At 36.4% G+C, this 72,089-nt stretch overlaps 1 non-coding gene across 1 annotated transcript; it reads right to left on the bottom strand.

The window, feature by feature from the left end:
- Positions 1-53,203: 53,203 nt before the first annotated feature.
- LOC141681687 (small nucleolar RNA R71) lies at positions 53,204-53,310 on the bottom strand. The gene has a single exon (XR_012559113.1). It is a non-coding gene; the product is annotated as a small nucleolar RNA R71 (small nucleolar RNA).
- Positions 53,311-72,089: the final 18,779 nt, after the last annotated feature.

The following is a 72,089-nucleotide window of genomic DNA, read 5'->3' as shown; positions in this document are numbered from 1 at the left end:
AATGGCCATTTCCATCCATTTCATTCGGCCATGACCATATGGGAGCCGAATGAATGGTCCTTGAAATCATTCTTGTTGTTTTGATCAATTTTTGCATGTTTATGTGATAATGACTTAAATTTTGTGATGATAATTTGATAAAACTCCTTGCATGCTAAGTGATCATCTAGGTATACCTTATGCTAGGCTTGCATGTCAATTTTAAGATGGAATATATGTAGAAAATGGGTTGTTTTGGGTTGAAAAACCCGAAGGCATGCATGCATGTGGAATTCTCTTAGTTTGTTGTAAGATTTTGATCATTTGGAAAAGATTTTGTTAGTGAGCCTTAATTTCAGTAGGAATAATGTGATAATATGGATTTATGCTTCTTGTTGCATGGTAATAATTTGTGGTTATCTTTTATAAAAATATATATCATGTTGTTTCAAAAGCATAAAGGTTTATGAGTTGTAAAGAGTAGTCTCTTTTATTTTGCCATAGTTGCACCATAGGTAAGGATGATCTCACCAAGGGTATTTTGAGAAAAAAAAGAGTTAGTTCAGTAGAACACCAAGTATAGGTCTTGGTTTAAGTATTTAGTTGTTGATAATTGGGTTTGTCAAGTCAAAACCTTGGAAAATAAGAGTTATAGTTTCTGCAGAAAAATCAGTTTAGTACCCTGAGGTTTAGAGTGAGTTTTGACCATGTCATTGATGTGCACTTTGAGGCCCAAGCCACCAGAAGTTAGTATGGGGAGTATATAATAGGTTTTAGGAGTTGGTTGGAGGTTTGCATGTCATTTGGTTAGGTGCACAAGTAGAATAACAAAATCTGTCCAGCAGGGGACAGTTTTGTTGCAACTTGGAAATAGGGAGATTTGGCCATGTCATGGGTAGGCCCTCATTAGGCCCAATTGGGCCTTAGTTAGAGGGTATGTCAGAGAAGTTTTTCCAACCATAGTTCATAGGATATGAGCTAGAACCATGTGTCACAAGTTAATTCAAGTCAGGGCATTTTCTGCCCAGAAAAACAGGGGAACCTTGGACTTTTAGCTTAGGCCCAAGAAGGCCCAAGCCAGGCCTTTGAGCCACATCAAGCTTGTGAGATGCCCTTAGGTCAGGAGAGCCTTGTGTAAAAATTTTGAAGAAAAACTTGTAGTTTAAGAGTGTCTAATGCACTCAAGAAACCTTAGTTACCATTCTGAAATTTGCACCAGTGAGCACTTTCACTTATCACATAGTTTTAGGACACTTAGAAGTGAGTATTAGGTCGACCACCATAGTTGTAAGATAGTGTAAGGTCAGTAGAACAAAAGGCACAAGTGAGGGTCAATAGGTTTTGGATAATTTAAGAAAGGCACATTGAGTTAGGAAGCCCAAATTCGAAGACTTCGTTTAGTTAGCAACCAAGTAACTTGAGTGGTGAGTCGAGATCATCCAAGCCTAGTGTGGCATTATGGTGTATATGATGTTATTTGGTATTAATATACGATATGTGATTATGTGGCTACGTGTGTACATTTAAAAATATAAATGTTGGATATGAATTAAGTATGTATAGGCCTAAGTGCCATCCATGTTTAATTTCGGGTTGTAAATAGGTTAAGATGGAAGGAATATATTATAATGAGGATTATTATTATTTATGTAGGATCTCGAGACGAGGGAAAACTTGCCTTAAAAGTCGAGTGAAGCTCCAGTTGTTGCTCCTACCAGTCAGACCAGACCAGTCTATCTCAAGGCAAGTGATTCAACTTGACCTTCGTATTTGCTGCAAACAGTTCATATATATATCGATGCAATTATCCTGAGTCATTTTGATGTATTTAAATCAAGCGTATCTTTTGTTTATCTTTGAGTTACATAGAGATGCCATGAACCCTCGAGTACATATTGCAAGTAGTTCAAAAGTCTTTCATGATAGTTTAATGCCATGATAAATTAGAGATGCGTTATAATATCTTATTGATTCTTTTGTTTATCATGCTATTGATCCCTGAGAAATCTTGATGTTGCACCCTGATGCTTTGATTCAACTCTTGAAATAACCTCGATAGAAACTTTATCTTGATACCTTAAAGCCAATCATTTCTTAAATACATTCATGATTGTTTGATAACCCTATCCTTACCCTAAAGCTTGATACCCTGTTATATCTTGAGCTGATGATCACTTTCTTTATATTTTAACACCTCTATCCTATTGGAACCAGTGATGCTTATCTTCTTGATGTTCTAATACCTATACCTTGTCTACAACCCTTGCTTTAAGCCTAGTTTGGCATTACTCTTTCATATTATCCAATAGCCTTGCTCAATTTCCTTGTCAAAGTTCTTGTTTATGGAAATCTCTCGATTACCCTAATATAGTAAAGTCTAGTGGATCATGGCCCTGAGATTTAGTGTCATATTTCCAGTGTTTCAAGTTGATCTATAATCCCCTGATAAAAATGATTTCAGTCAAAAGAGATTTTGTCATAAATCGGCATCAGTTTTCAAAATGAATAAAAGGTGGATTTTTCAGTCCCAAAGGGGGACAAATGTTTTCTTGAATGGTGGATCTGGACTGAGACGCGAGTCCTTTCCACACTTATATTAGGCTTAAAAGTTGCCTAGGGATTCCCAATAATGTTTTAGAACCCAGCGAGGTTCGGGATTACTTCGCGGCTGATCACCGGCTGTAATCCGTAGCGTCATAAAATGATTTTGATTAAGAATGGTTTTAAAATTTGTTTTGATGCAAGCAAAATGATGCCAACTCACGTAAGTTTTATCTCTCGATTATCATTGATTATGTCATTCCATTGCCATTCCTAAAGGTATATCTCGATTTATGCTTTGCGCTGTATTGTTTGCACTTGTTGAGCTTTTGGCTCACTTCTTGCTTTACCCTGATATTACAGCTAGCAGCCATGGTTAGATTCAAGCAGACTGCCCGTAAGACCTGTGATGCTGACGCTTATGTTCGAGCTCAGGTAGAATAAGTAATAATAGTTGTGTGAGGACTCGGTATTTGTAATCAGATGTAATAGTTGGTAGTGTTGGGCTGTTTCAAACCCTAAACTGTAAAGATCTTGGATTTTGGTTGTGTAATACTCTTTAAAATGATGTAATAGCTATAATTATTTTGCTATTTAAGTTGGGGGTGTGACAGGTTTTGGTATCAGAGCTACGGTTTAGAGTCCCTGAACAGCCCAAATAGGTTATAGGACTTGTGAGTAGGTTATAGATACTATGCGAGAGAGTAGGTAAAGTAAATTATTATTAATACTCCTCTTATTGGTTGTCAGCAAAGGGCGCATTCCTCGTCATCCTCTGGGTCGGACGACACTATTGCTTTCTCCGTGTATGCTGAGTTGAGGCGCGAGTTCGACATGCTTCAGGGCAAGTACGACCGACTGATAGACCGACTGAAGAACGTGTATCCGGACAGCCGAAACTACGAAGGGAAGCCCAAGGAGCAGATGATTGCGAGACTTGAGACCTTGGTTGGGTACGTCAACACTAAGCTTGAAGAGATGCCAGCGCACCGGGACCGTACCAGCCAGTATGTCATTCAGATGGTGGCGGATGAGCTCCAGAGCATTGCGAAGACGCTTCGAGAGAAAAAGTCTACCAAGCCCCGTTCAGATGGAGTGGAGCCTTAGTTCTTTCCATTTACCTTTCATGTTGTTGTACTATCAAACTCTAAGGAATCCCCAGTTGTTTCTGTCTTTCCTTTAAATAAGCCTGTTATTTCTAGAATCAGACTATGTCCCAATCCTATGTACTGTGACCTTTAAAATTTCAATAATTATGTGCTATTGTTCCAATTGCTCTCAACTGTTATTTTATGTTTTGTCATCATATCTGGAAACTTGACCCCATATGTAAACAAGAATGCCATGCGATACCCTCGAATCATTTTATCATTCATATTTGTTATAACACAACTCTTATTTCAGGATCATGCCTCCCAAAAAGAAGAACCCAACAACCACCTTCACCACAGACCCAAACATTCTTCAACTACTGGAAACCTTGCAACAGCAAACCAATGCTATAGCTCAACAACAACTAACCCTTCAACAACGAATTGAAAACCAAGATAACCGTGAGCCATATCAACCACCTGAACCACCAGTACCACCAAGACAAATTGTCACTTTCAAGGCTTTTCAGAATGTGAATCCACCTGTATTTCATGATACCACTGATCCAGTGATAGCAAACACATGGATCAAGGAGATGGAAAGGGCTTTTGAGTTGATACAGTTAGGGGACGATCAGAAGACGCTGTATGCCACTTACTTCTTGAAGGGAGAAGTCATTTATTGGTGGGAATCAGTAAAAGCTATGGAAGTCACTCAGCAGATTTCTTGGGAGAGATTTAAGAAGTTATTTCTGGACAAGTATTACCCTAAGTACATGCAGAATCAGATGGAGCTAAAATTTCTTGAGTTAAAACAAGGGAACATGACTGTACTGGAATATGAGAAGAAGTTCACTGAGTTGTCAAGGTTTGTGACAAAGTATACCAGCACTGAGGAGGAAAAAGCAAAGAAATTTCAGCAAGGATTGGAGCCTTGGATCAGAGATAGGGTGGCTATGTTTGAGCTTGAGACTTATGTGGGAGTAGTACAGAAAGCTGCTCTAATTGAGAATAATGGGATGCAGTCAAGGAAAGAGAGGGATAACAAGAAGAGGAAGGTTCCATTTTATGGAGAAAAGTCTGAAGCTGGAAGTTCGCAAGATCGGAATGTAAAGAGGATTGGTTTCCAGAAGGGCGGAAATTTTCAAAGGAAAGGAAATTTGGGCAAAAGGCAAGAATCAAAAGGGAACAATCAGGCAAGCCAAGGGCAAGTTGGAGAAAACAGGTTCCAGAGGCCAGAATGCAAGCACTGTGGAAGAAGGCACCCCGGAGTATGCAATAAGCTGAGTATGACCTGTTATAGGTGCAATCAGAAGGGACATTTGGCAAATGAGTGCAAGATGCCGAGGCCAGGAGTTACGTGCTACAAGTGTGGGAAGACTGGACACATGGCTAGGGAGTGTAAGGCAACAGGACCAGTCAGAGCTCTGATGAACGTGGCAAGTACCAGTGCAAGCGTGCCAGCTGAGGTATTGGCATTACCTCCACCACCCGCACCAACCCCGCAAGCAACAGCAAGGACATTTGACCTGAAGATGAAAGATGCTGTTCAGAATTCTGAGGTGATAGCAGGTACACTTTTACTCAATAATGTCAAAGCCAAAGTATTGATTGATTCGGGAGCCACAAGATCTTTCATATCAGAATCCTTTGTTGATAAGATCCAATGTGATAAAACGGTTATGAGTGAGGTAGTAAATGTGGTAATTGCGAACCAAGAGAAGATTCCTGTGAATCAATTTTGTCCAAAATGTGAGATTGATATTTCGGGATATAAGTTCTCAGCCGACTTGATACTCTTCAAGCTGGGAGAGTTTGACATAATCTTAGGAATGGATTGGTTAGGAGAGAATAGCGCGCAGATAAATTGTAAGACCAAGAGAGTGAATTTAAAGACGAAGAGTGGAGAGAAGGTAGTATTTAAGGGACAGAGGCAAGAGCGACTATTTCTTACAATTATTCAGGCTAAGAAGTTACTTAGAAAAGGTTGTGAGTCGTTCCTAGCATATGTAGTGGATTCAGAGAGAGGCAGCCCCAGCATGGAGGATATTCCTGTAGTAAATGAGTTCCCCGATGTGTTTCCCGACGAACTACCAGGCTTACCACCAGATCGACAAATTGAGTTCGAGATCAACCTTGCTCCAGGCACGGAACCAGTTTCAAAGGCTCCGTATAGGATGGCACCAGCAGAAATGAAAGAGTTAGCGAGCCAGCTACAAGAATTATTGGATAAGGGAGTGATACGACCAAGTACGTCGCCATGGGGAGCACCTGTTCTCTTTGTGAAGAAGAAAGATGGGAGTATGCGTCTATGCATAGATTACCGGGAGTTGAATAAAGTAACGATCAAGAACCGCTACCCGCTACCAAGGATAGATGACCTTTTTGATCAGTTAAAGGGAGCAAAATGTTTTTCGAAGATTGACTTGAGATCGGGATACCATCAATTAAAGATCAAGGAAGGAGATATTCCCAAGACCGCATTTAGGACCAGATATGGGCATTATGAATTCCTAGTAATGCCGTTTGGATTGACCAACGCCCCGGCCGCATTCATGGATCTGATGAATCGAGTATTTAAGAAGTATTTGGATAAATTTGTCGTGGTATTTATTGATGACATCCTTATTTATTCTAAATCGGAAGAAGAACATATGCAGCATCTCTGGATAGCATTGGAGATACTCCGACAAGAGAAGTTGTATGCCAAGTTTACCAAATGTGAGTTTTGGTTAAAGGAAGTTCAATTTTTGGGGCATGTTATTGGAAATGATGGAATTAAAGTGGATCCGGCGAAGATTGATGCAGTTATGAGTTGGGAGAGGCCAAGGACTCCTACGGAAGTGCGAAGTTTTCTAGGATTGGCCGGATACTATAGAAGATTCGTCAAGGATTTCTCGAAGATCGCCACACCATTGACCAAGTTAACCAGAAAGAATCAAAAGTTTGAATGGAGTGCAGAATGTGAAAATAGCTTTCAAGAGTTAAAACAAAAGTTGGTAACAGCTCCGGTGTTAGTACTTCCAGATGATCAAGGGAATTTTGTAATATTCAGCGACGCTTCACATAAGGGTTTGGGTTGTGTGTTGATGCAACACAGTAAGGTAATAGCATATGCGTCAAGACAGTTGAAGCCGCACGAGTTAAAGTATCCGACGCATGACTTGGAATTAGCCGCCATAGTGTTCGCACTCAAGATTTGGAGACACTATCTCTATGGAGAAAAGTGTGAAATCTACACGGATCACAAGAGCTTAAAGTACATTTTTACTCAGAAAGAGCTCAATATGAGGCAGAGGAGATGGCTGGAATTGATTAAAGACTATGACTGTACGATAAATTACCATCCTGGAAAGGCGAACGTAGTGGCTGATGCGCTGAGTCGGAAGGAAAGATTGAATGCAATGATAACATCAAAAGAGTTATCTGAAGAAATCGGAAAATTTGAACTGGAACTTTGTGCTTATGGGAAAGTCAAAGAAGTTTGTCATGCAATGACCTTTCAGCCAACACTAATGGAAAAGATAAAGAAGTGTCAAGAGGAAGTAATGGAAAAAGAGAAAAATCAGTTATCTGGAGAAGAGATTAATACTAAAAAGGATGAGCAAGGAATACTAAGGTTTTCATCCAGAATATGGATTCCCCATGTATCTGAATTAAAGAATGAGATCCTCCATGAAGCCCACCATTCGAAATTTTCAATCCACCCGGGAAGCACCAAGATGTATCAAGACTTAAAGAAGAACTTTTGGTGGCCAAATATGAAAAGAGACGTGGCAGAATGGGTTGCGAAGTGCTATACCTGTCAGAAAGTAAAGGCAGAACATCAACGACCAAGCGGATTAATTCAGCCCCTGAAGATTCCAGAATGGAAATGGGAAAATATCGCTATGGACTTTATAGTAGGACTACCGCGAACAAAATCCGGACATGACGCACTATGGGTTATAATTGATCGTCTTACGAAGTCGGCGCATTTCCTTCCAATAAATGAGAAGTCGTCACTGGACAAGTTGGTTCATCTGTATGTGCACGAAATCGTATTAAGGCATGGAGTACCTGTATCAATAGTTTCAGACAGAGATCCCCGATTTAACTCAAGATTCTGGAAGCAATTCCAGGAATGTCTTGGCACGAAGTTGAATATGAGCACGGCGTATCACCCGCAGACTGATGGCCAGAGTGAAAGAACAATTCAAACCATTGAAGACATGTTGCGCAGTTGTGCAATCGATTTTGCTGGAAGTTGGGACGACCACCTGCCATTAATTGAATTTTCATATAACAACAGCTATCATTCCAGTATCGGCATGCCACCATATGAAGCTTTGTACGGGCGAAAATGTAGATCACCAACAAGTTGGGATGAAGTAGGAGAAGGAAGAATTCTCGGCTCAGAATTGGTACAACAGTTGCATGACTCAGTCAAGTTAATTCAGAAAAGGTTGCTTGCTGCTCAAGATAGACAGAGGAAGTATGCGGATCCAGCGCGCAAGGATGTTCAATTCCAAATTGGCGAAGCTGTGTTGCTAAAAGTGTCACCTAGGAAAGGGTTGATAAGATTTGGCAAGAAAGGAAAGTTAGCACCTAGATACGTAGGTCCTTTTGAGATTTTGAGTCAAGTAGGAAAGGTGGCCTACGAGTTGGCCTTACCACCTCAGTATCAGCATGTGCATAATGTGTTCCATGTGTCGTTGCTTAAGAAGTACAATCCTGACGCTAGCCATGTGATAGAATATGAACCTGTAGAAATTCAGGCAGACCTGTCATTTGTGGAGCAACCGGTTAAAGTACTCGACTGGCAAGTAAAGAGTCTTAGAAATAAATCAGTAAAGTTAGTGAAAGTACTTTGGAGGAACCCTAAGGTCGAAGAGTCGACTTGGGAGTTAGAGTCTGATGTGCGTTCCCGGTATCCTCATCTGTTCTCTTAGATTCTGGGGACAGAATCCCTTAAGGGGGAGAGGATGTTACGACCGGCATTTTATGTAATATTATTTGTGAATAATATTAAGTTAAATAAAAATATATTCAATGCTTGTACGTTTGTGTGAGTGAAAATTTTGCATTTTAAATTTGCTCTGGGTAGTATATGATTTTTCAAAGCAAGAATTTATTTAATTTCTTTATTTTTGATTTATAAGGAATATTCTAAGCTTTGGAAAAATTTTCTTTTAAAAGACATTTTGTACACAAATTTTGAAAATGATTTTATAAAGTCTCTAAAAATCCAAGTTATTTTATGGTATAAATTTTATAATTTTTGAACTTGTACTTTATTATATAAAAATAAATCTTTGGAAATTAGTTGCTTAATAATTATCAAATTACATGAATAACCTTGCATGCAAACTCTCTTCTATTTAACCAAAGGGCTAAAGAGTCAATAACCACCCCACTAACTCACAAATTGCTAGCCAAATTACCTCCTTGACCTTGCATGCAAACTTGCCTAACTTTGGCTAGAGGGTTACTCTTGTAATTTCTCACATCCACTCACTTGTGGGCAAATAAAAACCAAACAATCAAGATGATCACTCCACCATTTCTACATTTTTTCTCCCTCTCCTCTCCCTCCTCCCACCTTTCCTCTCGGCTTTTTGCCGAAGCCCTACCCCCCTCCCCTTTTCTTCATTCCACATTCAAGTTTCCACCTCCCATACAAGTAAATATTACTTCCTATATCATGATCATTTATATTCCAAAGAGTTTTGAGTAAAAAGTTTAAGTTTTAAAGTTGCATGTTAAGGTTTTAGTGAAACTCAAATATACAATCTTGATTCTTATGGATTTAAGGTTGTTTTTGAGAGGACTACAATGAATGGATAAGTGCCAAGTCATGAGAAGGAAAATCTTGATGATTTAATGGCCATTTCCATCCATTTCATTCGGCCATGACCATATGGGAGCCGAATGAATGGTCCTTGAAATCATTCTTGTTGTTTTGATCAATTTTTGCATGTTTATGTGATAATGACTTAAATTTTGTGATGATAATTTGATAAAACTCCTTGCATGCTAAGTGATCATCTAGGTATACCTTATGCTAGGCTTGCATGTCAATTTTAAGATGGAATATATGTAGAAAATGGGTTGTTTTGGGTTGAAAAACCCGAAGGCATGCATGCATGTGGAATTCTCTTAGTTTGTTGTAAGATTTTGATCATTTGGAAAAGATTTTGTTAGTGAGCCTTAATTTCAGTAGGAATAATGTGATAATATGGATTTATGCTTCTTGTTGCATGGTAATAATTTGTGGTTATCTTTTATAAAAATATATATCATGTTGTTTCAAAAGCATAAAGGTTTATGAGTTGTAAAGAGTAGTCTCTTTTATTTTGCCATAGTTGCACCATAGGTAAGGATGATCTCACCAAGGGTATTTTGAGAAAAAAAAGAGTTAGTTCAGTAGAACACCAAGTATAGGTCTTGGTTTAAGTATTTAGTTGTTGATAATTGGGTTTGTCAAGTCAAAACCTTGGAAAATAAGAGTTATAGTTTCTGCAGAAAAATCAGTTTAGTACCCTGAGGTTTAGAGTGAGTTTTGACCATGTCATTGATGTGCACTTTGAGGCCCAAGCCACCAGAAGTTAGTATGGGGAGTATATAATAGGTTTTAGGAGTTGGTTGGAGGTTTGCATGTCATTTGGTTAGGTGCACAAGTAGAATAACAAAATCTGTCCAGCAGGGGACAGTTTTGTTGCAACTTGGAAATAGGGAGATTTGGCCATGTCATGGGTAGGCCCTCATTAGGCCCAATTGGGCCTTAGTTAGAGGGTATGTCAGAGAAGTTTTTCCAACCATAGTTCATAGGATATGAGCTAGAACCATGTGTCACAAGTTAATTCAAGTCAGGGCATTTTCTGCCCAGAAAAACAGGGGAACCTTGGACTTTTAGCTTAGGCCCAAGAAGGCCCAAGCCAGGCCTTTGAGCCACATCAAGCTTGTGAGATGCCCTTAGGTCAGGAGAGCCTTGTGTAAAAATTTTGAAGAAAAACTTGTAGTTTAAGAGTGTCTAATGCACTCAAGAAACCTTAGTTACCATTCTGAAATTTGCACCAGTGAGCACTTTCACTTATCACATAGTTTTAGGACACTTAGAAGTGAGTATTAGGTCGACCACCATAGTTGTAAGATAGTGTAAGGTCAGTAGAACAAAAGGCACAAGTGAGGGTCAATAGGTTTTGGATAATTTAAGAAAGGCACATTGAGTTAGGAAGCCCAAATTCGAAGACTTCGTTTAGTTAGCAACCAAGTAACTTGAGTGGTGAGTCGAGATCATCCAAGCCTAGTGTGGCATTATGGTGTATATGATGTTATTTGGTATTAATATACGATATGTGATTATGTGGCTACGTGTGTACATTTAAAAATATAAATGTTGGATATGAATTAAGTATGTATAGGCCTAAGTGCCATCCATGTTTAATTTCGGGTTGTAAATAGGTTAAGATGGAAGGAATATATTATAATGAGGATTATTATTATTTATGTAGGATCTCGAGACGAGGGAAAACTTGCCTTAAAAGTCGAGTGAAGCTCCAGTTGTTGCTCCTACCAGTCAGACCAGACCAGTCTATCTCAAGGCAAGTGATTCAACTTGACCTTCGTATTTGCTGCAAACAGTTCATATATATATCGATGCAATTATCCTGAGTCATTTTGATGTATTTAAATCAAGCGTATCTTTTGTTTATCTTTGAGTTACATAGAGATGCCATGAACCCTCGAGTACATATTGCAAGTAGTTCAAAAGTCTTTCATGATAGTTTAATGCCATGATAAATTAGAGATGCGTTATAATATCTTATTGATTCTTTTGTTTATCATGCTATTGATCCCTGAGAAATCTTGATGTTGCACCCTGATGCTTTGATTCAACTCTTGAAATAACCTCGATAGAAACTTTATCTTGATACCTTAAAGCCAATCATTTCTTAAATACATTCATGATTGTTTGATAACCCTATCCTTACCCTAAAGCTTGATACCCTGTTATATCTTGAGCTGATGATCACTTTCTTTATATTTTAACACCTCTATCCTATTGGAACCAGTGATGCTTATCTTCTTGATGTTCTAATACCTATACCTTGTCTACAACCCTTGCTTTAAGCCTAGTTTGGCATTACTCTTTCATATTATCCAATAGCCTTGCTCAATTTCCTTGTCAAAGTTCTTGTTTATGGAAATCTCTCGATTACCCTAATATAGTAAAGTCTAGTGGATCATGGCCCTGAGATTTAGTGTCATATTTCCAGTGTTTCAAGTTGATCTATAATCCCCTGATAAAAATGATTTCAGTCAAAAGAGATTTTGTCATAAATCGGCATCAGTTTTCAAAATGAATAAAAGGTGGATTTTTCAGTCCCAAAGGGGGACAAATGTTTTCTTGAATGGTGGATCTGGACTGAGACGCGAGTCCTTTCCACACTTATATTAGGCTTAAAAGTTGCCTAGGGATTCCCAATAATGTTTTAGAACCCAGCGAGGTTCGGGATTACTTCGCGGCTGATCACCGGCTGTAATCCGTAGCGTCATAAAATGATTTTGATTAAGAATGGTTTTAAAATTTGTTTTGATGCAAGCAAAATGATGCCAACTCACGTAAGTTTTATCTCTCGATTATCATTGATTATGTCATTCCATTGCCATTCCTAAAGGTATATCTCGATTTATGCTTTGCGCTGTATTGTTTGCACTTGTTGAGCTTTTGGCTCACTTCTTGCTTTACCCTGATATTACAGCTAGCAGCCATGGTTAGATTCAAGCAGACTGCCCGTAAGACCTGTGATGCTGACGCTTATGTTCGAGCTCAGGTAGAATAAGTAATAATAGTTGTGTGAGGACTCGGTATTTGTAATCAGATGTAATAGTTGGTAGTGTTGGGCTGTTTCAAACCCTAAACTGTAAAGATCTTGGATTTTGGTTGTGTAATACTCTTTAAAATGATGTAATAGCTATAATTATTTTGCTATTTAAGTTGGGGGTGTGACAAAATCCTTTTAATCATGTTACCTTATACTCAATTCTTTCGGTATCTGGTGGATTTTCGGGAAAAATCACAGTGTTCGGATTTGGATTCTGACGATCTTTACATACACTTATATACCATATAGAGTACTAATAAGACCTCGGAATATTAATAAAAGAACTCTTACATAGTGTGGCATGAAAAGTTTTCTTAATCAACATAATCAGCAAAATCACTATTCATCAGTGTTTCAAAGATTCCAAAAATTGGGGTTATTACATATAATCTTGATGAAACAACTCTTGATGAAATTTATGGGATGCTCAAGACTCATGAACTTGAGATGGAACAAAGAAGTAAGAGAAATGGAAGAAAGTCAAGAACAGTTGCTTTTGTGGCTGAGGAGGAAAGTCCCAAAGAAGCTGCCTCAAGGAAAGGCAAGGGAAAGGCTCTAATCACAAAGTCTGATACTGAGTCATCAAGTTCTGATAGTGATGATGACTCAGAAACTGAAAGTATACCTGAGATGGACCCTGATGAGGAGAAAATAAAGCTGTGTGCTCTTATGGTGAAAGGAATCACAAAAATTGCATACAGGAGATTCAGAAGAGGAAAGAAGTTTTCTAGGATAGGTGCAAGTTCTGAAAAGAGGTTTCAGAAAATCTGAAGGCAAAGGAGGATAGTCTGACATAGGAGATTATTCAAATGTTAAATGCTACAACTGTGGTGAGAAAGGCCACATATCTCCAGATTGCAGAAAAGGGAAAAGTGACAAAGGAAAGGCTCTTGTCACAAAGAAGAAAAGCTGGTCAGATGCTTCAGATTCTGAGGATGAGGAAAACTATAACTTGATGGCAAATGCTGATAGCAGTTCTGATACTGCTGACTTAAAGGTACCTCAAACTACTTATGCCATTCATACTGATGATATTACTGAGTTGAGAAGATATCTTAAAACCATGTTCATTAGTTATAAAGATCAAACTTTAACATATAAAAGATCAACTTCTGAAAATCTTGCTTATAAAAAGAGAAATAATTATTTAGAAAAAGAGTTAGTCATGTTCCATCAAACTCAGAAAGATAGAGATGATGCCTTTTATGTTATGGATGAAGTGTTAAAAATGAATGAATCTCTAAAAACTAAGTTAGAAAAGGAAAGAGAGATTATCAGGACTTGGACTAACTCTGGTAAAGCAACTCAGGATATTCTTAGTAGTGGAAACTGGAAAGAGGGCTTAGGTTATGGAGATGGTAAGAACAGTAAGGGAACTGTAGAAACTGAGCCTATAGTTGTTAAACAAAAACCAAAGGTAAATCCTGTTAAGTTTGTAATTGCAAAGTCTGATATTGATAAATCCGAAGTTAAGGAGAAAGTAACTTCTGACAAACCTAAATAGGATAAGCCAACCGAAGTTAACATAGGCTTAATGACAAAGAAGCAGCTTAAGCATAAGCTGAAAGATGTTAAGAATGTAAACAAGGTAAAGCCACCTAGGAAAAATAGGAATGGAAAGGAAGGTCTGAACAAAAGTAATAATTATAAGCCTGTTCCTAATGCTCCTAGAAAAACATGTCATAACTGTGGAAATTCTAACCATCTGGCTTCTTTTTGCAAGAAGAATAAGAATATAAACTCCTTACCTTCAAAATCAGGAGTTAAGAGTCAGTCTGTTAGATATAAGCCACAAAATCCTTGTTTTAATTGTGGTAGTTTATGGCATTCTATTTATACTTGTAAGGAATATCATAGTTTGTACTATGATTATTATAAAATAAAACCTTCTGTAAAGAAAGTTAGCATTATTCCTTCTAGTGTAAGTTCTGATGCAAAGTTTGATATTGCAAATTCTGATAAGAAAACTGTTAACATAAACTCTGATGCTAAATCCGCTGTAAATGTTAACAAACTTAAAAAGGCCAAAGCATCCAAGCAAGTCTGGGTCCTTAAAACTAATCATTAGTGGTCTTTGTGATTGCAGGGCAACAGGAAGAACATCCTAGTTCTGGACAGTGGATGTTCATGACATATGACTGGAAATAAAGCTCTGCTATCAGACTCTGTGGGGAAAGCTGGCCCAGGTGTTTCTTATGGAGATGGCAACATTGGAAAAACTCTGGGATATGGCAATATCAATCTTGGGAATGTCATCATTGAAAAAGTAGCTCTGGTCTTAGGACTTAAAAATAATCTGCCGAGTGTGAGTCAAATCTGTGACAGAGGTTATCATGTGTATTTCTTTGAAGAACATTGTGAAGTTGTAAGAAAATCTACAGGCAAAGTTGTTCAGAAAGGATACATGCATGGTAACATTTATGAAGCCAAGCTTTCAACAAGTACTGATGGTTCTGCAATCTGTCTGTTGAGTAGAGCATCAATTGAAGAAAGCTGGAATTGGCACAAGAAACTCTCTCATTTAAATTTTAACAATATAAATGAACTAGTCAAGAAAGATCTAGTGAGAGGATTGCCAAAATCAATATTTGCTCCTGATGGCCTTTGTGATTCATGTCAGAAGGCAAAACAAAGAAAATCTTCATTCAAGAGCAAGACTGAATCATCAATTCTTGAGGCTTATCACCTACTACATGTTGATCTATTTGGTCTAGTGAATGTCATGTCTATTGCAAAGAAGAAATATGTTATGGTCATAGTGGATGAGTTCACCAGATACACATGGGTGTATTTCTTGCACACAAAAAGTGAAACTGCATCTATCTTGATTGATCATGTTAAACAACTGGATAAATTGGTCAAAGATTCTGTGAAGATCATAAGAAGTGATAAAGGCACTGAGTTCAAGAATTTGATCATGGAAGAGTTCTGCAAAGACCATGGAATAAAGAAGGAATTTTTTGCTCGTGGACCTCCATAACAAAATGGAGTTGTTGAAAGAAAGAATAGAACTCTTATTAAAGCTGCACGAACTATGCTTGATGAAGCAAAGTTGCGAACCTACTTTTGGGCTGAAGCTGTGCAGACTGCTTGTTTTACTCAGAATGCAACACTCATTAACAAGCATGGAAAAATACCATATGAAATGGTGAAGAAAAAGAAGCCAAATCTGAAGTATTTTCATGTATTTGGATGCAAGTGTTTTGTTTTTAAGACTCATCCAAATTTGATTTAAAAGCTGATGAAGGAATTTTTGTTGGATATTCACTTTCTACAAAAGCCTTCAGAGTCTACAATTTAAGAACAAGGGTTGCCATGGAATCTATCAATGTCTCTTTTGATGATAAGAAGATTACTGGACTTGAAGATTTCAATGATCATGATCAGCTGAGATTCGAGAATGAAGTTTTAAATTCTGATTTTGTAAATCCTGATACTGCAAACTCTGATGGATTAAACTCTGATGTTATTGAAACTGTGGTGACTACGCCTAAGAAAAATGCACATGTGCAGGGGGAGCATACTGAAGATCTAACCACATCTCAAGAAGCATCATAATCTACAACAGGCTCTTCAAGTTCTGATGGGCCAAGTTCTGATAATTCTGGAAACTCATGCTCTGATGTTTCTAGAAACTCAAATAATGAAGGATCCAATTCAGAGAGCATAATTTCAGGGGGAGTATCGGAAAATGTTGATGGAGATAGCATGGATCATGGGAGAGCATCCAGTTCTAGAGAAAACCTTCCATCTGCAAGGAAGTGGACTAAAGCACATACACCTGACCTAATTATAGGAAATCCTGATGCAGGTGTCAGAACTAGAACAACTACATCAAATGGATGTCTTTATCATTCTTTTCTTTCTCAAACTGAACCAAAGAAAGTGGAAGAAGCTCTTCAAGATGCTGATTGGGTGCAAGCAATGCAAGAAGAGTTAAATGAATTTGAAAGAAATAAAGTCTGGACCCTAGTGCCAAGACCAAGGAACAAATTAGTTGTAGGTACAAAATGGGTGTTCAGAAACAAAACTGACAGTGATGGCATAGTTACAAGGAACAAAGCAAGGCTGGTTGCAAAAGGATACTCTCAATAGGAGGGAATTGATTATGATGAAACATTTGCACCAATTGCTTGATTGGAAGCAATAAGAATATTTTTTGCTTATGCTACTCACATGAAGTTTAAAGTCTTTCAAATGGATGTGAAAAGTGCTTTTCTTAATGGAGAATTGGGAGAGGAAGTATATGTTGAACAACCTCCAGGCTTTATAGATCCCAGATTTCCCAATTAGGTCTACAGGCTTGATAAAGCACTTTATGGCCTTAAGCAAGCTCCAAGAGCATGGTATGAGACATTAGCTCAGTTATTTCTGGAAAGTGGATTTAACAGAGGAAATATTGACAAAACACTGTTCTACCTCAACCATGGAAAAGACTTACTTTTGGTGCAAATATATGTTGATGATATCATTTTTGGTTCTACAAATGACAGACTTTGTAAGATGTTTTCCAAACTGATGCAGTCAAGATATCAAATGAGTATGATGGGAGAACTTAACTATTTTCTGGGCCTTCAAGTCAAGCAGAATGAAGAAGGAACTTTTATTTATCAATCTAAGTACACCAGAAATTTGTTGAAGAAATTTGGAATACAGGATTATTCAAGTGCATCCACTCCTATGGCCACTACAACTAAGTTGGATAAGGATATTGGTAAATCAGTAGATATTACTGATTACAGAGGTATGATTGGCTCACTACTCTATCTAACTGCAAGTAGACCTGATATCATGTATGCTACCTGTCTTTGTGCAATATTTCAAGCAGATCTAAGAGAACCTTACTTAACAGCTGTGAAAAGAATTTTCAAGTACCTTAAGGTTACAGCTGATCTGGGATTGTGGTATCCTAGAGAATTAGACTTTAAGCTAATAGGTTACTCAGATGCAGATTTTGCATGATGAAAAATTGATAGGAAAAGCACAAGTGGAAGCTGCCAATTTCTTAGAGGCAGATTGGTTTCTTTGTTTAGCAACAAACAGAAGTCAGTTTCCACATCAGCTGCGGAAGCAGAATACATTGTTGCAGAAAGCTTTTGTGCACAAATTCTTTGGATGAAGAATCAGTTACTGGATTATGGTTTATAATTTTCTAAAATCCCTATTTACTGTGATAATCAAAGTGCTATTGCTATGATAGGTAATCCAGTTTAACACTCAATGATAAAGCACATCAGCATAAGGTACCATTTCATAAGGGAACATGTGGATAAAGGTACAGTGGAATTGCATTTTGTTCCCACAGATCAACAACTAGCAGATAACTTCACATGGTATCAAAACCACTATGTGAAGCTAATTTTACAATATTGGTAAATGAACTTGGAATGGTTTCAGGTTCTTTCTCTAAATCTGCTTAGTGTATGTTCTGATACATCAGACTTTATGATCAATATTTACAGATATTACTATCTTTGTGTATTCTGTACTTAAATTGAAAATTACTTAAGTGCTGATTGTTGTTTGATGTGAATTTCTAAAATCTGATAGTGATATGGATGTTTCTGTGACTATTCAATCCTATGAGGATAACTGTGCTAGATGCTGACCTAGTAATCTTTAATATACTAAAGATCCCATATTTGAAGTAATTATTTATGTGGAAATCTTTTAACACAAGCAAATTCTGATATTGAGCTTAGTTAAGTTTACTTTGTGTATCTTATTACTAAGTCAAAAACTAGAATAATGCTTCTTATTTGTTAAGTTCTGATATTAGTAAATCTGGTGAATGTACTAAGTGCTGATAAGCCTCACTTATCAAAAGAAAAAAAAGAAAAGAAATAAAAATCAGGTACTCCTTTGAGATCTAGAGTAAAAATGTGGAAGGGAAGACCCAAGTGCATTGCTGGTATTAAGTAATATGCATTAGAAAAGCAAAATAAAATTTTCTTGGTGACTTTTCACACTCTATAATTACTGGACTAATACTCTAATAACAGCATAAATTCTGATAAGCAGTCATGACTCACTTACACTGGGAAGCCACTGTAAAATAGAATTTCAAAAGATGCATAAAATGAGCACAAAATAGTTGAGGTGGACTAATGCATGAACTCATTCTAAAGTAGACTTCAGAATAATGACATATTTTAAGTAAAGTTCTTAGTTATGCCTTATTTCTAAGATGTACTGAAGTGAATAAGACTTTACTCTTTGTCTGATATTTAGCTTAATGCACACACTTACACTCCATATGAATAATGAAAATTACTGTGGTGATCAATGTTATTTTAGATGAACAGTTTATGTGTCAGATTGCATAAGTTCTGAGGACAAGTTCTGATGGAAGTTCTGATGATTAAGTTATGATGAAACCATATCAGTATTTGTGTTAAGAATTACAAGAATACACATTCACTTTTCGAGTTAAGGAGCCATATTCTGATAACTTTTAAATCCTGATAATAATCAAGTTTTGATGCTGTCGTGACAATATTTATTTACTTGGTTTAGTTTTGGTCATTACTTGAACGATAATATTTTTATAGAATATTGGTTAATGTGAGATAAAACAGTCATAATCATTATGGGTTAGTTGTTAACGTGTATGTCTTGAAAAACTGCATGCGCACAGTAATAATTATCATATCCTGTGCCCATTAACTCTGGCTTTAGATCTTTTACTGACTGTTATTATTTCCCATCAGTCTAGGGAGTCGAGGGTTCATTATTTTTACTTATAATGTTTAACCAGTCCTCGTGTCCCTTAGTATTCCATTGCCTATTTAAATGACTGAACATTCATCAGTAAAACCACATCTGGTCATTTCTCTCAAACAATGGCTCATTTTAGTTGGTGTTACAGCTATGGCACATAAACTGTGTTCATTTTTCAAAATGGAATTCCGACTTCATATCCTATCAATAACATTCCATCTGTCCTCTGGATTCAACTTCCAGAGAACATTAAAAATGATCTGTTGTTTTTCCAAAGAGAAGCTCATCTTCGTATTCTTAGACAGCAGGAGCAAATTATTCATCTTGCTGTTCTCTTTGTTGAAAGTAGGAAGAAGAATTAATTGTTATCCATCCGTTTCTCTTCACCGTCAGCTTTGTCAGGCTTCTTAGCTTAGGACTAAGGCTGTTGATGTTAAGAATCGTAGAATAGGACTATCTTGTAATTTTTGCAATGAATTAATAAATTTCATCGAATGTAATCTTCTGATATATTAATGAAATTTTCTTTAAATTGCAAGATTTGTTCTTTGTTTCTCAAATTATGTGACTATGCATATTGAAGTGCAATTTATTAATCTTTACTTCATCGACTTTTAACTTTATTTTGTGATGAATGTTTTGATTAAATTTTTTTAATTTGAGAAAACAATTGAGGAACAGGTTCCTATATCATAACCTATTATTGTAGAAGATGAGAAGGTTTCTTCTTAGAAAGATACTGTAACAGGGAGTTCTAGGCCCCTCAAAAGGCTTAGAAAATTAAATTCTGATGATAAAGCTCCTACAGTGTCTCCACCTTTAAGGAAATCAAAGAAACAGAGAGCTCATAGGGACATAGTTGAGTCAGATTTAAAAGATGTAGTGGAAGCAGCTAAGGAAGGGGATCAGGAATCTCTGATCTCAACAGAACCAATTTTTATTGAATTACTTCCTTCTACACAAACAGAAACTTCACAACCAGAAACTGCTCAAGCTAAGATACCTACACCTTCTATGTCACCTATAGTTGATCCAGTGCATACTGAAGAACCAGGTACAAGTGCTGAAATTGATATTCATAACCTGATTGTGCCTGAGGTTTTGTAATTGGAAGCTCCACCAGTTTAACTCACTCCACCAACAACATCACTTTTGAATGTTGATCAGAACCTGGATGCAGATCAGAATTTAGAGGAAAATGTTGAAGCCTCTATAGCCTCACATACTGCTATTTTATAAGAGGATGCTGATACTGCAAGATCTACAAGTTATGATGCTACTAATGAAGAAACTACTGGTGAAGCTGCTGGTAATTTATATGCTGATGCAGCTTGTCCATCAGGACATGCACCTTAACAAACTGTTCATAAAGCTGATTTAGTCAAGAAGTTTGTTACAGGGGAAGCACCAGTACCTTGGAGTGAAACTCCTAGAGGAAAGGAGTGGACTAAAGAATGGAACTCAGTTAGCTTTATTCCTTCTAAAAAGATTCTTTCTGAGCATCTTGCAAAAGCTGATGAAATGCTGATAAATGATGATTTCAAGGCACAACTGAGAGTTACTGCATTGAGTACAAGGCACCTTCAAGGTCAACACTTAATAACTTATGACAAGGTGAATAAAATTCAAGAAAACTTAATCCAGCAAGATATGAATGTGAAACTTGAAAATAATAGATTTTTCAAGCCAGCCTTTGACAGAATTGCCTACATTGAGAAAACTCAGGAGAAGCAACAAGCTCAAATAGAAGAAATTCTGCAGAATCAGGCTTCTCACCAAAGTCAACTCAATGAGATCCAATTCTCAGTGGAATTGCTTGTCTCTCTTCTATTACCTGCTGATGCCAAAAAGGGGGAGAAAGTGATTAAGTCCAAATGCAAATCTATTCAAACACTGAAAGGAAAGGATGATGGAAATGACGACCAGGGAAACTCTGATAAGGGTAGAGGTCAAGGTCAAGGCAAAGGACTTTCGTCAAGTAAAACTAGAATTACAAGTCAAGGAACAAGTTCTGATACTGGGAGAAGAATAAGTTCTGATACTGGTAAAAGGATAAGTTCTGGTGGATATCTAGAACTTGATGAAGAAATTTCAAAGAAGTTATTTCTTATAGAAAATCCAGGAATGGACTTTGAGAGCCTAAAGGAAGAAGAAGCTAGACTCAAAGCAGAAGGTGTCAAGACAAAATCTGAAGCTTCTGTTGTTGAAATGAAATTTCCAAAGCCTAAGGGTATTGTGATAAAGGAAAGAACAAGTTCTAAGGCAACCAAGGCCAAATCACAAATGGAAATTGATCCAAGGTCCAAGGGCAAAGAAAAGGTTGATGAACCTGTAAAGGTTTATATGCCAATTATGGATGAAGAAATAATTGATGAAGAAGCAGATGCTAATCTTACTCTGATGCATAAGAAGATTTTTCAAACAACCTCTGACATGGCTCATGTTGTTCAGAGTCAAGATTTAGTAAGTTCTGATATGACAGTAAAGCAAGCAACCTCTGACATAGCTCAAGTTGGCTTGATATCAAAAGATAAGGAAAAGGAAACCCCTGACATTGCTCATGTTAAACTTTCAAAGATACTCCTACCAGGAATCACCAAAGCTAAACAGACTCAATCTTTGAAGACTGCAACAAGTGGTTTTGAAGCAAGAGTTGTTACAGGAAAGGAAGCAAGGGATAAATCTGGGTTGGGTAGTTCTGATGAAAGAAGAGTACATAGCACTACCAATGATCCAACTTCCTTAAGTGAACCACGTGTTGGAGCAACTCCTGAAAGATTGAATCGACTTGAATCTGTACATATGGTTTACCATACCTTCTTAAAAGAGCATATCTTGTTATATTTTATGACAGATGGAAGGGTATACCGAATTAAGAAAAATGCTATACCACTGAAGTATTTTGAGGAACTAGAACATGTTCTATACCGACTTCGAGTGAAAGACAGATTAACAGATAGTGCTGCAGGGTATTTAAAGTTTCAAATTCAAAGATAGAAGAAGCTTTATTCTGTAAAGTCTGACAGCATATACTGTCCCAAGTACAAAGATCACAAGGGTGATATTTTCGATATGAAGCCTAACTCTGCTAGGATTATAACTACTTTTCTGGGTTATAAGGCTGTGGAATTCAATCTAGAGTCTGACAAGGGATATCTGATTAGACTAGATCAAGAGATAAGAAAAGCTAAGATAAATGATCTCAGAGCAGCTATTTTTCAAACTGGAGAAGATACAGCTGAATTGATAAATGCTAAAAGGAGGACGGTCAATGAACTTGAATATGCAGAGAGATGTTTGTTGAAGAACTATCTCAGGACAACTCCTGATATCAAAGAGATCAGAAGAAATTTGAAATTGAAGCCAAGACAAAGATCTACAACTACTTAAAATTTGAAGTTTATACAGACTGAAGCAGTTATAAAAAGTTAAAGATGGTAAAGCTGAAAGGACTGTAAGTTGTAGTTATCTAGTCAAATTCTCATGCATTTGTACTTAATATTTTTGACATCATCAAATATCTATTGAACTTGTATATTATGCTAATTTACAAGTTGAGGGAGATTGTTAGATATATTTGATAATGTCATGTGTAATATGATTTGTGTTTAGTTTTCAGATCTTACCTTACAAGACAAATCAATACTTAACTGGATATCAGCACTTATACTGAAGACAAAACTTTAGATATCAGAATTTAAGTTATCAGAACTTAAGGTTCAGAAGATATTTATCAAGAGATAATATCAGGACTTAAGATGACTTTCAGATAAGGCAGGCGACTGATTTAAAGGAAAGAAGATCGAGACTAAGACATAAAGAATTGTGCATGAAGAAGGAATTCTATGAAGAATAGAAAACATGGAAGAAAAGATAACTAGTTGATATATTTTAGGAAGCATAATTATATTCTATATCAATTAGAAGATTATCTTGTAACTGTGTAGTATATAAACACAGGCATAGTGTTTACACTATAAGTGTTACGATTATCGAAGTTATTATTTTTTGTAACTCTAGCAGCTCTCGTGATAATTTTTTCATCACTGAGAGAGGACAGTTCCATATTGTAACAGAGTTTATTGTGTTGAATAAAATCTGTTTTATGCTACTTAAGTTCTTATATTCGATTTAATTGTGCTAAACACTGTATTCCCCTTCTACAGTGTGTGTGACCTAAAAAGTGGTATCAGAGACTTCTGTTAACACACAAACAGTTTAAGATCCAAAATCAATCATGTCTGAAGAAGAAACTCCAACCAAGCCCACCAAAACTGAAGAACCTCCAAAAACCATAACTCATAGTCGATATGAGACTATAAGAGTTCCCATGTTGAAACCTTCTGAGTATTCCATATGGAAAGTAAATATGGCTATGTTTCTGGAAGCTACAGATCCAGAATATTTCGACAGGATTTATGAAGGACCACATATGCCAACCAAACTCTCTGTGGAAGTTGCAAGTCAGCCAGCAAATTCTGTACCAAAGGAGAAAAGTGATTACACTGCTAAAGATATCTCATCAATTGCAAATGATGAAAAGGTACTGCATAGTGCCATAGATAATGTCATGTCAAACAGGGTAATTAACTGCAAGACTGCAAAAGAGATATGGGATGCTTTGGAAACAAGGTGTCAGGGAACTGATTCAATCAAGAAGAACAGGAAGACGATACTCACTCAAGAGTATGAGCACTTTGACTCAAAGTCTGATGAGTCATTAACTGATTTATATGACAGATTTGTCAAACTCTTGAATGATTTGTCAGTAGTTGACAAAGAGTATGATATTGAAGATTCAAATCTTAAGTTCCTGTTAGCTCTTCCTGAAAGATGGGATTTGAAGGCCACAATAATAAGAGACAACTATAATCTTGATGAAACAACTCTTGATGAAATTTATGGGATGCTCAAGACTCATGAACTTGAGATGGAACAAAGAAGCAAGAGGAATAGAAGAAAGTCAAGAACAGTTGCCTTTATGGCTGAGGAGGAAAGTCCCAAAGTAGCTGCCTCAAGAAAAGGCAAGGAAAAAGCTCTCATCACAAAGTCTGATACTGAGTCATCAAGTTCTGATAGTGATGATGACTCAGAAACTGAAAGTATACCTGAGATAGACCATGATAGGGAGATGATGAAGCTGTGTGCTCTTATGGTGAAAGGCATCACAAAGATTGCATACAAGAAATTCAGAAGAGGAAATAAGTTTTCCAGGAATGGTGCAAGTTCTGAAAAGAAAGGTTTCAGAAAATCTGAAGGCAAAGGAGGAAAGTCTGACAGAGGAGATTATTCAAATGTTAAATGCTACAACTGTGGTGAGAAAGGCCACATATCTCCAGATTGCAGAAAAGGGAAAAGTGAAAAAGGAAAGGCTCTTATCACAAAGAAGAAAAGCTGGTCAGATGCTTCAGATTCTGAGGATGAGGAAAACTATGCCTTGATGGCAAATGCTGATAGCAGTTCTGATACTGCTGACTTAAAGGTACCTCAAACTACTTATGCCTTTCATACTGATGATATTACTGAGTTGAGAAGATATCTTAAAACCATGTTCATTAGTTATAAAGATCAAACTTTAACATGTGAAAGATTAACTTCTGAAAATCTTGCTTATAAAAAGAGGAATGATTATTTAGAAAAAGAGTTAGTCATGTTCCATCAAACTCAGAAAGATAGAGATGATGCATTTTATGTTAGGGATGAAGTGTTAAAAATGAATGAATTTCTAAAAACTGAGTTAGAAACGGAAAGAGAGATTACCAGGACTTGGACTAACTCTGGTAAAGCAACTCGGGATATTCTTAGTAGTGGAAACTGGAAAGAGGGCTTAGGTTATGGAGATGGTAAGAACAGTAAGGGAACTGTAGAAACTGAGCTTATAGTTGTTAAACAAAAACCAAAGGTAAATCCTGTTAAGTTTGTAACTGCAAAGTCTGATATTGATAAATCAGAAGTTAAGGAGAAAGTAACTTCTGACAAACCTAAACAGGATAAGCCAACCGAAGTTAACATAGGCTTAATGACTAAGAAGCAACTTAAACATAAGCTGAATGATGTTAAGAATGTAAATAAGGTAAAGCCACCTAGGAGAAATAGGAATGAAAAGGAAGGTGTGAACAAAAGTAACAATTATAAGCCTGTTCCTAATGCTCCTAGAAAAACATGTCATAACTGGGGAAATTCTAACCATCTGGCTTCTTTTTGTAGGAAGAATAAGAATATAAACTCCTTACCTTCAAAATCAGGAGTTAAGAGTCAGTCTGTTAGATATAAGCCACAAAATCCATGTTTTCATTGTGGTAGTTTATGGCATTCTATTTATACTTGTAATGAATATCATAGTTTGTACTATGATTATTATCAAATAAAACCTTCTGTAAAGAAAGTTAGCATTATTCCTTCTTGTGTAAGTTATGATGCAAAGTCTGATATTGAAAATTCTGATAAGAAAACTGTTAACATAAACTCTGATGCGAAATCCGCAGCAAATGTTAACAAACTTAAAAAGGCCAAAGGATCCAAGCAAGTCTGGGTCCTTAAAACTAATCATTAGTGGTCTTTGTGATTGCAGGGCAACAGGAAGAACATCCTAGTTTTGGACAGTGGATGTTCAGGATATATGACTGGAAATAAAGCCCTGCTATCAGACTTTGTGGAGAAAGCTGGCCCAGGTGTTTCTTATGGAGATGGAAACATTGGAAAAACTCTGGGATATGGCAATATCAATCTTGGGAATGTCATCATTGAAAACGTAGCTCTGGTCTTAGGACTTAAACACAATCTGCCGAGTATGAGTCAAATCTGTGAAAGAGGTTATCATGTGGATTTCTTTGAAGAACACTGTGAAGTTGTAAGCAAATCTACAGGCAAAGTTGTTCTGAAAGGATACAGGCATGGTAACATTTATGAAGCCAAGCTTTCAACAAGTACTGATGGTTCTGCAATCTATCTATTGAGTAGAGCATCAATTGAAGAAAGCTGGGATTCACACAAGAAACCTTCTCATTTAAATTTCTACAATATAAATGAACTAGTCAAGAAAGATCTTGTGAGAGGATTGCCAAAATCAGTATTTGCTCCTGATGGCCTTTGTGATTCATGTCAGAAGGTAAAACAAAGAAAATCTTCATTCAAGAGCAAGACTGAATCATCAATTCTCGAGCCTTATCACCTACTACATGTTGATCTATTTGGTCCAGTTAATGTCATGTCTATTGCAAAGAAGAAATATGCTATGGTCATAATGGATGAGTTTACCAGATATACATGGGTGTATTTCTTGCACACAAAAAGTGAAACTGCATCTATCTTGATTGATCATGTCAAGCAACTGGATAAATTTGTCAAAGATTCTGTGAAGATGATAAGGAGTGATAATGGCACTGAGTGAAGAATTTGATTATGGAAGAGTTCTGCAAAGACCATGGAATAAAGCAGGAATTTTCTGCTCCTGAAACTCCACAACAAAATGGAGTTGTTGAAAGAAAGCATAGAACTCTTATTGAAGCTGCACGAACTATGCTTGATGAAGCAAAGTTGTCAACCTACTTTTGGGCTGAAGCTGTGCAGACTGCTTGTTTTACTAAGAATGCAACACTCATTAACAAGCATGGAAAAACACCATATGAGATGGTGAAAAAAAGAAGCCAAATCTGAAGTATTTTTATGTATTTGGATGCAAGTGTTATGTTCTTAAGACTCATCCTGAACAGCTATCCAAATTTGATCTAAAAGCTGATGAAGGAATTTTTGTTGGATATCCACTTTCTACAAAAGCCTTCAGAGTCTACAATTTAAGAACAAGGGTTGTCATGGAATCTATCAATGTCTCTTTTGATGATAAGAAGATTACTGGACTTGAAGATTTCAATGATCATGATCAGCTGAGATTCGAGAATGAAGTTTTAAATTCTAATTTTGTAAATCCTAATACTGCAAACGCTGATGGATTAAACTCTGATGTTATTGAAACTATGGTGACTACCCCTAAGGAAAATACACCTGTGTAGGGGGAGCATACTGAAGATCCAACCACATCTCAAGAAGCATCAGAATCTACAACAGGCTCTTCAAGCTCTGATGGGCCAAGTTCTGATAATTCTGGAAACTCATGTTCTGATATTTCTGGAAACTCAAATAATGAAGGATCCAATTCAGATAGCATAATTTCAGGGGGAGTATCATAAAATGTTGATGAAGACAGCATGGATCATGGGGGAGCATCCAGTTCTAGAGAAAACCTTCCATCTGCAAGGAAGTGGACTAAACCACATACACCTGACCTAATTATTGGAAATCCTGATACAAGTGTCAGAACCAGAACAGCTACATCAAATGAATGTCTTTATCATTCTTTTCTTTCTCAGACTGAACCAAAGAAAGTGGAAGAAGCTCTTCAAGATTCTGATTGGGTGCAAGCAATGCAAGAAGAGTTAAATGAATTTGAAAAAATAAAGTCTGGACCCTGGTAGTGATGGCATAATAAGAAGGAACAAAGCAAGGCTGGGTGCAAAAGGATACTCTCAACAGGAGGGAATTGATTATGATGAAACATTTGCACCATTTGCTAGATTGGAAGCCATAAGAATATTTTTGGCTTATGCTGCTCACAAGAAGTTTAAAGTCTTTCAAATGGATGTGAAAAGTGCTTTTATTAATGTAGAATTGGGAGAGAAAGTATATGTTGAACAACCTCCAGGCTTTGTACATCCCAAATTTCCCAATCATGTCTACAGGCTTGATAAAGCACTTTATGGCCTTAAGCAAGCTCCAAGAGCATGGTATGAGATATTAGCTCAGTTTCTTCTGGAAAGTGGATTTAACAGAGGAACTATTGACAAAACACTGTTCTACCTCAACCATGGAAAGGACTTACTTTTGGTGCAAATATATGTTGATGATATCATTTTTGGTTCTACAAATGACAGACTTTGTAAGAAGTTTGCCAAACTGATGCAGTCAAGATATTAAATGTGTATGATGGGAGAACTTAACTATTTTCTGGGCCTTCAAGTCAAGCAAAATAAAGAAGGAACTTTTATTTGTCAATCTAAGTACACCAGAAATTTGTTGAAGAAATTTGGAATGCAGGATTGTTCAAATGCATCCACTCCTATGGCCACTGCAACTAAGTTGGATAGGGATATTGGTAAATCAGTAGATATTACTGATTACAGAGGTATGATTGGCTCTCTACTCTATCTAACTGCAAGTAGACCTGATATCATGTATGCTACCTGTCTTTGTGCAAGATTTCAAGCAGATCCAAGAGAACCTCACTTAACAGCTGTGAAAAGAATTTTCAAGTACCTTAAGGGTACAGCTGATCTGGGATTGTGGTATCCTAAAGAATCAGCCTTTAAGCTAATAGGTTACTCAGATGCAGAATTTGCAGGATACAAAATTGATAGGAAAAGCACAAGTGGAAGCTGCCAATTTCTTGGAGGCAGATTGGTTCCATGGTTCAGAAAGAATCAGAAGTCAATTTCCACATCAACTGCAGAAGCAGAATACATTGCTGCAGGAAGCTGTTGTGTACAGATTCTTTGGATGAAGAATCAGTTACTGGATTATGGGTTAGAATTTTCTAAAATCCCTATTTACTGTGATAATCAAAGTGCTATTGCTATGACAGGTAATCCAGTTCAGCACTCAATGACAAAGCACATCAGCATAAGGTACCATTTCATAAGGGAACATGTGGATGAAGGTACAGTGGAATTGCATTTTGTTCCCACAGATCAACAACTAGCAGATATCTTCACATGGTATCAAAACCACTGTGTGAAGCTACTTTTACAAGATTAGATATCCACTAGAACTTGTCCTTTTACCAGTATCAGAACTTATTTTTCTCCCAGTATCAGAACTTGTTCCTTGACTTGTAATTCTAGCTTTACTTGACGAAAGTCCTTTACCTTGACCTTGACCTCTACCCTTATTAGAGTTTCCCTGGTCATCATTTCCATCATCCTTTCCTTTCAGTGTCTGAATAAATTTGCATTTGGACTTAATCACTTTCTCCCCCTTTTTGGCATCAGCAGGTAATAGAAGAGAGACAAGCAATTCCACTGAGGATTGGATCTCATTGAGTTGACTTTGGTGATAAGCCTGATTCTGCAGAATTTCTTCAATTTGAGCTTGTTGCTTCTCCTGAGTTTTTTTAATGTAGGCAATTCTGTCAAAGGCTGGCTTGAAAAATCTGTTCTTTTCAAGTTTCACATTGATATCTTGCTGGATTAGAGCTTCTTGAATTTTGTTCACCTTGTCATGAGTTACTGAGTGTTGAACTTGAAGGTGCCTTGTACTCAATGCAGTAACTCTCAGCTGTGCCTTAAAATCATCATTTATTAGCATTTCATCAGCTTTTGCAAGATGCTCAGCAAGAATCTTTTCAGAAGGAACAAAACTAACTGAGTTACATTCTTTAGTCCACTCATTTCCTCTAGGAGTTTCACTCCAAGGTACTGGTGCTTCCCCTGTAACAAACTTCTTGACTAAATCAGCTTTATGAACAGTTTGTTGAGGTGCATGTCCTGATGGACCAGCTGCATCAACATCTAATTTTTCAGCAGCTATACCAGTAATTTCTTTATTAGCAGCATCAGAACTTGTAGATCATGCAGTATCAGCATCCTCTGATAAAATAGCGGTATGTGAGGCTATAGAGGCTAAAACATTTTCCTCTAAATTCTGATCTGCAGCCAGGTTCTGATCAACATTCAAAAGTGATGTTATTGGTGGAGTGAGTTGAATTGGTGGAGCTTCCAAGTACAAAACCTCAGGCACAATCAGGTTATGAATATCAATTTCAACACTTGTACCTGGTTCTTCAATATGTACTGGATCAATTATAGGTGACATAGAAGGTGTAGGTATCTTAGCTTGAGCATTTTCTGGTTGTGAAGTTTTCGTTTGTGCAGAAGGAAGTAATTCAATAACAACTGGTTCTGTTGAGATCAGAGATTTCTGATCCTCTTCCTTAGTTGCTTCCACTACATCTTCTGAATTTGACTCAACTATGTCCCTATGAGCTCTCTGTTTCTTTGATTTCCTCAAAGGTGGAGACATTGTAGGAGCTTTATCATCAGAATTTAATTTTCTAAGCCTTTTGAGGGGCCTAGAACTCCCAGTTACAGTATCTTTCTGAGAAGAAACCTTCTCAGCTTCTACAATAACGGGTTCTAATATTGGAACCTATTCTTCAGTTGTTTTCTCAAATCAACAGAATTTAATCAAAACATTCATCACAAAATAAAGTTAAAAGTAAACTCTAATCTTTTCTTTACTTTTCTATTCTAAATCTCTTTTACTTTATCTCTCTTTCTCTTTCTCTCTCTCTCTCTCTTTTATTTTCTGAAGCTGTTTTTCTCTCAAGACTTTTTACAAACACTTTGCAAATATTCTCTTATTCACTTAATTTCTTACAGAGATGGCACCAAAAAACATAATTTTTGATGGAGCTAAGTTTGTTCCTAATAACTTCTCCGCTATTCTTAGCAAGTCAGAAGCCCCATCAGAACTTCACTTCATTTAGGACTTTCTTGCTAGTTCTGATATTGGGTACGCTCTGACCGAACATGAAGCAGTCTCTGGTACTTAAGTACTGGAGTTCTGGAGAAGCGGAGTATATGATGATGGTGGTGCTCAAGGGTCCCCAAGTATTATTTTTTCATCAGGGGAGGATGAGTATGTTATGACATTGGCTACGGCCCGACAAGCACTGGTACCTCAACCTTATGATCCTACAGAGCTGCCTTCATCTTCCAAACCCAAGAGGACTAAGAAAGTACCTCAGACTCAGCAGAAGAGAAGGAGATTTATTCTGCGAGATGAATCAGATGCTGAGGAACAGGTTCCAATATCAGAATCTGTTATTATAGAAGCTGAGAAGGTTTCTTCCCAGAAAGATACTGTAACTGGGAGTTCTAGGCCCCTCAAAAGGCTTAGAAAATTAAATTCTGAATTTCTAAACTCTGATAGTGTTTGTCTGATATGATTTAGTTAAGTTTACTTTGTGTATTTTATTACTAAGTTAAAAACTAAAATAGTGCTTCTTATTTGTTAAGTTTCGATGTTAGTAAATCTGGTGAATGTACTAAGTGCTGATAAGCCTCACTTATCAAAAGAAAAAAAAGAAATAAAAATCAGGTACTCCTTTGAGATCTAGAGTAAAAATGTGGAAGGGAAGACCCAAGTGCATTGCTGGTATTAAGTAATATGCATTAGAAAAGCAAAATAAAATTTTCTTGGTGACTTTTCACACTCTATGATTACTGGAGAAATACTCTGATAACAGCATAAATTCTAATAAGCAATCGTGACTCACTTACATTGAGAAGCCACTGTAAAATAGAATTTCAAAAGATGCATAAAATGAGCACAAAATAGTTGAGGTGGACTCATGCATGAACTCATTTTAAAGTAGACTTCAGAATAATGACAGATTTTAAGTAAAGTTCTTAGTTATGCCTTATTTCTAAGATGTACTGAAGTGAATAAGACTTTACTCTTTGTCTGATATTTAGCTTAATGCACACACTTACACTCCATATGAATAATGAAAATTACTGTGGTGATCAATGTTATTTTAGATGAACAGTTTATGTGTCAGATTTGCTTAAGTTCTCAGGACAAGTTCTGATGAAAGTTCTGAAGATTAAGTTCTGATGAAACCATATCAGTATTTGTGTGAAGAATTACAAGAATACACATTCACTTTTCGAGTTAAGGAGCCATATTCTGATGACTTTTAAATCCTGATAATAATCAAGTTTTGATGCTGACGTGGCAGCATTTATTTACTTGGTTTATTTTTGGTCATTACTTGAACGATAATATTTTTACAGAATATTGGTTAATGTGAGATAAAACAGTCATCATCATTGTGGGTTAGTGGTTAACGTGTATGTCCTGAAAAACTGCATGTGCACGGTAATTATTGCTTATTTTACGTGCCCATTAACTTTCATTCTAACCGTTTACTGACTGTTCAAATGGTGTCAGGTGTAAAGTGTATCCCATGCTTCAAAAATATGACTGTTGAGTGGAGAGAGTATATATATGAGAGATAAAAGATTTTCTAATCTTTTACTTACTTTTCTATTCTAAATCTCTTTTTCTTTCTCTCTCTCTCTCTTTTATTTTCTGAAGACGTTTTTCTCTCAGGACCTTTTTTAAACACTTTGCAAACATTCTCTTATTCACTTATTTTTTTTTCAGAGATGGCACCAAAAGATGTAATTTTTGATGGAGCTAAGTTTGTTCCTAATAACTTCTCCGCTATTCTTAGGAAGTCAGAAGCCCCATCAGAACTTCATTTCATTCAGGGCTTTCTTTCTAGTTCTGATATTGGGTACGCTCTGACCGCACCTGATGTAATCTCTGGTACTCAAGTGCTGGAGTTCTGGAGAAGCGGAGTATATGATGATGGTGGTGCTCAAGGGTCCCCAAGTATTCTTTTTTCATCAGGGGAGGATGAGCATGTTGTGACATTGGCTACGGTCCGACAAGCACTGCAGCTGCCTGAGAACTGTGTTTATTCTACCGTTGAAGAGCTAGTTCTTCAAAACATGATGGCCAGTCTGGGGTATGAGAGGACATTGGCAAAGCTAGGTCAGTTGAAGAGATCTTTCATAAGGAGGGAACGAAGTTTCTTCTTTGACTGCATAACCAAGGCTTTTGCAAACAAATGCTCTAATTTTGATACAATCCCCATATTCAGCCAACAAATCGGGTATGCTCTCATTAATCAAATTTATTTTGATTATGCACGTGCTGTCTTAGGTTTTATTGGGGGTAGAATGACAGAAGATAGAAATACTGTTTATTTTGCTAGATTCTGTCAGTTTATCTATAGTTCTTATTGTGATGATAAGCCCCAATCTGCTAGTGAATTAATTTCACCATTCAGACTAGCTAAAAGAGCTTTTAATGACTTATTATCTACTGATAATAAGAAGGCTGTGTTAAGACCCCTCCTAGTCCCTTTATCTGTCAGACAAGCCTTAATAACCTATGATCCGGTTAAATATACTGAAGTATATTCTGATGTCCAACCATCACAAACACCTCATCCATCAGCACCTACCACCTCTACACAAACACCTCAACCTTCTGATCCTACAGAGCAACCTTCATCTTCCAAACCCTGGAGGACTAAGAAAGTACCTCAGACTAAACAGAAGAGAAGGAGATTTATTCTGTGAGATGAATCAGATGCTGATGAACATGTTCTAATATCAGAATCTGTTATTGTAGAAGCTGAGAAGGTTTCTTCTCAGAAAGATACTGTAACTGGGAGTTCTAGGCCCCTCAAAAGGCTTAGAAAATTAAATTCTGATGATAAAGCTCCTACAATGTCTCCACCTTTGAGGAAGTTAATTAACAGAGAGCTCATAGGGACATAGTTGAGTCAGATTCAGAAGATGTAGTGGAAGCAGCTAAGGAAGGGGATCAGGAATCTCTGATCTCAACAGAACCAGTTGTTATTGAATTACTTCCTTCTGCACAACATGAAACTGCTCAAGCTAAATACCTACACCTTCTATGTCACCTATAGTTGATCCAGTACATACTGAAGAACCAGGTACAAGTGCTGAAATTGATATTCATAACCTGATTGTGCCTGGGGTTTGGTACTTGGAAGTTCCACCAACAACATCACTTTTGAATGTTGATCAGAACCTGGCTGCAGATCAGAATTTAGAGGAAAATGTTGAAGCCTCTATAGCCTTACATACTACTATTTTATCAAAGGATGCTGATACTGCAGGATCTACAAGTTCTGATGCTGCTAATGAAGAAACTACTGGTGAAGCTGCTGGTAATTTAGATGCTGATACAGCTGGTCCATCAGGACATGCACCTCAACAAACTGTTCATAAAGCTTATTTAGTCAAGAAGTTTGTTACAGGGGAAACACCAGTACCTTGGAGTGAAACTCCTAGAGGAAATGAGTGGACTAAAGAATGGAACTCAGTTAGTTTTGTTCCTTCTGAAAAGATTCTTGTTGAGCATCTTGCAAAAGCTGATGAAATGCTGATAAATGATAATTTCAAGGCACAGCTGAGAGTTACTGCATTGAGTACAAGGCACCTTCAAGGTCAACACTCAATAACTCATGACAAAATGAATAAAATTCAAGAAAACTTAATCCAAAGATATGAATGTGAAACTTGAAAAGAACAGATTTTTCAAGCCAGCCTTTGACAGAATTTACCTACATTGAGAAAACTCAGGAGAAGCAACAAGCTCAAATTGAAGAAATTCTGCAGAATCAGGCTGCTCACCAAAGTCAACTCAATGAGATCCAATCCTCAGTGGAATTGCTTGTCTCTCTTCTATTACCTACTGATGCCAAAAAGGGGGAGAAAGTGATTAAGTCCAAATGCAAATCTATTCAGACACTGAAAGGAAAGGATGATGGAAATGATAACCAGGGAAACTCTAATAAGGGTAGAGGTCAAGGTCAAGGCAAAGGACTTTCATCAAGTAAAGCTAGAATTACAATTCAAGGAACAAGTTCTGATACTGGGAGAAGAATAAGTTCTGATACTGGTAAAAGGATAAGTTCTGGTGGATATCTAGAACTTGATGAAGAAATTTCAAAGTAGCTATTTCTTAAAGAAAAACCAGGAATGGACTTTGAGAGTATAAAGGAAGAAGAAGCTAGACTCAAAGCAGAAGGTGTCAAGACAAAATCTGAAGCTTCTGTTGTTGAAAAGAAATTTCCAAAGCCTAAGGGTATTGTGATAAAGGAAAGAACAAGTTCTGAGGCAACTGAGGCCAAATCACAAATGGAAATTGAACCAAGGTCCAAGGGAAAAAAAAGGTTGATGAACCTGTAAAGGTTTATATGCCATTCATGGATGAAGAAATAATTGATGATGAAGCAGATACTAATCTTACTCTGATTTCAAAGAAGATTTTTCTAACAATCTCTGACATGGCTCATGTTGTTCAGAGTCAAGATTTAGTAAGTTCTGATATGACAGTGAAGCAAACAACCTCTGACATAGCTCAAGTTGGCTTGATATTAGAAGATAATGAAAAGGAAACCTCTGACATTGCTCATGTTAAACTTTCAAAGATACTCCTACCAGGATTCACCAAAGCTAAACAGACTCAATTTTTGAAGACTGCAACAGGTGGTTTTGAAGCAAGAGTTGTTACAGGAAAGGAAGCAAGTTATAAATTTGGGTTGGGTAGTTCTGATGAAAAAAGAGTACATAACACTACCAATGATCCAACTTCCTTAAGTGAACCAGGTGTTGGAGCAACTCCTGAAAGATTGAATCGACTTGAATCTGTACAAATGGTTTACCATACCTTCTTGAAAGAACATATCTTGTTATATTTTATGACAGATGGAAGGGTATACCAGATTAAGAAAAATGCTATACCACTGAAGTATTTTGAAGAACTGGAACATGTTTTATTCCTACTTCAAGTGAAAGACTGATTAACAGATAGTGCTGCAGGATATTTAAAGTCTCAAATTCAAAGACAGAAGAAGCTTTATTCTGTCAAGTCTGACAGCACATACTGTCCCAAGTACAGAGATCACAAGGGTGATATTGTTGATATGCTAGGATTATAACTACTTTTATGGGTTATAAGGCTGTGGAATTTAATCTAGAGTCTGACAAGGCATATCTGATTAGACTAGATCAGGAAATAAGAAAAGCTAAGATAAATGATCTCAGAGCAACTATTTTTCAAACTGGAGAAGATACAGCTGAATTGATAAATGTTAAAAGGAGGATGGTCAATGAACTTGAATATGCAGAGAGATGTTTGTTGAAGAACTATCTCAGGACAACTCCTGATATCAAAGAGATCAGAAGAAATTGAAAGTTGAAGCCAAGTCAAAGATCTACAACTACTTAAATTCTGAAGTTTATACAGACTGAAGCGGTTATCAAAAGTTAAAGATGGTAAAGCTGAAAGGACTGTAAGTTGTAGTTATCTAGTTAAATTCTCATACATTTGTACTTAATGTTTTTGACATCATCAAATATCTGTTGAACTTGTATATTATGCTAATTTACAAGTTGGGGGAGATTGTTAGATATATTTAATAATGTCATGTGTAATATGATTTGTGTTTAGTTTTCAGAACTTACATAACATGACAGATCAGTACTTAACTAGAAATCAACACTTATACTGAAGACAGAACTTAAGATATCAGAACTTAAGTTATCAGAACTTAAGGTTCAGAAGATATTTATCAGGAGATAATATCAGGACTTAAGATGACTTTCAGATAAGGCAGGCGGCTGATTGAAAGGAAAGAAGATCGAGACTAAGACAGAAAGAATTGTGCATGAAGAAGGAATTCTATGAAGAATAGAATACTTGGAAGAAAAGATAACTAGTTGATATATTTTAGGAAGCAAAATTATATTCCATATCAATTAGAAGATTATCTTGTAACTGTGTAGTATATAAACACAAGCATAGAGTTTACACTATAAGTGTTACTATTATTGAAGTTATTATTCTTTGTAACTCTAGCAGCTCTCGTGATAATTTGTTCATCACTGAGAGAGGACAGTTCCATATTGTAACAGAGTTTATTGTGTTGAATAAAATCTATTTTCTGCTACTTAAGTTCTTATATTCGATTTGATTGTGCTAAACACTGTATTCAACCCCCTTCTACAGTGTGTGTGACCTAACAACATTTGTAATTGTTGAACTAAGTAAATTGCATGCTTCTTTACAGAATGTAAAAAATCAAGGGGATAGGGTACATGTTATCACAAGAGTTTATAACTAGTGCAGTAAACAAAGTAAGATAAAAACAGGTGCAGTAATGTAAATGACAATGCTGAAAAAGGAAAGGTACTGATATATATATCAAAGAATGATAGTACAAGCATGAAATTGCTTCAAAAAAGCAAAAGGGTACAACATGCCTACACATTAGTCATCAAATCTAGTCTATATATACAAACCAAAAGTCTGCTGATACACACTACACACTGATACACATATAACAACTTCCACAACAACTATGTCATCTAGCTCCATATAAGGTCTGGTCCTCCAAGCCTCACAAGATCCTCTAATATCTCTCTAGCCCACCCCAGAAGAGCACATGGGGCCGCATACTCACAATTAGCTCCATGCAGTCTAGCCTCAAGTACCCTCCGGGTCACATAAATCTCATCCCGAAGTTCTCTCGCACTGCTGTCAACATCTATGGTCCTCACGATGTGTTGTAACTCCTGAATCTGTGCCAACAAGACCTCTCGCTCAAAAGAAGAGCCTCATACCGGTACTATAGAACAGGGCATGAAGTAAACTATAAAGATGAACCCGCAGCTGAATGCCCAGTAGAGTCAGAATCAACAGGTGAAGGTCCTCGAATAGATGGTCTCATACCAGGGGATGGAATATCTCGCAATGATGCAGCCGTCACAACAGAAGGTAATATAGATAACACCGGTGGAAGAGCAGGGCATGGATCAGATGACGGTCCTCCAACTAAAGGCTCAGAATGACCAGATGGTACAGGAATGATAGGATCTGCCATCGCTGTATCTGAAAATCACATCACAGGATAAAAATCTCAAATCATAACACGAATCATACCAAAACCTACTATACAGTCACACTCATCTTCTCAATATCCTATCTTTCTATTTCTTATTCCTAATCCTAACCCTCAACCCATTCCCGACAATATAGGCTTGTGTCAGTGACTTATAACCTATAGCTCCGATACCAAACCTGTGGTGCCCTCCGAACCCGGGTCAGAAGTTTGGGGTTCACAACACACACACACAAAATATATATAAACCTATTTATGAAAATAATATATGCAATGAACCCACTTACCATAACCACGGATCGCAACAGGTTAAAGTATGCATACAAGCCACAACCTTATTTACATTACAAATGTACCAAATCCCAACTAGTTTAACTTACATCTAGAAATAAAACATTATTACAAACTTTCAAACTCAAAACTAAATCAAAAGTCTTTTGCTAGCTTATTCCTTCTCAACCTAGAATCCTAGCTCGCACACTTGTATGGGGATCCTCGCTACCAACAGTTTCCTTTTTAACTGGAAAAGAACATAAACAGATTTGCAAGAGTGAGCTAACCAGCTCAGCAAGTCACAGTGACAATACTGAGATTAAAAAATAATCAAATGAAATGATTTAAGGAATTAAGTTTCTTGTTTAACAATGTTTAGAATTGGATATTCACTTTTTATTTAAAAACCAAGGTTAGGCTGGTGATCAGTCACGCACTAACCCCGAGCAAGGCACATAACTCTGCTCTATATACTGGATCCAAGGCACACATTGGCCTAATACGACCACGAATCTGGCCTAACCACAAATATGGGCCACATTTAGAAAACAATACAATTATATAACAATAACAGAAGAAACAATATAAATCAATAAATAGAATCATCAATAACATTTGTCTCAAAGCATAGGGTGTTTCGTAAACACCATAAAGGTATAACAAGGTATGTATAAAGATGGGCTTCCAGCCTGTAGGAGAATCAGATAATAGAAGAACAAGGGTCTAATGGTTACAAGGATTAGTTCTCTGATGTAGAAGGCATGAAGGTTTGTATATTGATGCAAACCCAGTTCAGTGATCTATATATGGTTTATATGTATTTGTGGAGTAGTATCCTATATAGATGATTTATATATGGGAATTCAACAATCAATGGTCTACAAGGAATAAGATTTACGGCTCAAGATCAATAATTAGAATCAGAGTTTAGGGTTAAGAACTTCAAAGCACTTGCAATATAAAACATGTACTATTTGGAATACTAAGCAACATATTTCAAGAAAGGTTCAGAACACTTGCCTTATCTCAACTGGATTTCACTTCACTTGCGTTCGTCTATCGATTTTTACTCATCGACTACTTGCTTTCCTTTTCTACGCCTCACTTGCTCTGCGAAACATCACAAGTATCTATCAATACTCATTCTCACTTTATTCTATTCGTTGCAAGCTTCTATCTACCCTTCATTTCACCCAAATCCGACGTACCGATTGAAAGTTACGATAAAAACCGTCAAACAATAAACATATAAGCATATTATACATCAATCAGATCACATATAGCATATAGCACATAAGATATTCGATAAAAATAATTTTTAAAAGAAGGTTCGGGGTTAAAATGATTTTCCGGGTATTTAATACGAATCTTTGAACATTTTTCGTGATTAAATTGGATCAACGAATCATTTTATAAATAAATAACAGGGTTCGAATACCCGAATCTGACTTTAAAATCATCTAATAATAAATATCGAGCCTTGAACATAATTTAGAATAATATCTTAAAGCTCGAAACTATTTTTCGTAATTTTTAAATCAAAAGAAATAATTAAATCTAATTAAATAATCAATTAAAATTAATTAATAACTAATTAAATTAACTAATTAATTAATATTTAAATTAATTAACCAATTAAATAATTAATTATTAACTAAAATTAATTAATTAAATAATTTAGATTAAAAATCATTTTCAGAATTAAAAATAATGATTTTTGGAATTTTTAAATATTAAAAACCATTTTTTGTAAAAAAATAAAAAGAAATACAATTTTTGTAAGTTTTTGAAACAGAAATAAAAATTTGCAATTGTTGCAAATTACAGGGACTGAAATGCAATACAAAAAAAGGTTGGGGGCAAAAATGAAATTTTCCATATCCTTCCCCACCTTTTGTCGTCTCCGGCGGCCGGCAGCTATGGCCGCCGCCCGGAGCTTTTCCGGCGACTGTTGAAATGACCCAGAAACACACCAAAGTTATAGGAAACACTATGCTCGATGCCAGGAACTCAATTATGTCAACAAAACACTCAAACAATCGATGAATAACCCAGAAATTCGGCCGAAAATTTCTGCCGTCATTTTATCCAATTTTCCGATGAACTACTTCCCGTTATCCTCTGTTCTACAAACTTACATCAATCGATTGCTCTTTTAACGATCTATTTAATGGTATAAACTGATTCAACTAATAACCCTTGAATAAAAAACGCTCAGATATCAATTAAGAACATTCATAGCTATATAAACCCTAATATTACTAATTCGAGAATCAAACGCAAATTTTTTTATGTTATTGAACTCCAAATTCAACATATAATATACCAAAATGACCAGAATCAAATTATCTACAACATGCAATCATCAAATCATACAAATAACATCAAAATCAAAAATTTATATTTAAACCCAATTTAATTGGAATTTAATTAAAAATATTGAAAATTACCTATTGATTCTGTTGTTGAACAAGCCACAGATTCTAAAATTACTCTGCACAAGCTTTGTTTTGATTACTCACACGCTTGATTTCGAGTTCGATAAAGCCTTCGTTTTTAGGTTTGATCTTGAAGAACACGACAAATTCTAGGGTTTTCTCTATAAATTGTATAATTTTACTGTTTGATAATGATTATCTGTACAAAATAAAATATAGTAAGGGCTATTTATATTTACGGAATATTGGTACCCCACTGGATCATATCGGATATAAAAATAGAATACTTAATCGGTAAGTATTGATAAAACAGATCCAATTTGGTACCAGTTTTGGGATAATTATCAAAACCAGGCTTTTTGTAAATACAGTATTGGTCTCAGCGCTTTGTTTACACAAATTACGAGAAGATAATATAGTAGTTTAATCAAACATCCCGTTTCTCAAAAATACGCATTTTATCGATTTACCGAAACAAATATTGTATCGGAAAATTTGCACTGGGAATCGCACGGGTAAAACCGTACTCTCGATCGAAAAAGTCAAAGCACGGAAAATGCTCGAAATAATCAAATTAAGTTCGAAAGGAGTTTTCCCGAGACTTCCGAGTTGTAAAAATGTAAACACGGTTGAAGTTAAATGATTCCCGATTATACAAAATATTTTATAAGTACTCGAAAAAATAATTTATTAAATCCGTAAATCCTTTATAAAATCATATAACAACATATAAATTAATAGAAAAATATTAAAATTATCTATACTTTATTTTGGACATATAAAAATTAAAATACTCAAATTTTACCATATATAAACATCCAAACACAGATATCAAGTAACGGATTATTCACCGAAATTCATATAATTTTTATTTGTTGACAAAAATGATTACACGATATATCCCGGATATTACATGTACCATCATATGTAGACACTGACAGGAAGAAAGCCATGGATCAGAGGGAAGGTAGCTATATTTGAGTTGGATACGTATGCAGAAGTAGTACATAAAGCTATGATTGCGGGGACAGAAAGTGAAATGTCACAGAAGGAGAAGGAAAGTAAGAAGAGGAAGTTTGAGGGAAATGAAGGACAGTCACAGGCAGGGAAGTTTCCAAATATTGGTAATCAGAAGAAAGGCAAGTTTCAGTCGGGAAGGAATTTTATTTCAGGAAGCAAAATGCAGGCGACGAAGGACAAGGCAACCGTCCAACCATTGGAAACCAGCCAAATCAGCAAAGGCTAGTTGTAACCAGAATTACAGGTATGTGGAAAAAGACATGGAGGAGTTTGCGATAAATTAAATGTAGTATGTTATAGATGTAACCAGAATGGGCACTATTCAAGGGAGTGCCATCATTAAACATCCAGAGAGCCAGCAAATAAGGATCAACCTACCAGGAATCAAGCAGGCAAGGTTCTAGCAATTGGTTTTACATGTTTCAAGTGTGGAAAGCCATGACATATAGCAAGGGATTGTAAAATACCAGCCCAGTCCGTAATGCGCTGAGAATCATGGGATCTACTCCAGTAGTGAATGAACCTCCCAAAGCTAGATTTTATGATATTTCTGTGAAGGATGCTATTCAGGACACTGATGTCGTGGCAGGTACGCTTACTGTGAATTCTTTCTGTGCTAAAGTGTTAGTAGATTCTGGAGCAACTCGATCATTGATTTCTCAAGATTTTATTGATAAGTTGAACTGTCTAGTTGAACTGTTAAATGAGATTATGACTGTAGAATTAGCAAATCAAGAGCGTGTATCTGTTAACCAAGTGTGTACGAACTATGAGATTGAGATTTCTGGAAATAAGTTTTGTGCTGACTTGATACCATTAAATTTAGGAGAATTTGATGTTATTTTAGGAATGGAGTGGCAATCGAAGCATGATGCTCAGATAGACTGTTATAATAAGAAGGTAATTTTGAAGACGCCGGATGAGAAAGTGGTGATGTTTAGAGGTCAAAGGCAAGTAAAGAAGTTCTTAACGATGATTCAAGCCAAGAAGTTACTACGACAGGGATGCGAGCATTATATTGCTTATGTGATAGATAGAAATCAGGAGCCAGCAAAACTTGAAGATATTCCAGTGGTCAATGAATTTCCAGACGTGTTCTCAGACGAGTTACCGGGACTTCTTCCAAATAGAGAAATTAAGTTTGCAATCGACTTAGCACCTGGAACGGAACCAGTATTCAAGCCCCCGTACAGAATGGCGCCAGTTGAAATGAAGGAGTTAGCAAAGAAATTGCAAGAGTTGTTAGAAAAATGAGTGATTAGACCTAGTGTGTCCCGATGGGGTGTACCGGTACTATTTTTCAAAAAGAAGGATGGAAGCATGAGATTATGTATCGACTATCGGGAGCTTAACAAGCTTACTATCAAGAAAAAAATCCATTACCTCGAATCGATGATTTGTTTGATTGGATGAAAGGAGCAAAGTATTTTTCCAAGATTGACTTAAGATCCGGATATCACCAATTGAAGATTAAACTTGAAGACGTACCGAAGACGACTTTCAGAATAAGGTATGGTTATTATGAATTCTTAGTGATGTCTTTTGGATTGACTAATGCCCCAGCAACATTTATGGACTTGATGAACAGAATTTTCAAGGAATATTTGGACAAGTTTGTCATTGTGTTTATAGATGATATTTTGATCTACTTGAAGTCAACGGAAAACCATGCAGAGCACTTAAGGATATCTTTGGGAATTTTGAGAAAGGAAAATTTGTATGCTAAAATTTCAAAGTGTGAGTTTTGGTTACATGAAGTTCAATTCTTAGGGCACATAGTTAGTAATGATGGGATCAAAGTGGACTCAGCAAAGATTGAAGCTATTATGAATTGGTAAAGGCCAAAAACACCAACAAAAGTGAGGAGTTTCTTAGGATTGGCAGGATATTATCGAATATTTGTTCAAGATTTCTTGAAGATTGTGACACCTCTGACGAAGCTTACTAGGAAAAATGAAAAGTTTATATGCAACGAGAAGTGTGAAGAAAGTTTTCAAGAATTGAAGAAGAGATTGATCACGACCTCTGTTTTATCACTTGTAGACGATCAAGAAAAGTTTGTAATCTATAGTGATGCTTCTCATAAGAGATTAAGTTGTGTTCTGATGCAGCACGATAAAGTTATTGCATATGCGTCCAGAAAACTGAAACCTCATGAGCAGAGGTATCCTACTTATGACTTGGAACTAGCAGCAATAGTATTCCTTTGAAGATTTAGAGACATTATCTTTATGGAGAAAGATATGAGATTTATACAGACCATATGAGTCTGAAGTACATATTCACACAAAAGAAACTTAATATGAGACAACGAAGATGGTTGAAGTTGATTAAGGATTATGATTACACGATTAACTATCACTCAGGAAAAGCAAATGTAGTGGCAGACACATTAAGCAAAAAGGAGAGATTAAATGTGTTAACAGTATCTGAAGAATTATATAAGGAATTTCAGAAATTGGAATTGGAGATCAGAATCTGCAAGCCTAATGAAGCAAAGATGTATAGTATGACCTTTCAGCCAGAATTGTTCAAGAAGATAAAGAAAGGTCAAGAGGAAGTAATGGATCAGGATATCAATTGTTTGGTAGGAGAAGAGTTATGCACTTAGAAGGATGAGCAAGGTATTCTCATATTTTCTTACAGAATTTGGATTCCACCAGTGGCTGAGTTGAAAGATGAAATTCTACAGGAAGCTCATAATTCAAAGTATTCAATCCATCCAGGGAGTACCAAGATGTACAGAGATTTAAAAGAAAATTATTGGTTACCAGATATGAAAAGAGAGATTGTGGAATGGGTTAGCAAATGTTATAAGTGTCAAAGAGTTAAGGCGGAGCATCAACGACCAAGTAGATTATTGCAACCATCGGAAATTCCCGAGTGAATGTGGGAGCATATTGCTATGGATTTTATAGTTGGCTTACCAAGGACGAAAGCGAACCATGACGCCATTTGGGTTATCGTGGACATGCTAACTAAATCAGCTCATTTTCTGCCTATTAACGAAAGGTTTTCACTAGACAAATTGTTTCACATGTATTTGAAGGATATAGCAGTCCGTCATGGAGTCCCTGTGTCTATTGTATCTGATCGGGATCCATGATTCAATTCAAGATTTTGGAGAAGTTTTCAGGAATGTTTGGTAACCAAGTTGAATATGAGTACAACTTATCATCCACAGACTGACGGCCAAAGCGAAAGAACAATCCAGATAATTGAAGATATGTTACGTGTTTGTGCTATTGATTTCGAAGGAAGTTGGGATGAGCATTTGCCCTTAGTAGAATTTGATAATAACAATAATTATCACGCCAGTATCGGAATGCCTCCATATGAAGCTCTTTACGGACGCAAATGTGTATCACAGTATATTGGGATGAAGTTTGTTAGGAATATGTTGTGTACTTGATGATAACTTAAACAAAACACCTAGTAGATTTTATTTAAGTAAAGTTGTAGCTTTCAACGGATGATCATTTCAACATCTGTTGAAAGAATAACATATGTAATAATATGTTTAGTAGCACATTCTTGCATATTATAATGCCTTAGTGAACTAGATGTTGCAGAATGTTTAAGTCATGTTGACTACTAGCTTGATATGCAAGATAGGTTGGATAATTGTAAATATTAGATTTCTTGTAATCTTGTATAAATGAAATGGAGTTAACTGCCATGAAGACAATCTCAACGGATGTTTCACTAAGCCTCAATGGATGATCAACTTAAGTCTCGACGGATGATCAACCAGATTTCCAACGGATGATCAATTTGAGTTTTAATGGATGTTCAAATTCAAAAGAGCAGTTGATAGTGACTTGACAGTCACATGCGTTGACTGTATGCAAATGGAATGTGGCAGCCTATTTGCAGGGTTTAGAGAACAAAGAAGCATTTCCATTTCCATGATAAACTGAAGATATTCAAAGATGCTGGAAAGAGAAGTGAAGTAGCATGAATTAGACTAGACATGTTTTATCTTATTTACTTGCCTTTTTATCATATATCTTGGTGAAATATAAACCAAGTGTAGCAAGTTGAATAGTATCCAAGTTACTAAGCAATTACCAGGGAAATAGATAAGGAAAAATCTTTAAAGAATTTCTCTGTTTTATTGTTCAACTTGTAAGCAGCTGTGTACAATTTTATAACACATAGTTTTCTACTTAATATATATCTCTGGTGGAAAATTTCAATCCACCAGAAAGTTTTTAAATACTTGTATTTGATTACTTTGTATTTTTGATTTCAATACAACTTTCATTCCGCACCATTTCTAAATCAATCACAGTTATATATTCATACAAGAACTATTCTTAAAATTGAAAAGAAACCAGAATTACATTCAACCCCCCCTTCTGTAATTCTTGTTTAGATTGTTTGGGAATAACAAAGTTGGAGAACGTAAAATACTTGGGCTAGAGTTGGTGCAACAAACAAAAGAAGTTGTCAAAGTTATTCAGAAAAGGTTAATTGTAGCGCAGGATCGTCAAAGGAAATATGCAGACCAAGCCAGAAAGGACATGGAATTTGAAGAGGGAGATTTAGTATTGTTAAAAGTGTCACCATGGAAGGGATTTTCCATATTCGGAAAGAAGGGAAAGCTGAGTCCAAGATACGTCGGATCTTTTCAAATTTTGAAGCAGGTCGACAAAGTAGCATACGAATTGGCGTTACCCCGCATATGGAGCATATTCATAATGTCTTTTACGTGTCAATCCTTAAGAGGTATAATCCGGATTTTTAGAAATGTGATATAGTACAAGCCGATAGAATTTCAGGCAGATTTGTCATATGTAGAGAATCCAATAGAGATTTAGTAAGAGTATTGTGGAGAAACCCAAAGTTTGAAGAATCAACCTGGGAGTTAGAAAGTGATATGCGTGAAAAATACCTTCACTTGTTTACTTAGGAGATTATGAGGATAGAATCCTTTTAAGGGGAGGATGTAATATCCGGGATATAACGTGTAATTATTTTTGCCAATAAATAAATGTTTTGTGATTATTATATAAATTTTGTTGAATTGTCTACTAATTGGTTTCTGTGTTTGGATGTTTATATATGGTAAAATTTGAGAATTTTAGTTTTTATATGTCAAAAATAAAGTATAGATAATTTTGATATTTTTCTATTAATTTATATGTTGTTATATAATTTTATAAAGGATTTATAGATTTAATAGATTATTTTTCTGAATAAATATAAACTATTTTGTATAATCGGGAATCGTCCAACTTCAATTTTTTTTATGTTTTTACAACCTAGAAGTCTCGGAAAAACTCCTTTCTAAACTAATTTGATTAGTCCGAACATTTTCCATGTTTTGACTTTTTCGATCCGGAGTACGGTTTTACCTGTGCGGTTCCCGACACAAATTTTACGATACAATTTTCGTTTCGGTAAATCGATAAAACCCGTATTTTCGAGAAACATGATATTTTGATTGAACTATTTTATTATCTTCTCGTAATTTGTGTAACCAAAATGCAGAGACGAAGACTGTATGTAAAAAAGCCCGATTTTGATAATTATCCTAAAACCGGTACCGAATTGGATCAGTTTTACTAATAATTAATGATTAAGTATTCTATTTTTATATCCGATATGATCTAACGGGGTACCAATATTCCGTAAATATAAATAGCCCTTACCGTATTTTATTTTATACAGATAATAATAATTAAACAATAAAATTATATAATTTCCAGAGAAAAACCCTAGAATTCAAGGCGTTCTTCACAATCAAACTAACAAATGAAGGCGTTAGCGAACTCGAAATTGGACGTGTGAATAACCAAAACGAAGCTTGTGAAGAGTACTATCAAGTTCTATAACTTATTCCACTATAGAAATCACAGGTTAATTTCTGGAATTTTATTTAAATTCGAATTCATTTGAATCAAAATATGAATTTTTGATTTTGATGTTATTTGTGTGATTTGATGCTTGCATGTTGTTGAAAATTTGATTTTGGTCATTTTGGTATGTCATAATAGCAATTTTGAGTTCAATAACATGTTTAAAATTGTGTTCAATCTTCAAATTATAAAATTAGGTTTCTTAATTCATATGAATGTTTTCAATTGAAATTAGGGGTTTTTGATCAAGGGGTTATTAGTGAAATTGATTGATACCAACATGTAGAGCTTGAAAAGAAGAATCGATTGGTGGTGGTTTAATGAACAAACGATACCGGAGTCGAGCTGGCCAGAGAAAAGAAGAACTCGCAGTCCGACGAGTTTTCTTCGAGTTATTCCGGCCAACTCAGGGGTTATTTGTTGATTTCAATTGCATGGTTGTGTTCCTAGTGAATTGCAGTTTAACTCTGGAGCTTGTGGTGGCCGGAGGATTCCGGGATCGTGTTCTCCGAGGAACCCCGTCATTTTTCGGGCGAGAGGTGTAAAATTTGTGGTTTAGTCCCTATAGTTTTGAAAACGATGAAGTTTAGTCCCTGTAGTTTCAGAATTTTGCAAAAATAGGAAACCTGTTTTGAAAATTTATAAAAAACATATTTTCTATTTATTTTAATTTCAGAAAATGGTTTTTAATATTTAAAAATTTTAAAAACCATTATTTTAATTCCGAAAATTATTTTTAATTCAAGAATAAATCTGAATTATTTAATTAATTAATTTTAGTTAATAATTAATTATTTAATTGGTCAATTAATTTAAATATTAATTGATTAATTGATTTAATTAGTTATTAATTAATTTTAATTGATTATTTAATTAGATCTAATTGTTTCTTTTGATTTAAAAATTCGAAAAATAGTTTCGAGCTTTAAAATATTATTCTAAATTATGTTCAATACTTGTAATTATTATTAAATAATTTTAAAATCTAATTCGGGTATTCGAACCCTGTTATTTATTTATAAAAGGATTCTTTTATCTGTTTTAATCCTGAAAAATGTTCAAAAATTCGTATTAAATTCGTGAAAAATCATTTTAATCCCGAACCTTCTTTGAAAAGTTATTTTTACCGAATACCTTATGTGTTATGTTCTATGTGCTATGTGCTATCTGATTATTATGTGATATGTTTATGTCTCCATTGTTTGACGGTTTTTGTCATAACTTTCAATCCGTATATCGGATTTAGGTGAAGTGAAGGGTAGATAGAAGCTTGTAACAAATAGAATAAAATGAAAATAAGTATTGATAGACACTTCTAATGTCTAGAAGAGGAAGTGAGGCATAGAAAGGGAAAGCAAGTGGTCAGGGAGTAAGAATCGATGGACGTAAGCAAGTAAAGTGAAGGTCAATCGAGATAAGGCAAGTGTTCTGAACCTGCTTGAAATATTTTGCTTAGTATTCCGAATAGTTCTTGTTTTATATTACAAGTTCTTTGAAGTTCTTAACTCTAAACCCCAATTCTTCTTATTGATCTTTGAGCCGTAAGCCTTATTCTTCGTAAACCATTGATTTTTGAATTCCCAATACGAACCACATATATAGGATACTAATCCACAAATATATACATACCATACACTGACTACCAGAATAGATTTGTTTAACCTACAAACATTCATACCTATTACATTAGAGGGCTAATCATTGTAACTATTCAACCCTTATTTTTATATACCTGATTCTCTTACAAGTTGAAAGCCAATCTTTATACATACCTTGTTATACGTTTATGGTGTTTACGAATCACCCTATGCTTTGAGATGAATGTTGTTTATGATTCTGTTCATTGATTTATATTGTTTATTACATTATTATTATAGTACTGGATTATTTTCTAAATGTGGACCAGATTCGTGGTCGTATTAGGCCAATATGTGCTTTGGATCCAGTATATAGAGCAGAGCTGTGTGCCTTGCTCGGGGTTAGTGCGTGACTGATCATCAGCCTAACCTTGGTTTTTAAAATAAAAGTGAATATCCAATTCTAATCATTGCTAATCAAGAAATATGATTCCGTAAATCTTTTCATTTGATCATTGTTTAATCTCAGTATTGTCACTGTGACTTACTGAGCTAGTTAGCTCACTCTTACTAATCTGTTTATGTTCTTTTCTAGTTAAGAAAGAATTTATTGGTAGCGAGGATCCCCAGACCAGTGTGCGAGCTAAGATTCCAGGTTGAGTTGTATCAAACTAGTTGGAGACTTTTGCTTTAGTTTTGAGTTTGAAAAGTTTGTAAGAATGTTTATTATCCAGTTGTAAGTTAAACTAGTTGGGATTTGGTAGGATGTACTGTAATTAAGGTTATGGCTTGTGTGCATACTTTATCTGTTGCGATCCATGGTTACGTTAAGTAGGGTTATTGCATATGTTATTTCATAAACAGGTTAATATATTATATATATTTGTGTGTGTGTTATGAAATCCAAACTTCTGACCCGGGTTTGGAGGGCGTCATAGTGGTTATCCGTTGCAGGGTTCTAAATGAGTGTTTTAGTGAGTTATCATCAAGATTACAACATATTCCTAATAATCTCCCCCAATTTATGTCTAATGGAATTATAGGCATAAATTCAGGTTGACTTGATTATAACAAAACACCCTATAAAGATAATATATTGAAAGGTAGATAATTTGTAAAGTGCTGCATTACAATAAAAATGTACAAAGAAGGTTAAAAGAAGTTTACATGCCATTATCAAGTTGCTCCTATAGTCTGAGCAGATGATTTTATTTTTCTTGATTCCCTTGTTTTCCACCCCAACTTCTCATTATTTTCCTCAATCTGGAGTTGAAGTTGTCTGTAAAATTCAGCTTCATTTTCTTCATTGATATCCAACATTACTTAAGATTTTAAGCTGGTCTTCAATTCTGAAAAATATTTTGACATACTTCCCATCTCTAAGCTCCATGATCTAGTATGGTTTCATGTGCACTCTATCTCCAGTATTTGGAATAGTTAGAACCCTTGGCAGTGCACTATAATCTTTCCAATTTTATGTGATTTGACTTAATCTTCTTGAGTATTTCTGATATAGAAATATTTGTGAATCCAAAGTCTTTCTTCATTGCAGAAAATACCTTGACTAAGACATTGTAGCTTTCCTCAAGAATCTTGTAGAATGGTCGTATCCTGTCATAATCACCCTTGTATTTGAAGACAATTTCTCTGGAAGTTTAATAGAAATATCAATTCCTCTTACTTCTTCTAATTCATCCGAGTAGAGTTGAATATCAATGAATTTTTTGATGTTACATTAGTAGAGTTGATCATCCTTTGTTGACATTAGGCTTCTTTGGTTTTGAGATGGCTTTAGTTGGAAGTAGGGTTGGATTCTTCTTCCTTCTTGGAGTTCTCCTCTTGGTTGGAAAAGGGATGTTCAAATTATGGTTTGGTAAGCTCTCCCAATCTATAGGTTCTTCCTTGGGCACTATTGGTTCACCATGATAGTTTACCTCAGATATATACCTTGATTTTAACTTGTTTCACATTGGGCGCGGTTGATTGAGTTGTATGAATAGATTGAGATGGCTCACTCTTTTCTTCTGAAATTTTGCTTGGCCTCTTAGCTCTTACCTTTAATCTTTTTCTTGTTTACCACTCAGGATTTTCTTCTTTTCATCAGTCAATTTCTTTTCAATATCAGTAATAGGCTTCTCAATCTTCTTTTGAGTTTCCTTAGCAGCATGCTTTTTCCTTTTTTTTGAATGTGTCTTAAACTTCAAGGCTTCCTCTTTCTTTGCTTCCACAAACTTTGGATGTCCACTCATTATACATATCATTTCTCCATGTCTATAAATTCTTGTTATTCTCTTTGTCAAAGCTGCATCCTTGGTTGTCTTGTAACTAGCAATTGAATTTCCCATGATTTTCTGCTCATCGGGGCTGAGAGGTGAATAATCTAGCTCCATTGGGTGTTTCCTTGTAAATCTGAAAATTGAAGGTTTAGGCTTGAGCACCACAGTGGGCTTGAGTTCATTTTTAACTGATGTTTCTCCCTTTGCACCATTTTCCCAACTTCAATTCATCTAATTTGAGAGGCTTCAACTGTGTGATATGTTTCATAGATTTTGATGGTTTTGCAGTTTAACCAAACACTTGAGCTATCCTTTCATCTATTTTCTGTTTCTTTTCTTTAAGCTTCAACTCAACTGTAGCTAGATTGATCAGGTCAATGTTGTCCAACTCTCCCTTTATTTGTGGCTTTGGCAAAATAATAGAATGGACTATTTCCTTGGTGACTTATTGATAAGTGGCATTTTATACCACTTAGAACATCTTATAATAGCTTAAATTGGTGTCTTGAAATCAAGTATTTTGTGTATTTGATGCGTTTTTCTAGTGTTTGTGCATTTCAGGGTATTAGTTGCATTTCAGAAGAGAATTCATCAATAATAAGCCTTGGCATGTGTTCAGCATTGCAAGTGGGAAGATAGGAGCATATTGCAGCGAAGAAATGGAGCATTTTTCCAGAAGGGGTCTGAGCGTCTGCTCAGCTTTGCTGAGCGGCCGCGCAGGAAGCTGAGCGCCCGCTTAGGAAAGCTGAGCGGCCGCGCAGGGTCGTATTTTAGATTAATTATTTTAGACTCCTATTTCTGTTTGGCTTCCAACTTCTGAGTTATCTGGGTTTTATGAGACTCTTATATAAGTAGATTTCAGAGACGTTTCATAAAGGTTGGATCGTTGTATTAATCGAAGAGCGAGGAGAAAAGGAAGAAGACCGTTTTAGCACACCGCAACGAAGAGGAAGCATATTTTCTTGTGATTCTTTATTTCGTTGTAACGTTGGATGCTAGTTTTCTTACTTTGAACCTATTTACTCTTGTGACGTACTCTGGTTTAATATAAGTAGTTTTAGTTATTATTCTCTTGTGTTTATTTATCATGTTTTTATATGAACCCATGATGACGATGAGTGCTAACATGGGCTAATCGTGATCATGGGGTCGTAACGGATTTACTATGGAATTCTTTAGTTAGTTGTTTAATACCTTAGTGTGTGATGATTGTATGATATCTAGTATTGGTTGTGCGTATTCGTCTTATGTGCGTCGCGAACATATAAGATAGGGTGTTAATCTCTTGTGAAGTGACGGTGGATCTTGAGATTTAGAACTTGCCATGCTAGCATAGGTTCATGTATGAATATGCATGATTAGTGGGTAACTCTAACCGTTTTATTCGCCTTGTGTAATCAAAAGGAATAACTTGTGCTTAAATCGTTATGTTGTCAATTTCTGTAGACATATAGGGAATCAACATAATTGATGCCTATTCAACTTCTATCTTAATTGTGGATGTTTGGTAGAATGGTATTAGTACAATAAAAGTTGGCTTTTATCAGTTTCGTGTTATTCGATTAATATCATCACTGTTGCATGCTAAGGGTAATAACAATAGCTATTGAAGGAAGTAGTAATGAAGTTGTGATCTCATGAGTGTTTTAATATTGTTAATTCGAGTGTTAATTAAGTGGTTAATTATAGTAGTTAATTGTAGTTAATAATTAGTTAATCAAGCCGGGCACTATTCAGATGGTGCAGAATTCTGTTTCTTTCGGAGGTGCTGCGACTGAAGACCCCAACATGCACATAAGGAATTTTGTCGAGATCTATAGTACTTTCAAATATAATGGTGTGACTAATGAGGCTATCAAGCTGAGGCTTTTCCCATTCTCTCTGAGGGATAAAGCTAAGGACTGGTTATATTTTGAACTAGCCGGGTCCATCACTACTTGGCAAGATCTTGCACAAAAGTTTCTGGTAAAGTTTTATCCAATGGCGAAGACTGCGGCTATGAGGAGTGCTCTTACTCAGTTTGCGCAGCAACCTACAAAATCTATGTGCGAAGCTTGGGAGCGCTACAAGGAGATGTTGAGAAAGTGTCCACATCATGGAATGCCTGATTGGATGGTGATCACTGATTTCTATAATGGTTTGGGGGCCCAATCTCGGCCCATGCTCGATGCAGCAGCTGGAGGCGCCTTGTAGGCCAAAAGCTATACTGAGGCTTATAATCTTATTGAGACTATGGCTGCAAATGAGCATAAAAAATCAACTCAAAGGATGATGCCTGGGAAAGTAGCAGGTATTCTGGAAGTTGATGCAGCTACAGCTATTGCAGCGCAGCTCCAAGCGCTGTCTATGAAGGTCGATTCTCTTGCCACCTATGGGGTCAATCAGATAGCTATGGTCTGTGAGCTTTGTGCAGGTTCTCATGCTACGGATCAGTGTTATCTTGTTAACGAATCTGTTCAGTACGTGAACAATTATCAGCGACAACAGCAGCCTGTGCCAGCTACTTATCATCCTAACAACAGAAATCATCCAAATTTCAGCTGGAGTAATAATCAAAATGCTATTCAGCAACCATATCAGCAAGGCGTGAGTAAACAGTTCAATCCACCTGGATTCCAGCAACCGCAGCATTATGCTCAAAGGAAATCATATCCTCAACAGGGAGGTGCAGCTGCACCCACTAGTGCTGATTTTAAGGAACTTAAGCTGTTGTGCAAGAGTCAGGCGGTTTCTATTAAGACTTTGGAAAATCAAATTGGTCAAATAGCCAATGCAGTGCTCAATTGTCAACCTAGCACACTTCCCAGTGACACTGAAGTGCCAGGAAGGAAGGAAGCTAAAGAGCAACTCAAGGCTATTACCTTAAGGTCTGGAAAAGTTGCTGATGCTGAAAAAGCAAAAGAAGGAGAAGCTGAAGTTGGTAATGAAGAAGTTAAGCAAAAGGAGAAAGCGGCGGAATCAAGGAAGACTACTGTTGAACACACTCTGCCTGAGGGTAATACAGGGGAGAAACAGCTCTATCCTCCACCACCTTTCCCTAAGAGATTGCAACAACAAAAGCTGGATAAGCAGTTCGGTAAGTTTCTGGAGGTGTTCAAGAAACTTCACATCAATATACCTTTCGCTGAGGCTTTGGAGCAAATGCCTAGTTATGCGAGATTGATGAAGAGTATTCTTTCAAGGAAGGTGAAACTGGATGACCTTGAAACCGTTGCTCTAACGGAAGAATGCAGTGCTGTGCTGCAGCAAAAGTTACCTCCAAAGCTTAAAGATCCAGGTAGCTTCACCATTCCTTGCACCATTGGCAAGTTGTCTTTTGACAAGTGCCTTTGTGATTTGGGAGCAAGCATCAATCTGATATCGTTGTCGATCTTTAAAAAGTTGAACTTGCCTGATCCAAAGCCCACCTACATGTCTCTACAATTGGCTGATCGTTCTATTACTTACCCAATAGGCATAGTGGAGGATGTGCTAGTAAAGGTGGATAAGCTCTTCTTTCCTGCAGCTTTGTTATCCAGGATTTCGAGGAAGATAAGAAGATTCCCATAATCTTGGGAAGACCTTTCTTGGCTACTAGCCGTACCTTGATAGATGTGCAGGAATGTGAACTTACAATGAGGGTGTAGGATCAGGATGTGACATTCAATGTATTCAAAGCAATGAAATTCTCTACAGAAGACGAGGAGTGCTTAAAAATAGATTTGATTGATTCTGCGGTTACTTCAGAACTTGATCATATGCTAATGTCTGATGTATTAGAGAAGGCCTTAGTAGGGGATTTTGACAGTGATGATGAGGATGGCAATGAGCAACTACAATATCTTAATGCTTCTCCCTGGAGGCGAAAGCTAGACATGCCGTTTGAATCTCTTGGTGCTTCTGACCTCAAAAATGCTGAAGGAAAGCTCAAATCATCTATTGAGGAAGCACCTACCTTGGAGCTTAAGCCATTGCCTGAACACTTGAGGTATGCTTTTTTTGGTGATGCATCTACTTTAACTGATATTATTGCATCTGACCTTTCAGGTAGTGAGGAGGACAAGCTCTTAACGATTTTGAGAGAATTCAAATCGGCTATCGGATGGACTATAGCAGACATCAAATGGATCAGCCCTTCATATTGCATGCATAAGATTCTGCTAGAGGAGGGTAGCAAGCCGACTGTTGAGCAACAATGCAGACTTAATCCTATCATGAAAGAAGTGGTGAAGAAAGAAATTCTGAAGTGGCTTGATACAGGAATCATTTATCCTATTTCTGACAGTTCTTGGGTGAGCCCCGTGCAATGTGTACCTAAGAAAGGGGGTATTACTGTGGTAGCAAATGAGAAGAACGAGCTCATCCCCACTCGAACAGTCACAGGATGGAGAGTATGCATAGATTACAGAAAGTTGAACAAGGCCACAAGGAAGGATCACTTCCCACTTCCGTTTATTGATCAGATGCTTGACAGGTTGGCCGGTCATGAGTATTATTGTCTTCTGGATGGCTATTCAGGGTATAATCAGATTTGTATTGCACCAGAGGATCAAGAAAAGACTACCTTCACTTGTCCATTTGGCACATTTGCTTTTCGCAGAGTATCGTTTGGGTTATGTGGCGCACCGACCACTTTTCAGAGATGTATGATGGCTATATTCTCTGACATGATTGGAAATAATGTCGAGGTGTTCATGGACGACTTCTCCATCTTTGGACATTCGTATGATGAATGTTTGAATAATCTTCGTGCAGTACTCAAAAGGTGCATGGAAACTAATTTGGTGCTCAATTGGGAAAAATGTCATTTTATGGTGCGTGAAGGCATTATTCTTGGGCATAAGGTCTCTAGCAAGGGTCTTGAGGTGGACAAAGCCAAGGTGGGAGTCATTGAAAATCTTCCACCACCTATTTCTTGCAACCAATCTAGCTTTGTTCCTTGTGACCTTGACATTTTCATCCATCTTATTTATGAATACCCAATTAGTATCAATAGAGTTCTTATATTTAGGTTTGGGTACCAGCTTCCATACTTTATATCTTTCAAATTGGTTTAGCTCTTCATGTATAGTTAAAACCCAATCTGGATCCATTAGAGCCTCTTCTACCCTCTTTGATTCTTCCTGTGATAGAAAGCTACTGTACATACATTCATCTTTAGTTGCTCTCCTTGTTCGCACTCTAGATGTTGCATCACCAATGATCAGTTCAAATGGATGATTCTTAGTCCATTTTCTTTAAGGTGGTAGATTTGCTCTAGATAAAGTGGCCTCATTGGTGTCTTAATGTGTGACTGAGTGTTGACTAGATGATACTCCCCTGAGTCGGTGGATCTTTAATTTGAATATTGAGTTCTGTCAAACAGTGATCTAGAATGACCTTCAGCGTCTATTGAAGAATGATCATCAACAGGTGTTGTATTCTGTCTTTCAACGGATGATGCATTTTATCTTTCAACGGATGCTGCACTTTGTCTTTCAACGGATGTTGTACCTTGTCTTTTAACGGATGTTGCACTTTGTCTTTCAATGGATGCAACACACTGTGCATCAACTGATGTTGCTTCATTTGATAACAAGTTTGAATATCCTTTTGGCATTCCTTCTAGACCACTTTCATCATCACTATCATCACTGTACATCTCAATATTGTTAAATTTGAGGCTTTCATGGAAATCTTCATCTTCCAGTCCTTCAATCTTTTTATCATCAAACACAACATGTAAAGATTCCATAACAATGTTGGTTCTCATATTAGAGACTCTATAGGCTTTTCCAACAACATATCCAACAAAGATACCTTCATCAGCTTTTGAATCAAACTTTCCATGTTGGTCAGCTTGATTACTTAGAATATAGCACTTGCATCCAAAAATATGAAGAAAGTTCAGTATTGGCTTTCTTTTCTTGAACAATTGATAAGGAGTCATGCCTTTGGCTTGATTGATCAAAGAAATATTCTGAGTGTAACATGCAATTGACTGCCTTAGCCCAAAAATAAGTTGCTAACTTTGATTCTTCTAGCATAGTCCTTGCAACTTCAATAAATGACATGTTCTTTCTCTCAATCACTCCATTTTTTTGTGGTGTCCTTGGAGCTGAAAACTCATGCATGATTTCATTTTCTTCACAAAACAACCTCATTGTAGAATTCTTGAACTCAGTTCTATTGTCACTCCTGATTCCTCTGACTTTGAGATCAGGATGATTGTTGACTAGCCTGATTTAATTGATGATGATTTCATATGATTCATCCTTTGATCCAAGAAAATATGTCCATGAATATTTTGAAAAATCATCTACAATCACTAGGCAATACCTCTTATTAGAAGACAATACATTGGCTGGTCCAAATAAATCCATATGCAGTAATTGTAATGGTTTATCAATTATTGTTTCAAACTTCCTTTTGAATGATGCTTTCTTTTTCTTTCCTTTATGACAAGCACCATATAGTCCATCCTTTAAAAATTCAACTTGAGGAATGCCTCTAACAAGGTATTTCCTGACCAATTCATTCATAATCTTGAAATTCAAATGACATAGCTTCTTGTGCCATAGCCAACTTTCATCTTGACTTGCTTTGCTGAAAAGACAAGTGATTGAATCTGCATCTGTGGAGTTAAAGTCATCTAAGTACACATTTCCTCTCCTTATTACAGTAAGGATCACTTTGTTGTCCTTTTTGCAAGTGACAACACAGGCTTCTGAATTAAAGGTAACTGAGTTGCCTTCATCACACAATTGGCTGACACTCGAGAGATTATGTTTGAGTCCATCAACTAGTGCTACTTCATCAATGATGACATTCCCTTTTGAAATCAAGCCATATCATATAGTATATCCTTTGTTGTCATTTACAAAGGTAATGCTAGGGCCAACTCTTTCCTTAAACTTTGTTAGTAGGATAGAATCTCCAGTCATGTGACTTAAGCATCCAATGTCCAAGTACCATAGATTCTTTTTATTTCCCTGCACACATTAAAACCAAATCAAGTTGATTTTGGTACCCAAGTTTCCTTGGGTCTTGCCTTATTAGCTTTCTTCTTAAGTTTCTTAGACTTTCCACCATTAGATTTAGGTGATCCAAGATCAATCTTTATCTAGGGAATAGGACTTTGAAACCCATAATAGTTTGAGATTCATCAAGCACATTATGATTAACATGGTATGGCATAGGTTGTGCATACATGTTATTCTAGAAATGCTTGCTATATGGCATTTGTGGCATATTAAATGCAGGATAGTAAGGATTATGTGTAAATGACATATTAGCAAAAAGTGCATATGAGTTATGTGGAGGTATAACAGACATGGCATGCATAGGTGATATAAGCATGTTAGGCAAAGAAGGAGGTACATACATGGGTGCATTCTTAACAGACTTGTAATTAGTAGATAGATGATTAACACTACCACACTTCACACATGTTTTTCTAGGTGCATACTTATCAGGAGTGTAGTTGTTGTGTTTGTTAATCCCTACTTTCTCATTCCTATTAGTTTTCCTTTTAGATTCCGTCTTCATCTCAATATTTTTTAATCTATCATTCAATTACTTAATTGATAGATGCCATATATTCACTTTACTTGCATTCTTGGTTTTGCTTGACACTCCCGAGATGAAGTACTTTGTTAGTTAACCATATTTTTCATTAAGCTTTACTAGCTTTCCTTGGCTGATGGCTTTTTCTCCTTCAACGGATGAGCTTTATTATTCAACGGATGAGCTTCATCATCCGTTGATAGACCATCAACTAAATTTGGGTTTAGTTTCTTCTTTTCTTTATTCCAGGCTTCTTCACAAAATGATTCAATCCCATGAAATTTAGCATCTGTGCACTAACATCCCTGGAATATTTCCAGGCTTTAATGACTTCTTGTTCTCATTCAAGCTGCTTTATCAAAATTTCTTCTTTCTTCAAAGACTATGTTAACTCTTTTCTAGCAATTTTATACTGATTTTTTAATTTTTTAAACTCAATAAATTGAGTTTCAAACACAACATTTCTATCACTTAAAAAAAGATTATTCTCTTTAATTCTAGTGTTATCTTTTGTGAGTGATTTAAGTGTGACACGCAAATGATACAATTCAGTTGATATATCATTAATAACATCGTTGCATTCATCTTTAGAAAGCTGTGGAAGATTCGTAAAGATTACCTGATTGCTAGATGAGCTAACCTCTGTTTCGTCTGACTTGGCCATATGAGCAGGGTTGACATAGTTTATGTCTTCATCTGCATCATCTCCATCAGTTGCCCAATCATTTTTTTGAGTTATGAATGCCTTCTCTTTCTGTTTGAGAAAGTCAAAATATTTCTTTTTGTAGTCTATAGGCTCAAACCTTATCTTTTCAGAATTTGGCTTCCTATACTCATTTGCAAAATGACCACTTAGCCCACACTTGAAACATTTATATTTGGTTTTATCAACCATGTTTCTGTTAGGCTTCACAGATCCAATATTTTTCTTGAATTTGAGCTTTGCAAATCTTCTAGAAAGAAAGGCCAGATGCTCATCAACTTTATCCATGTCATCCGGACTTGGACAGTCTTCAACTTCAGTCATCAGCCCTTTTCCCTTGCCTATCTCAGACCTGCCTTCATAAACATTAATGTTTGGTGCAGTTTTAACAGCTTCAACCTTCATTTCCAGCATTCTCTCATGCTCAGCTACCAATGCCACAAACCCACCTTCCTTTCTTGCTTTCTCTATTAGCCCATCTTGTTCCATTTCAAGCCTATAGGTCTTCAAAATTCCATACAATCTCTCAAGATTAAAATCCTTGTACTCTTGTGAATTTCTGAGAGAGACTGTCATTGGCTTCCATTCCTTTGATAAAGACCTTAGAAATTTTAGGTTGGAATCCTTGGTTTGGTAGACTTTTCCCACTATACCATAGATTACTTTAAGCAACCCCTCAGTTGTGTTGCTATAGAACCAAAAAAATGTTGCTAAAGGCCCAAATAGGGCTAAAGCAACATCAAAGCTATATTGACTCATAGCTAGTTAGTATAGATATCTATAACAACATACCAACTACTCTATTGCAACATAGCACATTTTGTTACTATAGATCTCAATAACAACGTCTTTCAGACTCTATAGTAACATATATTTTGTGTTGCAAAACATCTTAGAATTTCTTTCAGGATGGTGGGACCCATATGTAGGGCCCACATAATAATTTTTTAAAATTTATATTTAATAGTTTTTTTGTTACTTTTTTTCTTTTATTTTCACTAATATAATAATAAATAGATAAATATTTAAATCTAAAATATAAATGGAAATATTGCAAGAATAATTAGAGTAACATCCCAATTTAAATTAATAAATATGAACTCATGAACTATTATTACAAAAAGATGATTCAATTTCTATAAAAAATACATTTTACTGTCAACAAGTCATGTATGCATAATATCTGAGATGGTATCTTAAGTTGCGACATGACAGACTCAACACCAGTGTCGTCAAGATCACAGGTTCTTAATCAAGTCAAAATCGGAGTCCAGGTTCTTGTATCACCCGATTTTGAGCTGTCTCGCTGGCACCAAATTAGGAATCGTGTTGTTCTGCAAAGAAAAAACGAAAACCTTGGTCAAACATTTACCATTGTGATAAAAAAGAAATGCTTCTTCCTAAAATAAATTAGAGTTTACAAAAAATATTGGATGAGAAAGTAGTTCAATACATACTATGATGCAAGACAGGGTTGTAAAAGCCCAAGACAAATACTGAATGACACAAAAAATGCAAGTGACAGATCACTATGTACAGTGTGACTGTGATCATCATACAATTAACAAATTTAGCACCAAAACTCTGACTAAAAATGATCAACAAATGGGCTGTAAAACTAATTATATAAATATAAATATAACACAAGAAAGGTATGGAAACAAGACCTAACCAAAGTAACTAGAAGTACAGGTTTAAAAGGGATTTCCTAGACAATGTAATTGATAGAAAACTGCAAGAGGTGATTGTGTATTATATACTTTTTCTTTTTCACTATAATTATTAGTATTTACCTGCTACCCTGCCTAAAATTTTTTAATTTTCATACCACATCACACTAGAAATAACATGAGAACTCAATTAAATGCAACTATAGAATTATTTCAGGTAGGCCCTACCCATCTACGGAAAAGTGACTAGTTCTCTCCAATTAATTTCAAAAACTGTGATCAGTTGCTAAGAAAAAAGCAAAAAAATGATGATTGGCGCATAAATGTTTTAATTAAAATTCAGTTACGTACAACAGAAGCTAGAAAAAGAAACATAAAGTAATGCATGTACTGCTTGACTACAACTCTGACGAGCGCAATTGCAAGGTAACATAAACCAAAAAGTTTAAAATTACAAAAAAAACTATATCATTACCGCATTGTAGATTGCTTTAAGTTTTGGAATAAACAGTTTTAAACAAATGGTTAAATTAAATTTCCCTGGCTCGGTAATGCTTACAGAAAATCACCTGCCTGATTTAAGACTATTCCTTTCTGCTCAGAATAAAAGTATGATTTATATGACAAATGAATATCTAACTCAAAACAATCTCACGAGGAGGCAAATTCGTTATATATTATAGAAAACCATATATGTAATATTTTTTTCAAGTCAACTCGTTACCAAATAGTCAATTACTTCAGAGACAACTAAGCCACGTACTTATTATATAAAGCATAAATGCAATATGGATCTCCTTAGATATCGAGCACAACATTTTACTTACCATCACAAACTCCACAAATGCAATATGAGTTGAATGATGATAGTCTCCGAGAAGCCTCAAGCGAAGAACCTATAGACGACAAGAAGTTTAGTTAAGACAGTTAAAAATTTAAAAACAAGAGCAACTTCAAAAAGTCACAAACCTCCCCACAGACGGTTTCAAAAAAGAGCTTGACATCTGCTGGAGTAACCTGTAAGAAACAATCATGGTGATGTTAAAAAGAATCCTTTCAAATCTCTCAACCAACCAAACAAGAACTTATATGTATTCAAATAACCTTCTTATCTATATTTGTACAGTAAATTGTCCTTGCGCACATCTCTCTTTCGTCTTTAGACTAAAAAAGACATCACAAAAGGAAATAAATGATTATAACTCTGCCTCTCAGTTACATATCTCCGATTATATTTAAGAACGGAATAGTAATGAAAATTATTATGATACAATGAGCTTAGATGCTTACCTGTAATAACCCCAAAATTTTGAACTTTTTGTAACCCTTATGAATAGTGTTTTTGCTGATATTGCTGAATAAGAAAACTTTTCATGCCACACTATGTAGGGGTTCTTTTATTGTTATTCTGAGGTCTTATTAGTACTCTATATGATATATAAGTGTATGTAAAAATCGTCAGAATCCAAATTCGAACACTTTGATTTTTCCGGAAAATCCACCAGATACCAAAAGAATTGAGTATAAGGTAACAGGATAAAAAGGATTTAAATTCAAGGATTATAAGAGAGGATCATAAAATGAATATAATGTATTGAGAAAGGTTAAGGAAACCCAAGTGATAAGATCCCGGGTATGATCCCTCAAACGATAAACAAAAACGAAAGTTAAGCGAACCGTATAACAGATCAGCGGTCACTAGCCAAGTAATTAGAATCTAATCAAAGAAGTTAGTAAGGATGATGTCATCACACCAATAAGAAGAGGACAATCATGGGAAGATGACATAGGATTGATGACCTAAGCATGACCAAAAGGGAAGGAAGTGTGGTTGATTTCAAGCCACACAAAAATCACCATGGTTAAAAGGTAAATAATTAAAACAAAAGCAAAAACAACCAACCAACAAATCATTTCACCAAAAACACAATTTGACTTCCATTTCAAGCAACAAAGCTCTCGGCCTCTTTTCCATTTCAAGAAGAAAAAAACCAAAATCCAAGTTCCAAGCTTCATTAATTAGTGAGGTAATTATCTAAGATTCCTTATGCATAGATATAGCTATCCTATAAGTTTAAGCTTCAAATTCCTTCACAATCTCTTCCTAAAATTCATGGAAGAAGAGGGTGAATAGTGTTTTTCAAGAACTTAAAATTTTGTTCTTGAGTTTTTGTTTAGATTAAGCTTTGGTAAGGACTTTCAAGGGTGATTCCAAGCTCCTTAGTTACTTTTACTCACCAAGGTAGGTATAATCTCATACCCTAGCCTACTTTTGTATATTTAGAGCTTTTGTGTTTGGTATGGTTCATGAGAAGCTTGATTATTGTGTATTTATAGATGTGTTGGTTTTGTGATGTGTTTGGAGTTGTAAACCTTGTTGATTAATTAAAGAACTTAAGTAAAGCTTTTAGTTCATGTTGGGAAGTAGTATAAAATTGGAAATATTGAGTTGTTGGGGCTGTTGTAGCATTGCATGTATGGAGTTGGGTTGTATGGTTGAATTGAGGTTGATTGGTGGTTGATTTGGAGTAGGATAAAAATTGGTAATCGCGTAAACATGGCCTTCGTAATGTCTGATTTACTTTAGACTGTTTTGTTCTTAACATCAGGACCCGAGAACTCACTGTTAGGTATTTACCAATGCCATGATTAGATAGTTCATGTTACGAGCTTCATTTTGATATGTGGTTCGTTTGAATCCGATGTACGGTTTAGGAGAAACGACCGTTTTAAGTAACGGCGTTTTGCGAACGAACCATTACCCCTCGCCTTACTTTGAAACATTGGTTAAAGACCTTAAATGACTAATTGGAGTATGAAACATTTATGTAAAGTGTATTAGGCAGTTGGTAAGGCACTCGCAAAAGAATCGCCTTAAAACTCTTAATGGTTAATTTATTAAAAATGGTGGAGCCGAGGGTACTCGAGCGACTTAAGTGAATCGTTGAGCGCAAAGCGAGTGTTAGAGTCTAATTGGTTAAAGTATAGACTCATAAGCAACTTTGGTTTAATTCCAACTTATATGTTGTTTATAGGTTACCAGACTTGTCCCAAGCCATTTATCACCCCCAGTCCCTCAGGCAAGTTTTCTACCCGTTATACTGTTGTTGTGATGTATATATGTTTATGCATTATCTTGTGATAGATGCATGATGGTTAATTAGAAAATCTTGCGATATATTGGAGCATGCTGATATGGTATATATATGCATGTCTATTTCATAATCTGGTTATCTATCTGTTGATTTCAATGCTTATAGTTGCATAATACCTATGCTAGAGATAAGCAGTAGTTGCGTATACCCTTAGTATAGGGGATCCGAAGGTGAACATTTTCTAAACCGGGAGTCGATGTTCCCGAGTATATTATATATATATATATATTTATATATATATATTGATATAGTTTTCAAAACTATTAATCGAATAAGGTTTATTCGATAACTTTATTTTAAATAATGAATATTATTTGAATATTCATTCGAGGACTTATGACTCTGTTCATTCTATTTAATGAATATTATTTGAATATTCATTCGAGGACTTATGACTCTGTTTATTCTACTTATTGAATATTATTTGAATATTCATTCGAGGACTTATGACTCTGTTCATTCTATTTAATGAATATTATTTGAATATTCATTCGAGGACTTATGACTCTGTTTATTCTACTTATTGAATATTATTTGAATATTCATTTGAGGACTTATGACTCCGATTATTTACTAATTAATATTCTTTATTTTATTAAAGAATAATGTTTCGATAATCAAACTTATTTTCGATTATTCAAGTAAAGATAGTACTTTCGTATAAGTATATCTTTGGTTATTTAAGATTCATTTCAGGTATGAGTTTAAAACTTCTACTTCAAGTTATTTATATAAAGATTATTCTTTATGGGAATATTATTTAAATAATAATATTCAGATATTTTCTAATATATCAGGACTGATTTATGTCATTAAATCAGCATTACTCCAAACATTCTTAAAAGTGTTTTCGAGTCTTCAAAATGATTTTAAAAGTTAGAGCGGATCCCAAAACTCATTTTTATATTTAAGATCTTCCTTTCAAAGGGGATTTAAATACTCGCTCAAAACCTGAGGGATCCGGCTCTGTGGTGTATTTATATTCGCAACAAGGTTGCTGTTTTGATAAATGAATTGATTACTTACCCAACGTTCGGGAAGTAAGTCCATCTATTGAATCGGCATAAGCAACATGGGCTCAATGGGCATCCATGAAGTGTAAATGGCTCAGTGGGAGTCCATCAAATGCGTAAGTGGCTGAGTGGCAGTCCAGCATAAGGTCCTATTGCGGCCAGGGTGATAACCAGTGGGGAATTCGTCCATCTACTAGTAGAAAAGGTTACTTATTGGTATCTTTGCCTGATCAGCAAGATATCGGGTTTATGCCAAAATTATTTTCCTTTCCAAAATTTATTGGATGTTACAAACTCTGTTCATATTTTACATAACAGAGGTTTCCAGGAAATGTATAAAAGATATATATGTGAATATATATATATATATATCAGGACTAAATAAAGTATATCGTAACTTCATTTCATTCAATAATATATCAAAGATTGAATCTATTCAAGTCTTAACTTGTGGTCTCATCTATGGGATGACCTTTTGAAACCTATAATACTTTGAACAGTGGTAGTTCAAGTAGCTTTATAAAATGGTAGAAGTATAGAGAAGTAATTGGTAACTTCATCTTCCTTTAAGCTTATATCCAGAAAGTATCTACCTTACACTTGATAAAGGTTTCCAGTAAGTTATCCATTTAGATACTTGCATTATTGTTTACACTATATATTATCTTGCGAGCTGAAATGCTCACTCTTGCTTCATTTCTTCATCACACAACAACAGTTAGGAAAGATGGCCAGACTCAAGCAGACCCAGCGCAAGCGCGTGGGAAGCATCCCGCGTCTTCCCGTTGATGTTGTAGCTGCTATAGCTACAGAGGTAGATCTATTGGTAGATCAGGCATTCTACTTTTGGGAACCAAATATTGTATAATTATAACTTGTGGCAGATAATGGCAAATAACTGTAAACTTATCAAGTAATCATTTTGGGTTGTAATAACTTTTAAATTGTGGATTCAAGGACTTGTACTTATTTCAATTTCATCTCTGAGACTATAACGGGTTGTGGTGTGTGTTAGTGTGGGGTCACAGCATGAGGTTATTTATTATTAATTAAGTTAAGTGATATTGTGGAAAGAAAGACCGTAATGACCCGGATCCCCGACCCCGGATCTGGGGGTGTTACAGAAATGGTATCAGAGCTAAGCGTTATAAACCTCAGAGATGATACGATGATATAATAATAAACTCACAAAGATAATAAGAACTCTTGCCAAGTTCATAGTCGGACTACTTAAAGTAGCACTGACAGTTAAAAACCTTACGGGAACCCTTATAAGTATCATGATAGTAACTTAGCTCGTTTAATATGTAGGCTCATGCGATAGAGGACCCAGAGATGTTCGAGCGTGAGCATGATGAGACACTGCTAGATGCCGAGGATCAGGAGGAGCCTGAGATGGAAGAGGAGGAGGAGGACCCCTCAGAGGAGTCAGAGACGGAGGTTGTAGCGATTTCAGATGAGGAGGACCTGGATGAGGTCCTAGTAGCTGAGGAGCATGTCGGAGCTATGGTAGAGTACACTGGTACCCCTTTACCCTCACTCCCGGTGGTCAGAGCTCCTTCCCCTCCACCACTATCTTGGAGTCCTTATGATGACAGCTCAGAGACCCATACTTCCGAGCCTAGGCAGACCGAGGAGGCATCCCCAGCGGCTCCGGATTCACCACCTCTCGACCCTGCCCATAGGCAGTCTTTGTTAGCTCACGGCTATGTTCAGGATGTACTGAGGACCCGAGTGGCTATTGTTGAGGCCCGGCTGGACGAGGTCAGGAGGGAGTTGGATGCGGAGAGGGCGGGTAGGCGTGCCCGAGCTTATGAGACTAGGACTACTATACCCCGATCCTTGAGGTGGGAGCTAACGGGGATAGAGCTCACGGCCCGAGCGAGACTCCGATCGCTCCAGGGGGACAGGCATGGTAGGATCTCCAGGCGGCAGGCCGATTATATCTTCCGCCGTGCGATGGAAAGAGTATGGGAGCGGACCCGCTCCGGTGTGTGATTCAGGATCGGTGATGGGATAGTCTAGTTGTCTAGTTAGTCGAGGCCGTAGTAAGAGCCAATTTTCCGGGATAGTTGACTTGCATATAGCATCCCTTTTTCTGACTAGACAGATAGACTCTTGTGTATCACTTTTGGGCAGATGGCTGTAGCACTGTTGTACTTTTGACCAGATCAAACTATGTATTTCTCGCATTATGTATATATTTGTTTCCTTTCAGTTCAGCTCCTTAGTGACGAGATCACTATTTTTATCATTATTATTACTGCACTTCTTATTAGAACTGTCATAAAAATAATAGAATTGCGAGATACATTCTCCCCATTATAGAACTGTGCAAGGCACAATGTTGTGTATGATTGTGACCTAACATTGAATTTCCCAAAAATTTTTATCAGTATCATGCCACCAAGAAAGATTGGAACTAGGGTGAACCCTAGATCTGAGGACTAGGGAAGCCATAACAAGGATGATAGGAACCAAGAACACAGTGAAGAGGAAGATGAGGATTATGTTGAACAGGATGACTCCCTGTATGAAGAGGAGGAGGAAACATATGATGTGAAGGATTTGAGATAGAGGATGAAGAAGGAGAAACTGAGGTTGAGCAACCAGTACCAAACCCAGGCATGGATCCCGTGGGACAGTTCATGCAACTACTAAGGCAGAACTTGGAACGTCAACCCAACCCACCCCCTCAAGGAAATAACAATGTTGTGGCAAACTCTTTCAGGGCTTTCAAGTCCCTTAAGCCCCCTAAAATCCACGGATCAGCCGACCCAGTTGAGGCAATGGCATGGTTAAAGGAAATGGAGAAATCCTTTGAGATTCTGAGTACCGATGAGGCGCAGAAGACTGTATTTGCTACCTACCTTCTGAAAGGAGAAGCCAACTACTGGTGGGAGGCCAAGAAAAACATGGAGACAGATGCTATTATAACCTGGGAGAGGTTCAGTCAGTTGTTTTTGGGAAAGTATTTCCCGAGGTTTATGGAGAACCAGATGGAGCTCAAATTCTTGGAGCTAAAGCAGAATAACTTATCTATAGCAGAGTACGAAGCAAAATTTACCGAGTTATCAAGGTTTGTGCCGGAGTTTGTGAGCACCGAGGAAAAGAAAGCTAGGAGGTTTCAGCAGGGACTGAAACCGTGGATTCAGAATAGGGTGGCAATCCTTGAGCTTACGGATTATGCCACTCTGGTGCAAAAGGCAACAAGTGTAGAAGCCGGAAGTGAACAGATGCAAAAGGAAAAAGAGAAGAAGGGAATAAAGAGGAAAAGTATGAGCATGGGTGGAGGTTCCGCAGGAGGGAGCTTCCCAACTAGATTTAATCGAGGAGCAGTGTCCCTACCGGGAAAGAACACTGGGTTTAAGCGGCCAATGAGTATGAATGTGAGCCAGAGCGGCCAGAAGTCAAGAATGTCCTATTCCAACCAATCTCGACCCCCATTGCCAGCCTGTAATACTTGTGGAAGGATGCATACTGGGGAGTATAAAGGAAAGCCAGTAACTTGCTTTAAGTGCGGTCGAGAGGGTCACTATTCAACTAAGTGCCCTTCATCAACCCCTGCTGTCATTCCAACCACCACTTGTCATCAGTGTGGACGCCCGAGTCATTGGAAGAGGGAATGCCCAATGAACAAACCAGCAGCTTCAGGAGCCAGCAGGGCTGCCTCCAATAAGCCACCTACTGCGAGGACTTTCAACATGACAGTCCAGGATGCTATGAAAGACTCATATGTGATAGCAGGTACCCTTTCTCTAAATTCAGTCAGTGCAAACATTTTATTTGATTCGGGAGCAACTAAATCTTTTATATCAAAGGACTTTGCGCGTAAATTAAGACTTAAGGCTGAACCCTTGATAAAACCCTTACAAGTAGAAATAACCAATCATGAAGTTATTCTTGTTAACCAGATTCACCGCGCTTGTGAGTTAGGCATAAGGGAATAATCTTTTAGTGTTGATCTGATTCCTTTTAAATTAGGGGAGTTTGATGTAATTTTGGGAATAGACTGTAAGGGGAAGAAAGTTAAGTTGAATATCCCAGGAAATAAAGAAGTCATATTTAGGGGAAAGAGGTAGATGTAGAAATTTTTGACTATGGCCCAGGCCAAAAGGATGCTACGAAAAGGAAATGAGGCTTACCTAGCCTATGTGGTGGACACGCAGAAGGAGGTGCCTAACTTATAAGATATTCCGGTAGTCAACGAATTTGAAGATGTATTCCCACAAGACCTTCCGGGATTACCACCCGATAGAGTGATTGAATTTGCTATTGAGTTGGCCCCAGGGACGGCGCTAGTTTCAAAAGCACCTTACCGGTTAGCCCCATTAGAAATGAAGGAATTAGCTACTCAATTGCAGGAACTCTTGGATAAGGGTATGATAAGACCCAGTGTATCTCCGTGGGGAGCACTAGTGTTATTTGTTAAGAAGAAGGATGGGAGCATGAGGCTGTGCATCGACTACCGAAAGTTGAACAAGCTAACCATAAAGAACATGTACCCGTTACCTAGAATAGATGATCTGTTCGACCAACTAAAGGATGCTGTTTATTTTTCCAAGATTGACCTAAGAACTGGATATCACCAACTAAAGATTAAACCCGAAGATATTCCCAAGACTGCGTTCCGTACCAGGTATGGGCACTATGTGTAATAACCCCAAATTTTGGAAATTTTTGAAACCCTTATGAATAGTGTTTTTGCTGAATGAGAAAAATTTTCATGCCACGCTACGTAGGGGTTCTGTTATTGATCTTATGGAATATTATTAGTACTCTATGTGGTATATAAGTGTATGTAAAGATCGTCAGAATCCAATTCCGAACACTTTGATTTTCCCGAAAATCCAATAGATACGGAAAGAATTGAGTATAAGGTAATAGGATAAAAAGGATTTAAATTAAAGGATTATAAGAGAGGATCATAAAAGGAATACAATATATTGAGAAAGGTTAAGGGAACCTAAGTAATAAGATCCCGGGTATGATCCCTCAAACGATAAACGAAAACGAAAGTTAAGCGAACTGTATAACAGATCAGCGGTCATTAGGCAAACGATTAGGAAGTTAATCAAGGGGATTAGTGGGGATGATGTCATCCAACCAATAGAAAGAGGACAAGGAGGGGAGGATGACATCATGAGGATGACACAAGCATGACATGGGAAGGAAGGAGGTGTGGTTGAATGAGAACCACACAAATTCAAGGGCAACAAGGTAATTGACTAAATCAAACACAAAAACAAAGCAACCAAGCCAAGTAAAATCATTTTCATCAAAATCAAAAAGAACCAAGGCTTGTTCTTGAAGAAGCTCTCGGCTTTTTACTATTCAAAAGAGCAAGAAATTCAAAATCAAAGATCCAAGCTTCCTAAATTGGTGAGTTAATTCCCTAATCATCTTCATGCTTAGTTACGGCTATATCATGAGTTTAAGCCATCAATTCCTTCTCCATCTTCTCCATTTAATCAAAGAAGAAGGCTATGAATAGTGTTTTCAAGTTTTTAACTTGAAGTTTTTCTTGTTTTCCTTGAAGATCCAAGCATTCCTAAGACTTCTCAAAGCTTCTTAAGGCTTCCTAGCTCCTCCCACCACTTCAAGGAAGGTATACCATCTCCAAACCCTAGATTCCTATGTATTATAAGATGATTTTGATTAGTAGAATGATATTGTAGCTTGTTGTTGTGATTAGAGTTTGGGAATTGAAATGGTAGTGAAATGGAATGGTAAATGTTGTGGTTTTGATTAAAAGAACTTAAGTATGGTTAAAGTTAAGCTTAGGCATAAGTATGAATGTTAAAATTGAATTGGTTGAGGTTGTTATGATGTGATAAGGATGGATGTTGGTTGTATGTTGGATTTGAGGTTGAATTGGGAGGGTTTTGAATGGTTTAAAATATTGGAAATCGCGTAAACATAGCCGTCGTAACGTCCGATTTTCTTTGGACTGTTTTTGTGCATAGCATTAGGACCCGAGAACCCCCTGCTAGATTATGACCACTGCCATGTTTAGATAGCTCATGTTACGAGCTTCGTTTTGATATATAGTTCGTTTAATTCCGATGCACGGTTTAGGAGAAACGACCGTTTCAAGTAACGGCGTTTCGCGAACGAAACTTTTCCCCTAGCCTTACTTTGAAACATAGGTTAAAGACCACAAAGGGTTAATTAATGCATGAAACATTTATGGTAAGTGTGTTAGGCAGTTGGTAAGACACTCGCGAAGGAATCGCCTTAAAACTCGTAAAGGATTAAATTATTAAAAATGGTGGAGCCGAGGGTACCCGGGTGACTTAAGCAAATCAGTAAGCGCAAAACAAGCGTTAGAGTCTAAGTTAGTTAAAGTATAGATTTACAAGTGACTTTGGTTTAATTCCAACTTACTTGTTGTTTATAGGTTACCAGACTCGTCCCGAGCCTTTTATCACCCCAAGTCGCTCAGGCAAGTTTTCTACCCGTTATACTGTTGTTGTGATATAAATATATGTATATGCATTATCTTGTGATAAGTGCATGATTGTTATTAGCAAATTTTGTGATATATTGGAGCATGCTGATATGGTATATATGCATGATTGTTTCGTAATCTGGTTATCTATCTGTTGATTTCAATGCTTATAGTTGCATAATACCTATGCTAGAGATAAGCAGTAGTTGCGTATACCCTTAGTATAGGGGACCCAAAGGTGAACATATTTCTAAACCGGGAGTCGATGTTCCCGAGTATATTATATATATATAATTATATATATATATATGGATATAGTTTTCAAAACTATTGATCGAATAAGGTTTATTCGATAACTTTATTTT

This window comes from Apium graveolens, chromosome 8, assembly GCF_009905375.1.
Source record: "Apium graveolens cultivar Ventura chromosome 8, ASM990537v1, whole genome shotgun sequence".
NCBI classification, from domain to species: Eukaryota; Viridiplantae; Streptophyta; class Magnoliopsida; order Apiales; family Apiaceae; genus Apium; species Apium graveolens.
Note: the sequence above shows the minus strand (reverse complement) of the source record. Positions and strands in the feature narration are given on the sequence as shown.